Genomic DNA, 67,055 nt, shown 5'->3' on the forward strand with positions numbered 1-67,055 from the left:
AAAACTACCCTATGACCCAGCAATTGCACTACTAGGCATTTATCCAAGGGATACAAGTGTGCTGTTTCAAAGGGACACATGCACCCCCATGTTTATAGCAGCACTATCAATAATAACCAAAGTATGGAAAGAGCCCAAATGTCCATCGATGGATGAGTGGATAAAGAAAATGTGGTATATATATATATATATATATATATATATATACACACACACACACAATGGAGTATTACTGGCAATCAAAAAAAATGAAATATTGCCATTTGCAACTACGTGGATGGAACTGGAGGGTATTATGCTAAGTGAAATTAGTCAGTCAGAGAAAGACAAAAATCATATGACTTCACTCATATGAGGACTTTAAGAGACAAAACAGACGAACATAAGGGAAGGGAAACAAAAATAATATAAAAACAGGGAGGGGGACAAAACAGAAGAGACTCATAAATATGGAGAACAAACTGAGTGTTATGGGAGGGGTTGTGGGAGGGGGGATGGGCTAAATGGGTAAGGGGCATTAAGGAATCTACTCCTGAAATCGTTGTTTCACTATATGCTAACTAATTTGGGTATAAATTTTAAAAAATAAAAAATAAAATTTTAAAAAAACCTCTTTTTCATTTTTTCAGTTGAGGATTATTATACATATCAAAAAGATCCTAAAGAAATCTTAGCTGAAGAACTCATTACTGAAGAAAAAATTTATATAATATTATGGCCCACAAATCAGAACATTGTTTAAGAAGTTTAATAGAAGTAATCCACACTACATTCACAATGAAGGTATCCCTAACAAACAAGCCAAGAACCTTCCCAGTGGGATTTATTACATTCAAGTTATGTGGGATAAGTATTTATTTTTTAATGAAATTTAAATTAATTAATTCTAAAGTAATTTTTTTAATCCTTTTGTCTTGCTACCATGTAAGCACATCCAGATTTGGTGATATTTTTTTTTTTGTCACTACCAATGTTGTTATTTTATATTATTTTTCAGTATAAAACCACTAACTAAAAAACAGAACCACAGTTATCCAACCATGACATATACAGGGTGTTTTAGTCTATCAATATATTGTTCACATAAGCCATTGGAAATAGCCTTTTAATATGTTAGCATTAAATTATTTTTGAACTATCTGGGTACCTCATTTGGTTGAGCGTCTATATCTTGATTTCGACTCAGGTCATGATCCCAGGGTAGTGGGATCGAGCCCCACACTGGGTTCTGCACTGGACATGGAACTTGTTTATGATTCTCTTTCTCTCTCCCTCTGCCCCTCTCCCCAGCTCGTGCTCTCCCTCTCTCTAAAATTAAAAAAAAATTTTTTTGAACTAAAAAAGAAAGGCACAATCAAACACCTTACCATTTCAGCATTTTCAGGTATGAACAGAAACAGGTTCCAGAATAGCTCGAGTGAAGATAAGAAAGAGGAGGAAAAAATAAATTAATTCATCTATATAAGGAATACTGAGCAAAAAAAGATCTATTAAATAATCTGTCTCATAAGACAGATTGGATGTCCAGTAGATTGTCATTTCACAATTACCAGGTCAAAGTTATCCTACTTTAACTAATAACCCTAGAAAATATCCCTTGGTAAATAATCCCCCTATGCCAAATTACAACTGAGTGAGGATTTATTATACTACGACTGATACTACCACTTAAACCTCAAAAATATATATGTTACCAGATGCAGAAAATAAGCAATTCAAAAGGAGGATGTGAATGTTAAGGAATATCATAACCATCTTAACAGAAACCTATCAAAATAAGAGAAGGAGGTTTTCCTTTTGTTTTTAATTTAAAAATTCACAAATGATTAGCCAGGGAATTAATTAAAATTAAAGTGGTCTGCCCACCCTCGTTCTGCCAAAACTACTTAGCACACCCCTCTGGTTACCCACTTGCCAGCTATTCTTATCCTTCCTCCTTTTTTTTCCAGTTATTGGAGAGACACTTTTACTTTATGGGGTCTCGCACATCCAGCCATCCAGAGGTGATTTCATAAGATAAAAATTTCATTATTTTAAACCAATTGTGATTATTTAATTTCACTTGACAATGACTAGTTTACATCTGAGCATGTGAGACAACTCTGTGCAATAAGACAGAAAAAGGAAATTGACACTATTGTTGGAAAAGTTTTTCTAGTTTTCATAGAGAGGCATATGTCATATCGATTACTATGCTGAAAATTAACAATTAAAGGAAAAGGCATTAAACATTTTTCTTGTCTTTCTGATAAGAACTCTATTTCAGCAAAAATAAACTGTCCAACCAAGAAAATGCCAGCTAATAAATTTAGAGGATGTTGAGGAAATAACTTGCTCAACAAGAATCATCATCAGTGTATGCTAAAGCCATTAGCTGAAAGAATGAAATAGAAGTAGGTATTCCCACGGTATCAGAGAATCATATGTAAATTATTTGCTGTTTTAAATGGGAGTGGGGGGGGGGGACTCCACGTAATTTCACAATGGCAAGATCAACCAAACTCACCTAAATCCAATGGTAAAATTTTGCATTACTAGTGAGGTATGATCTAACAGGATATATCTGTAATATGATGTAACAAAAATACATCTCTGAAGTATTATTTCCAAAAAGATATAAATTGAATGGAGACTTTAGATCTAATCTCCAGTTTGCAAGAAATACAAAAAGTTGAGGAAAAGTTAACTATCACCCCAATGAAACATTAAGACAAATCCACAATGGGTCATTTTACACAAAAATGAGCCTGGCCTCTACAACAAATCAAACTCATGAAAAAAAAGGGCTCAATTGTTCTCAATTTTTAAACCACTGACATACAACCAAATACAATGAGTGTTCCTTAATTTACTCATGGTTTCAACAAGCCACTCATAATTACCTATTTTGGGAAATAGAGGATTTTTATTATAAGAAGGTTAAGTGACATAATGAATTATTCATAATCTGTTTAGGCATAAAAGGAATTGGAATATTGACCTACATTAAGGTGCTGAGTATATAGATGTGGAGTTTACTATTTTTCTATTTTATTATTGTCTGTGTATTTAGAAATTTTTGTTATAATAACCACCTGTTTTTTAAAGGCCTACATGATAGAGAGTTAACAATATCTTCCTTTAGCCAAAATAATAAATCGATACCTAGAACTATGGCAACCATCATGTGACAATACATGGCATGACTGACCTGCTGATGATGGCAGAACAGAAGGTAGGGAAAACCTGTGTCCTTGATGAGTTTCTTGGGCCACTGAACCCACCCTAGAGTCAAGGTATCTCCAGCAACCTTAATATATGAAACAGACCCCTTAAGTTTGCAGCTCCTCTCAGCAAGGCTTTAATTCCTTGCTGCCAAATACTTTGTATTTGATTCAGCACATATGACTGAAAAGAAAGAGGAAAAAATGATCTGAGCATGTATCTAATAAAAGCAACACTGCTTAGAAGTAATTGAAATGCTAACAAAGTCAAAATTGGAACCAATCAGTGAGGTTGACAAATGGGTATACTCTACTCCAAATAAGTGACAGTATCATTAAATTGGGGGCATCCATATAAGACCTGAAACTCTCTCTCTCTCTCTCTCTCTCTCTCTCTCTCTCTCTCGATCTTTCTCACACACACACACACACACACACACACACACACACACATCTTAAGGCTCAGGTCTACTCAAAACTTTATCCTGTTTTTCTTTAAAAAAAAAAAAAATTAAAGGAATATTAATAAGCAATTCTTAGCTTGTGGACCTGGAATGTTGATCTGGAATCCTAAACAAGTCAAGAGCTGCCTGTTGAGGGTTCTGTTTTCTAGCCTCATCAGAGAAAGCCTGCAGACACCTCTTTTTTCTACTGACTGAACCACAGCCAAATTCTTCTTAGTTTAAAAAAAAAAAACAAAACCTGGAGATATTTACATGTTAAAAGGATCTTCTTAAAGCCCAGCCAGAAAGAAGGAAGAATTTGATTTTTACTTCAGAAATCTCTAACCATGAGTTCTTTTACTTAGTAAATGTGCTTTCAAAGTCAAGGGGCACCTGGGTGGCTCAGTTGATTAAGCATTCAACTCTTGATTTCAGCTCACGGTTCACGATCTCACAGTTCACGAGTTTGAGCCCCATATAGGATCCTCTCTCTCTCCCTCTCTTTCTCTGCCCCTCTCTGTCCCGGAATAAATCAATAAGTAAATAAAATTAAAAAAAAAATGTCAGGGGCGCCTGGGTGGCTCCGTCGGTTAAGCGTCCGACTTCAGCTCAGGTCACGATCTCGCGGTCCGTGAGTTCGAGCCCTGCGTCGGGCTCTGGGCTGATGGCTCGGAGCCTGGAGCCTGCTTCCGATTCTGTGTCTCCCTCTCTCTCTGTCCCTCCCCCGTTCATGCTCTGTCTCTCTCTGTCTCAAAAATAAATAAATGTTAAAAAAAAAAAAAAGTCAGATTTAGGTTTCTATCTTTAAGGCTATACTGGGTGAATAAATTTGACTGTATTTACATTTTTTTTAAAAAACCTGTATGACAAAATAGACCATAAACAATATTTAAAAAATAAACCACAGGCTGAGAGAAAATGCATGCAGTGACCAAAATCCTCAAAGGAATAATATCCGCAATACATCATTGTTTCAAATAAATTTGTAAGAAAAAAACAAGTAAATGGATAAGCAAGTTAGGATAACAGGAAATTTGTATAAAAGGAAGCATAAATGAAATTTTTAAATTGCACTCAATACCACTAATAATCAGGTAGATATTAAAATCCTCACTTTTTCCACACCCATCCAACTGACAAATGAGAATAAAGAAAAATGAACATTCTTATACTTGAAGTATAAACTGGCATAACCTACTCAGGGGGCAATTTATGAATACCTAAGAAAGTAGAAAAACACATGTTGCATGACCCAGCAATTCCATTTCTTGGCACACACCCCAAGTAAGTTCTCAGGCATGTGCACAACAGACTTATACATGAACATATTTCCATTTTTTTAATGTTTGTGTATTTATTTCAAGTGGGAGGAAGAACAGAGAGAAAGAGAGAGAGAGAGAGGGAGTGAGAGAGAGAATCCCAAGCAGGCTCTGCACCACCAACAGAGAGCCTACCATGGAGCTCCATCCCACAAACCTTGAGATTGTGACCTGAGCCAAAACCAAGAGTCAGACACTTAACCGACTGACCCACCCAGACACCCCAACATATTTCCATTTTTAATTAAAAAAATGAAAACAAAATTCTAAGCAATATGATATTGGATAAGTGGTGTATTGATCTATATGTTAGAGTTTCTTTTAATGAATAAATATATGTGCATATACTTCTATTTTTGTATATTAGGATGTGTACATCTTGCAGACATAATGATGAATGATGAAAAGAAATTAAATAATATATATGGAAGGACATAATTTTCAGAAACTGTTAATCATACTAAGTATATTATGTATTATCTGTGGATCTAAACATAAATAGCAGGAGTAGAAGAGAGTATAAAATGACAGAGGTATGAGATTTTAGTGATGTATCAATTTATTTTTTAAATTGAAAACTGAGAGTTCTGGAGCAAATATGGACCAAGTTAAATCTGCTAAATGGAGGTAGTTGGTAGATGTCATATATTACACTATTTTCAGTACTTTCCATAACGTTGAAGTGTTTCGGTTGTTTTAGGAATTAAGCAAAATGATGAAAGGTTGTCTCAGCAAAACTCACGAGAATGGGCTGTCTTTGTCTTGACTCCCTGGTTGTTGAATGACACATGAAACTCACTTTTTCCTCTCTCACTAGCTCTTATTCCACATGTGATACCAGTCAGAATAAAGTGACATCAGCCAATCCCAAATTTTGCCTGTTGACCTAATCTCACACTCTAGCTTACCACTTACTTCTTTGTGTTACAGTTTGGAGGAGTAATTTTACCACATTCCTGGATGAACCATTAAGTGGACAGAGCCCCTTCCTAACTCAAAAACGTCCCCACACAAATCAAACAATTGTTATTGATTGAACATAGCCAATTTTGCTCAACTGGCAGGGCTTTTTAAGACCTGGTGACTTTATACAGAGCAAAACACCAGCAGTGTCTTTTCCTCTGAATGGGGCCGTTGGGACTCCAGGGACCGAGACCCAAACTTGGAAGGGCAGCTACACTGTTCTGTCTTTTCCAGAGGCCCACTTCAGCTTTATTTGATGTTGAAGAGGAAAGATATGAGATAAAACAGATATGAGTACATCTATTTCTAAATATATTTTTAAAGTGCTTAGAATATATACTGTAGTACCCATATTTCTAAAGCAGTATTTGCACTGCACCTAACTAAGTGCCCATCACATAAAAGGTACTCAATATATGTTAATTCTGTTCATTATTGTTTGTATAGTAAATATCGATAAGCTGCTTACTAGCAGTAAGTTGGTGTGCTGGAGAAGCTGTCTGTATAATGGAAAATGTGTAAGTGGTATGGAACAACATATTCTCTAAAAACCGGTCAGGAAAAATGGCTTATGTATGTTATACAAATAGTGTGCATTCAGTGTTTAAGAAATAACTGGCTTTAAATCTCGTAAGTTCATGAAATGGATTTATCATTGTTATTTTTTTTAAAAAGTGTCTATGGATGTGGTGTATGCTCACTTACAATCAGTAGAAAGAAACTCAAGTGTAGAGAATCCTGAAATTTTTGAATGTTAAGCAAATATCTGTATTCCTTTAAGAGAGAACAGTATTAAAATACAGCCTGAAAGGAGAAATTTTGCAAACTAGTGCATGCACACACCCCAAACGACCACGAGATGGCAGCACATTCCCACGCTAGCACCGCCTAGGCTTCGACTTGTCCCTGGTCAGAAAGAAAACACTGAGAGAGATGTTCTCAGTCAATCATACGTGTTAGAAAGAGCTTGAGGAACAATTTGGCACACTTTTCCCTCCACCTTCCAAAGAGGAAAACAAATTTCTGAAAAATTAAGGCGTTTATTCACAAACAAGCGGTTTGTTACAAAAGCGGGGTCAGAACCCTTACCTTCCAGCTCCTGGGGCATGCTCCTAACAGCATGAAGCCTGAATCTCTCCCTTTTTCTACCCCAAAGCCTTTTGATGACTCTTATTGCTAAGAAAAATGATATTGAGCAGCAAGCAAAGTCTTCTCTGGGTCCTCATGCTCCTTCTCCAGGCCCAGCCCTCCCTGACCTACTGATGTCCTCTCTGGTCCTTCCCATTTCATAACCCCTCCCACAGCAAAATGGCAGATATTCTGTCAGGCTTTGTCATTTGGGGGACCAACTTCATTTTCCTACACTTTAAAATGAATGCTGGTTGCTCATGCTAAAGTAATAGTAGGCTATAGAAATAGATAAACCTTGAAGTAGACTCTACAATCAGATTCTCCTTTGGGTTAAAATTAGTCTGGGGACTAATCTTCCTGGCTTGCCTGGGCCTGAGGGGTTTCCCAGAATGCAGGACTTCCCTTCTAAAACAATGAAAGTCCTATGTTAGGGAAACCAGTAAAATTAGTTACCTTGGCTCCTTTATATGGGACTTGGGGGTTGTGGTGTGATGAACCCAGAAGAAACACAATGTGTCTCCCTGTCCCCTTTTCTCTCTCCTGCCACCTCTCCCTTCAGTTCAGCAAACCACAGAACTGCTATACGTGAGGCCCAGAGCTAAGCCACAGGAATTTAAGGATGAACCACATGAAATAGGGTAGCAAACATATGCACAAATAAGACTCCTGGATGACATTTTTACTGTTCTAGGGAAGCCCCCACACCAAAGCTCCACTTTACTGGATAATTCCAGTAAATCAAACACGGATGCACCATTTTTATCCTTATTTCAAATAAAGTCTACTCTTGAACCCAATATTAACACTATATGCTAACTAACTAGAACTTAAGTAAAAAATTGGGGGGAAGAAAAAAGAGGTTGCCTGAATTAAACACATCATAAGACAGTGGATTTGGTCACCTCACCGGTGACATGGATGACTGGTCTCTTGGTGCCATTCTTTCCTGTTCTTTCTCCCAACATCTCAAAGACAAGGTGAATCAGGCACACGTCCTTCCACCCTGCTGTTCCCTGCACAGCCACAAGGCGGACGTCCAGTCTAATCCTGAGGAGCTGGTATAATAGGCTTAGAAGCTTGAGGATTTCCAGAGTTAATGGCCCCAGAGGGAGGGACTAGCCCCAGGGCTGCACGTGAGTGAACAGACTCAACAGCATGGTGATTAAGCCCTGAGATTTCATCATTTGCCCGGAGGCAGGCTTGGAAAAAGAAATCGTAGCAGACCCCAGTCCTGTCCCCACCCTGGTCACTGCCTCTTCATGGCCTTGGACTCCCAGGTGTTCAGATCTCAGTGGCCCCGTTACCCTCCTTCCGTCCGTGAAAGCTCAGCTGTCGGAACCCTCGGTTCAGAGCTCAGGTGTCAGGTTAGGGCCTTAGCCTTGGGGCTGAGGGAGGTGTTGACCCCTTCCCAGAACCTGTTGAATCAGAAAAGGACTTTGTCTGAAATTACAAAGGGAGGCTGACCAGAAAGAGATAGCAGCAACCGAGTACCCTGTACAGAGGCTTCTGAGGATGGCAGCAAGAGCAGAAAACAAGGCTTCTGTGCCCAAGGAAGAAGCTTTTTAGCTTGCACTTGTTTCCTTAGTCCGATTTGCAAACGCCTGTCAATAAAACCCCTGGTATTGGGGCGCCTGGGTGGCTCAGTCGGTTAAGCGTCCGACTTCGGCTCAGGTCACGATCTCGCGGTCCGTGAGTTCGAGCCCTGCGTCGGGCTCTTTGCTGACAGCTCAGAGCCTGGAGCCTGTTTCAGATTCTGTGTCTCCCTCTCTCTCTGGCACTCCCCTGTTCATGCTCTGTCTCTCTCTGTCTCAAAAATAAATAAGTATTTAAAAAAAAACAAAAAACCTGGTATTTATACGCCCCTTGGGTCTGTTCTTCTACCTCTGAGGAAGGCCTGCCACACACCTTTCGCAGATCCCCCTCAGTGACTCTCTCCTCAGACTGTTGCTGCTGCTGAGCCATCTGTCACCCACCCAAAGGCTGCAACCCTCTCTGGAAAGCTGAGTCCCAGCAAGCTGTGGCCCAGGCCTAGGGATGGGATGCTGTAGTCACAGCAGGATTTGTGGTAACTGGGGAAGGACCAGCGGGGAAAAAAGAGGAAGCTTCACAAAGCAAAGAAGATTCTAGATATTCGCTTATGACTCAAATAAATACGTATGGGACACGTTCTGTGAGCAACACACTCGTCTCTGTCTGACAATAATAAATGATGCCCGTAATGAATGGTTAGAAAGGACTCTAGAACCTGTAACACTGTCAATCAATCAATCAATCAATCAATACCTGTTACAGATCATTGAATCAAACCCCTTTAATGTTACATATGACTAGACATCTAAGGTTGGAACGTGCAAAGGTACTGAAATTCATATTATATAGATGGAGAATCCCTTAACATTTCTAAAAAAGGAAATGTTCTAGTAAAGTGCTGTCAAAAAATAAACACTTGTCAAACTCAAAGAAGGACAGGATTATTCTTCGTCTAAGAGTCAAGTTCCTCAAATCAAATCAAACCATCAAATCAAATAAAAACCTCAGCTGTCTACGTCTGTCCATTCACTCACCCTCTGATCTAACTCCCAACACCCCTCATCACCCATATTGCCCCTTGGGGAGAACACCTGGGCCCTGGACCTATCTCAGTCTCAAGTTTACACAAATGTCTCAGATTAGCAGGAATGTCCCTGATTTCATATTATCAAAATTCTCCCTAATAAAGACATCAATTTTGGCTTTAAAAAAAAAAAAAAAACAGTAATGCGTGTTTACTTTCCTTGCAAAAATCTGGACTGAGAAAATGAAAATTGAAGGATCCGGGCAAGGTACATGTAGAAAAATCTTGAAAGGATAACAAGATGTCCAGAATATACATAGATACAGATACAGATGGCTAATTACAACGTCATTTCAGTTTAGTTCGAGAGTGATGTGAGAATATTGGAAGCAAATAGAGGAAGTCTCAAAACAATGCTGAAACCTGCCGGTGTTTTACCTGCACAACACAAACATTCTGGCTTTTCAAATATCACTGAGTAATTAACCTATTTAAAATTTTTTTTAAAAAGTGTGTCCTCCAGCTCCGTCCAGCAGCACAAAGCTAAATAAACAGACTGCAAACTTAGGTGACGTTTGGTTTGCTTATGGGACTCCTGGCTTAATAGTAAAACAAATGAGGTGTTTCTTTCATTCTCATATCCTCATATAATTCACATACCAGTATTTAGGATAGTTAGATATGAAGTTTCCTCTCTCAGTTCTCAGGATCCGAGGACTGCGAAGTTGTCCCCAGACAGAATTGTCTGTGACCCAAGCAAGCAGTTCTGTCGCCTGCTCCCCCACCCTGTATCACCCGAAACCACTCTCAGTGCCTCCAGGTCCCTCCTCTGTTTTCCTGCCCCATTCTCCCTCAGGCATCTGTGAACAGCTAGAAAGTGCCCTCCCCAATTCCTGTCCTCACTGGAAGAAAATGAATATGGGAGCAGAGCTATTCCCCCTGGGGCTCCACATGACTGATTTCCATAGGAAACAATCAACGGGACTCTGGCCCAATTGTTTGTGTGTAGAGGCTGAGTGAGAGGGAGGTGGAGGTGACCCTGGAAAGGGCTGCCCACTGCTCTAATGAGAGTCAGGACTGCGACTGGGATCTGACAGATGGGGTATGAATACCAGACTGGCACCTTGAAAAAGTTTCTCATGGGCCTGCAGAGGGACAGGAGAGGAGTCCAGGTCTGGGGACAGAACATCTATGAGCCATCTTTGCCTCCGACCTACTCCCCATCTATTAAAAAGAGGCTCTTAGTCATCTACGCAACTCTAAACCCAATTCAGAGAAAATATACTGCCCTAAAAGACTGAACAAAAATTCCTCTGGGATACATTGGTTTGTTAAGAGCAACTTCTCCAAAACGAACCATTCCTAGAGCCAGGACACCAGCCACTGATATTGAATCTTGCCACTTCTTTGCATAAAAACTCCAATGCCTCCCCGCTATTGATGAGGGACCATAAGGCAGGTGGAGGGCCAAGCACAAGCTAGCATTAACCCCCCCACCCCTCCCCAGGTGGGGTATGTGTGACATTCCTCAGGCATTATTCGCTGCTGCCCAAGGACAAAGGAAAGGAAAGAAAACAAATGGTTAAACTGATAGTCTCTATCAGTTTACAAATATCTTAGTAAATTACAAGAAGAAGGCAATCTTATCAATAGCCTGATCTCCAGAAACCTATAGACTCCGTTTCCTGGAACCCTAGAATCACCCTCCCCTCCATAGTGATGTGGGGAACAAAGGCAAGAAGGAAATGGCAAGTAAAATTAAATTTCCTTATAACCTGCAGCCCATTGACAAATACAGAGTATAACATTTCTCCAGGAACTCCCTACTGTCTTTTTTTCTTTTTTATGTTTATTTTTGAGAGAGAGAGAGAGAGAGAGAGAGAGTGTGAGCGCAAGGTAGAGAGAGAGGAAGACACAGAATCCAAGGCAGGCCCCAGGCTCTGAACTGTCAGCACAGAGCCCAACACGGGGCTCGAACTCGCGAGCCGTGAGATCATGACCTGAGCTGCAGTCAGACACTTAACGGACTGAGCCACCCAGACACCCCACTCTCCCCCTACCTTAATGTTAATGTTTTTCCAGGGGGATAAACAACCTTAGCCTGACAATAGCTAGGCCTCCAGTAATCTGTGAGTCTTCAGCATATGAAAATCTCTTTGGAGACTTCCCTTTTGACTTTACCGCTCCCAAGTCCATAGTATAGAACCAGCCATTCTTCACAACCCCAGTGCAGCTCTTCCTGCCCACGGATCCTATCCCCGTGCTTTCATAAAATCACCTTTTTGCACCAAAGACGTCTTCAAGAATTCTTTCTTGGCCGTCAGCTCCAAACCCCTCCATAACCCCAAAACCTCATCACTATGGCCAGCAGGTCAAGTCCACACCTGAGGCAGGCACCGCTTGGTTGTAGTTTACCTGAACTCATCCTTAACCAACCCTGCCAAACACACCACCACGAATACTACACACCAAGCCCTTAGAACATTCCTTATTCCCAGGACACTCCAAAAACTTCCAAGCTTGTCTTTTGCCTTGCCATTCATTCCCATTGCTAGCATGCTTCTTTCTACTTTTTTTCACCCCTAAGGTACAGCGTAAATGTAATAGTCTCTGTCTTCTCTATATATAAACTTCCTTTCTCTGTGTCATGTAATACTGGGGTGATGCTTTTATATTAGCAAATATCATATATTTTGTGCCAATGCAATCTCAATTTTATGTCTCTCCCTAGACATAAAAAGCACAAGACATTGCTCCTTGAAGGATTGAACAACATCTTGTGCTTTTTATCCCAAGACTAGAGTCTGGTGACACTTCTGCTTCTGCTTGTCTATCTCTTCAAATTGTGATTTTTGCCTTTTTGGCATGCCTTGTGGTTTTTTTCTTGAAAGCTGAACATGCTGACGTGGGTCTAGGAACTGGTGTAAATAGGACTTCCATGAAGTGAGAGGGTGGTAAGGTGTGGCGGAGGGGAAGCATTCTATAGTCCTGTGACTAGGTCTCTGACTTTTGGTGACCCTGTGCCCCACACTGTGACCTTCACAAGAGTTTCTTGGGTTTGTTTGTTGTTGTTGTTGTTTTTTATTTCTCCCCCCTCAGGTGGGACAGGAGAGTTGGAGATGGCTGGAGTGGGGCATTTCTCACCCCAGGGTCTGGTTAACTAGTCTCTCCAGAGGGCAGGCCTTGTTAAGAGCAGAGCAGGGCGCCTGGGTGGCTCCGTCAGATAAGCATCTGACTTCACCTCAGGTCATAACCTCATGTTCCTGAGTTCAAACCCCACATTGTTTCCCCGCTGTCATTGTGGAGCCTGCTATGAAACCTGTCTCCTTCTCCCTGCCCCTCTAGCACACTTGTGCTCTCTCTCTCTCTCTCTCTCTCAAAATAATTTCAACATTAAGAAAAAAAAAAAAGAACAGAAGGGCTCTGATGTATTTCAGAATTGTTTTTTTTCCCTCCCACTGCTGGAAGCCTGAGGGCATTTTTCTCAGAGATTTACTGTGAGAACCTGGGTGGGCCCCTAGAGATAAACCTCCCAAAATTGTTGGGGCCCTCCCTATGGCTGGGTCCTCCTGGAGTTTTTAACTATCAAAATTGTCCACACCCGGCCTCCAGCCATTTGTCATTAGAGTTCAGGTTTCCCTACGCCGGCACTGGGCATAGGGAAACAGTGAGCAAAATCAGTGGTTTTTGCTCATGAATCTGTTCTGGTAAACTGGAACGACCTGGACTCTCCGGTCTGTCTCTCCAATGTTGGAAGCTGTGACTTGCCTTGTGTCCTTCCCTTTCTGACAAACCCACCAAGAGCAGTTGCTTTTTCAGTCTCTTTAGCTTATTACTTGTTAGAATAGAGTTGCACCAACCTCCACACTTCACAGATATGGAATGGGGAAATGGAATTCTCCCTGTGGACTTCAGTTTTTTATTTCGACCATTTCTCAAGGTTCGAGATGTCTTTGGAGCATAAATTGTGTTGTGTCCTCCTGTTAAATTCCTCCTTTATCTCCATGTCAGGTCCACAAAGTACAGCTGAAGAAATATATTTGCTTACAGACTACTATTTGGTTGGCACCTTCCATGTGCCAGCCATTTTACATATTTCTTCTCAAAACCATACTCTGAGGGGCACACCGTCTCCCAATTTATAGGTAAGGAAAACTGAAGCTCAGGTATAGAGCTCACCCACTGCCACCTAAGCAGTGAATATCAGAAGTGCTATTAGAACCCTGGTCTGACCCTAAAGCTTGATCTGGAACTCCTATGCATCTCATTAGCTCACAGATTTACTAAGAAATCTGTTCCATATTTTCTGCTGTTGTGTTTTTCCTCTGCCTCTGAGAAAAGAGTAGGAAGTATGTTTATTTCATGGAACTTTCTGACCCCCTCGAATAATGTGTAATGCCAATTTGAGCGAGGAAATAAAGGGGGACAGAATGTTCCATTTTTATTTTCTTTAAGTTTTTGTTTATTTATTTTGAGAGAGACAGAGATAGCGTGAGTGGGGGAGGGGCAGAGAGAGACAGAGAGAGAAAGAGAATCCCAAGCAAGCTCTGCACTGTCAGCACAGAGACCAAGCGGAGCTAAAACTCACGAAACTGTCAGATCACCACCTGAGCGGAAACCAAGAGTTGGAAGCTTAACCGACTAAGCCACCCAGGTGCCCCCAGAATGTTTCATTTTTAGATGAAACCTATTTTCCACAGATAAGTTATAAGTATTTTACATCTCAACTTTATGAGATGTTAAAAAAAAATAGCAGAGGGAAACTGGAAAATGAACTGATTGTATATAGGGAATATAATAAACAGTTATGGAAGTGAGTAATCTGGGTACAGCTTTGTTACCTGATAGCTGGATCTGGGACCTTGAGCTCCTTGCCAAGTATCTCATCCATTCATGTCACTCGTCAGTAAAATCGAAAGAATTGAACTAGATGAACTTATAGTCAGTCTAGACATAAGATTGCATTAAGTTCCAGCCTATTTTATTCTAGTGTTCTCCAATATATTGTAATGATTTAGGCAGGGGAGCTTAGCAATGCCTCCCCTATATAATATAAGGACTATACAGGTATCTTCTAAATGACTGAAAGAGAAGGTAGCAACATTAACAACCGCTCCAAATACATTGAGGATGCTAGAATGTAGGACTTCTTTTGTGATTTCCTTTCAGACCTTCAGTAGAGTAAAGGAACCGGTTCCAATGAAAACATTTGGGGTTAGGCATCTAGGAGAGGATGGATAAAAGAAAAATGAACAGAAGGAACAAAAGCCCAGAAAGAACAGAGGAAGTGTGGATAGAAGGAAAATAAGTTTTATTTCAGAACTGCTAAATACCTATAGATCCAACACGCTTGTCCCCACCCCCACCCCCACTTCTCAGGAGGGAGAAAACATCACTGTATGGAAAGAAAAAGAAACCTGTCACTCTTAGAGTTTTTGAAAAGCAAAAATAAATAAAGGAAGTTAGATCCTCATCTGAGCCTGATTTCCACAAAGCTGACTGCATTAGATGCTAATCCCTCAGGCCTTAGGGGGCTGCTGCACTCAGTCTATGACCCCTAATCCCCTCTTATAGGTCCCCTAGAGTAAGTGATACTGTGCGAACTGCCTGGATGGGACCCTGGCCACATCTGGTCCCAGGACCCTCTGCTCTGCATTGAAATAGAAGGATGGATAAACAATTTGGACTTTGTCTTATTCTCCCTTTGAAGGATGCAAACTTATTACCCAAAGTGCTGAGCTCCTGACTCAATTAGTCTGCTAATGTGATTATATGCTAATCTGGGTTTTATTTTGCATCTGATTTTCATGTTATCTGCTTGATTTTAAAATAAGCAGAAGCCCTCCTGTGTATGGTTCCCATTTCCTAACAGAGAGAGCGTGAGTTCTTACACCCAACATGATCCTAGTGTTCTTTAATTCCAGTTAGATCCGTCTAATGTGAGAACCTGGGCAAGAATAGGGGTCCAGCTTTCCTTTGTGATATTTTATAAAAATCATCACAATCTTCTTGGTTTAGTCCCTGACACAGATGTACCCACTGAAAGAAGAGAGAATAGTTTTAGCCACTCAAAAAAATTTTTCTCCAGAGAAATCTGGACACATGGTAATGAATTATTATTAGTGACCCTTATATGTTTAATTTAAACATAATTAAAATTATGTTTCTCTGTTTTAAATAATTTTTGACAATAATCATAATAAGCATAGCAAACTTAGATAGCACTTGCTTTACCACACAATATTATCACAAAAGAACTTTGAAGAAGATAAAATTATTATATCTATTTATCCGTCTGTCTGTCTATTATGTAGGCTTTACACTTGGGGCTTGAACGCACAACCCTGAGAACAGAAGTCACATGTTCTACTGACTGAGCCAGCCAGGTGCCCCTGTTATATCTGTTTTTGTTTTTTTTTTTAACGTTTATTTATTTATTTAGAGAGAGAGAGAGAGAGCATGAGCGCGAGCTGGGGAGGGGTAGAGAGAGAGAATCCCAAGCAGGCTCTGCACTGTCAGTGTGCAGAGCCCGACGTGGGGCTTGAAGTCACAAACTGTGAGATCATGACGTGAGCTGTAATGGGACGCTTAACTGGCTGAGCCAACCAGGCGCCCCAGTACTTGTTTTAAAGATAAGGAAACTGAGGCACAGAGAAATCCTGAAGGCCCAAGATCATATTACTGGTGAGAGGCAGAGCTGGGGTAAAGCATGCTTTCATTACTTGTTTAATGAAAGTTAAAAATTAAAAAAATATAATGTTACCACATTGCTATACAGATGGATGAATATTAAGATAGTTGTAACTAAGATCATATAGAATTTCAGGAAAGCCATATATTGTTATGAGAATCCCCAGACTTATACTTTCTAAACATCTCAGGTAAGAATAATTGAGTCAGGGGCAAGAAAAGAGCAAATGGTATGGAAAACAAAACAAAACAAAACAAAACCTTCACTTTTTAAATTTCACTTTAATTTTGCTTGTTTCTTTTAAATTCACTTCGTTTTTTAACTGCCTTGCTCACTGTTCCCTTTGGAAAGGGAAATTAAGCAAAGAAGCAGGAAGAAGGGTAACAGTAAAAAGAGAACAGAGAAGGCAATCTTTCTCAAATATATATGTATTCTCCTCAGTAAGTCTCTAGTGACTATTATATACTAATTAAAGATGAGCTCAGTGCAGAGAATATTGAGATGGGTAATAATAATAATAATGATGGGGCGCCTGGATGGCGCAGTCGGTTAAGCGTCCGACTTCAGCCAGGTCACGATCTCGCGGTCCGTGAGTTCGAGCCCCGCGTCGGGCTCTGGGCTGATGGCTCGGAGCCTGGAGCCTGTTTCCGATTCTGTGTCTCCCTCTCTCTCTGCCCCTCCCCCGTTCATGCTCTGTCTCTCTCTGTCCCAAAAATAAATAAAAAACGTTGAAAAAAAAATTAAAAAAAAAAAAATAATAATAATAATAATAATGATGATGATAATGATAATGATGATAATCCCTGACGTGAAAGAGCTTATAGCATAGTAAAGAAGATAAGGAAAATTAGTAAAACTATGTGTGGAGATGTCTCTAATGCAAGGCAAAACATGACAGATCTCCTTGGGAGAGTTACAAAGTATAATGGAGCTTCAGGAGAGAAAAACAAATCAATCTCTCTGAGCCTTGTGAAGGTGCATTCTTAGGAAGAGCCAGAAAGCTAGAATTTGAAAGATTGGTACAATTTTGGAATACAGGGATAAAAGAGGAATGAAAGCCCTGATGCACTCTGGCAGAATTTGTAGAGGTCTCAATAGAACTATCTTTCTTGAAATCCAAAGGACAGGCTACTCCACTGACCAAATCTGTACCCTTTACGAAGAGAAGGGAGGAGGGTGAGAGGTAAGGAGGCAGGAGTCTTTGAGAAGAAAAAGTCAGAGTCATAAGGACTCTGGGGACACCTGGGCTCTACCCAAGAAATGAGGGTAAGAAAATCAAAGAAAAGTATCTTCCCTTTGGCCCAGTCCTGATACAAATATACCTATATATATATAAATATACATATATATACACATATATATATGTATATTTATATATATATATATACATATATATATACATATATATATATATTGCAAATACTTTTTTCCTTAAGACAAAAATAATTAATATGGGTACTGTTCTTTCTGTATCGTGTTCAATAAGGTTTCACCAGGCCCCTAACGGCAGACCTTGCTAGCACAGATGGGGCCTTTCAACCCAGCCCGAGTTTCTATTCTCTGGCTAGCACCAGACTCCAGCCAACACAAAACTCCCCTCTAATTGTAATTGAATCCACACTTTTATAGTTCATTACCTCTCTGATAGATTAGATTAGATTAGGCTGAAGCTGTGGCCAGTCTAGCCGTCAGCCCAGGTTGGAGCACAGAGAACAGAAAAGGAGGAGAGCTGAAGCAGGAAGAAGGCACCTGACAGAATGGCCTGTTTTTCCTCCCAGCTACTAACACATTTCTCTCCCCTAGAATCTTTCCCCGCCTCACACCCCCTGCTCAACACACACACACACACACACACACGCACACCCTTTAGGGATTAAAGACTTAGGCTTTGTAAAATCAGAGATTGAAAGAGATGCACAGAGCCTAGAGATCATCTAGCCACAGCCATGAGAAAACAGAGGCACAGATAAAGAAGGATATTTCCCCAAAGTCAAACACCAGAGGACCCAGGTGTGGTGGCCATGAAAATGCACTACCGAGATCTTCTGCAAGACAGGCTACTGCAAGGAGCATAATCGATGAACAGCTCTGGTTTCCATCCCACTAGTTCCACCATTGTGCATGCCACATGTTTGTGGTGCTCCACAGTTTAACCACTATGCTGTGTAACAGCACAGGTCCTACACCAGGCAGGACTCCTCCAACAGACCGTTTTGGCTTAAGGACTCACCACCGACATGGCCAAAACTTTCCTAGACTGTGCTGCAGTCTGAGTCTCTTCCCGAAAGATCCTCCTTCCTCCTCTCTCCTTCCCTGGTGTGACAAATTTCCCTTCCTGCGCATGTTCCCACTCCTTTATCCATCACAGGCATTTCTATCCCCCCAGAATCTTTTGCTTTGTTTAGTCATATCTTGGCATTTGTTTCTTAAAGATCCCAAATGAACATACTTGGTGTCTTGTCTTACAGTTGAGTGATACCCTCTTCCCCACACAAACACATTCATGTATTTACTCAGTGGTTCTATCACAAGAAGTCTCCTCTATTGACCTGTTTAAAAATCATCTTTGCGGGGTGCCTGGGTGGCTCAGTTGGTTAAGTGTCTAACTCTGGCTCAGGTCATGATTTCACGGTTCGTGAGTTCAAGCCCTGCACTGGGCTCCACGCTGGCAGTGCAGAACCTGCTTGGGATTCTCTCTCTCTCCCTCTCTCCGTGTCCCTCCCCAACGTGCGCTCTCTCTCTCTCAAAATAGATAAATAAACTGTTAAAAACATCTTCTTTGCTTCTTTTACATGTTATTTCTTAGAGTAAAATTTTCAGGAGGGTCTTGATGGTCTTTGTTTTGTTCTCATTTCCCAAGTCACATATGGGATAACTTCAGATAAGTCCTCCCTAGACACAGGTAGAATGTTAGACCCCTTCACCTGTGGAAGACTTAAGTTATACAAGAACATTGTTCAGAATCTTGCTAGTCCTTTTCTCGGGCTGTTTCAGTCTGCCTGTTTCATCCTTTTAAACTCCATATTAACACACTGTCTTCCAAAGAACATTGCCCTGATTGCAATTATTGGAGGGATTGGGACAGAATTTAAAGAAAGGATTATTCCTGTACAAATTCTGATTAAAATGGGCTCCCTCAACCTCAGCTGAAAAGATTAACAACTGTCCAATCTCCTACAGCCAGCAAGTCTTCGTAAATAACTCCCAATCTCTCTGCTGTGAGTTTATCTGCCAAGGATTAAACAGAGAGACTGCTCCCAAAACCTGTATTAAAATAACCACAAAATATAGCCTCTGGTTCCTGGCAGCTGTTGAGCTCAAAATGAGAGACCTAGAAATCTCTCTCCAACCATGTCTGGAGAGATGTCAGTATGGGGCAGGGTGGGAGGAGAGTAAAAGGAGGTTGCCTAAATTAGAAGGTGTCTAGAGGGACGTGAGTTGGATTTACTTACTGGATATAATCAGAAAGGTCAGGAGTGTTCCACCTTCACATTGTTTTAATGGAAAACGTCCCAACATAGTAGAAAGAGTAGGAAAAGTAGGAAACTTGTAATCAAAAGACCAGAGTTCAGAGTCTAAGTTGGCCATCTGTGCCTCATAATGCCTAGTTTTCTCATCTGAAAAGGGAAATAATACTGACCATATTACTTGTCTCACACTGAGAATATGATATGATTCATGTGTTGGGCTTTAGGAACTGTAACCTGCTTGTAGAAAAGACCATTCAAACTCATCCACTTGTTTTTTTGCTTTTACCTACAATATAAGGTGAGGCTGAGCATATGGTTTCTCAGCATCCCTCACAGCTATGAATGGCTGTGTGACTAAGTTCCATCATCGTTTTATGGTAATTTACAGATCACACTCTTTAAGAGCAACCAGGGGCCCACCTTTTCCTCTCTTCGTGGGCACCCACCTTCCCCCCATCACTATCCTTTCTTCTGGCTGGAACATGACACCGACGGTGGAAGTGAGAGCAACCATCTTAGAGATGAACAAAATCTGCATGTTTAGGATAGAACAAAGAAAAAGGATCCTGAGTCCCTGAAAACTAGGTAATTATCCAACTACTCCTGGTCACACTTTCTAGACTTGATAAGCGAGAAACAAACTTCTATCTTGTTTAAGCCACAACTATTTAGGATTTATTTGATACAGTAACAAACTGTTATGATACGACGCTGAAAATATAAATTTTTATTATGACTAACATTAATGTTATTCCACAGCTGTGTATGAGCAAGGGTATCATAAGCCCCTTCACACTACATGGTCTTCAAGTGGGCTTCCAAGTTTTAGGCTCTAAGTGCAACAGCTTCCGTAATCCAGGTGAGTGTTTTCTTTCTGATTCTAGTTTAATCCAAAGAAAAATTCAGGAGTATTATTTCGAAGGGACTCTGCATCCTGGGTCTTCTCGCATTATTTGGGGACTGCCAAATTCTTTCCCTTCATCCTTCACCTGGAGCTCTCCAGGACTTCCTTTTCTTACAAGTAGTTGAGCTCTTCAATTCAAAAATTCCCTCTCTTCTCTCCTTTAACTGTATGACCCTTCCCTCCTTCCTCAGTCTTCCATTAGCAACAAGGCTTCCAATCTTCAGTCCATTTTATTCTCCCCTGAGATAATTTTTAGTCTGCTAAGTAAATAGCCTCAGTCTGAAACCCTCAGAAATACTTTGAGTTTATTATCACTGGAGTTCTTACCAAAAATTGCATATTCCAGAATAGCCATGCCTACTAAATAAGAATCTGCTGATATAGCCTTAAAACCTGAATCTTAACAAGCTCTCCTATCCTCCCCCCCCACCCCCGACATAAGCACATATGAAGCAATTCTGAGGCATGCTAAAATTGAAGTACCACTGAGCTCTCTGAAAGCCATCCATAAAGTATTTCCCATTTTCTACTAGCTAAAATTAAAAATGTTATTGAACAATCTTAGGAGAAATTATTACAGTATTAGGACAGGGGAGAGAGGATGTCTGAAAAGAGGAGCATGGTTTCATTACCAACAGATTTCAAATTTTTTAGTTCATTGAATTATATGTATCTACAAACCCTTACATAGAAAATGTTCGTCCTCACATCTAACTTTAGTGACTGCTTTGGAAGTTTTAAAAAGGTCGGTCCTTTGCTGGAGCCTTGCAACTGACAGAACAACAGGTTACTCTTTGGGATTTAAAGGAGTAAAGAGTTGCTTTCAGGCCAAAGGATGCAATGGAGAGAGTAGCAATGCCTTCTGGACCTGTGCTCAGAGGCAGATGCTATTTCCTCTGGAAGTATAACACGTTTGCTGGCAAAGGAAATCTCCCTCCAGGGCAGGCAAGGGAGGACAATAGAACCACGTCACCACCCACCATCTGTCGTGAAAACAGACACCAGCTGACAGAGAGGGAAGCTCAAAATCCTGCTCCCACCCCCACACCAACGTCAGCAACCTCACTGCCTGACCTCCTGAGAAGGGGGCCGGGAAAGACGAGGTAGGGATTAGCCTGAGGGGCCTGTGGGGATCAAGTTCGGGGTCACCCTGCCCAGATTGCTACAGTTCTTTCGTCAGGGCCTCCAAATCATCAAATCTTTACTCTTATCTGTGAGATGAAGGGAAAAACCATGGCAGATAAGCAGAGATCAGTATACAAAGAGCCCAGAAAGGCAATCCCATTTCTGTGTGGCCAGACAGTCTGCCCCATCTCTAGATGCCCAAGGCCCCAGAGGACACAGAGACAGGAAAAGGCAACCTTGGATAACTGGCAACAGAAACCATTCAACACTGTGGAAGCAGCAATCAGGCAAAGAGTGGGGGGGTGGGGGGTGGGGGGGGTAATATAAATAGAAGTCCCAGAGTAAGGGTGGCTCCCTGGAGAGGGGGGCATCCAGAGCCACTCTTGAGGGAAAAGGCTTGGTTTTTCAGTGAATATTTTATGAATTATTGTGTAAGGATCAGAGTCAGGAGTCCTAGGTTCTGCCACTGACTTAGATATGGCCAAGGGCAAGTTCCTTCCTTATTAAAGAACTTGGTCTTCCCATATAAAATGATGAGTCTGGACGAGGAGATCTTAAGGTGACCTCTCTGATCCATGAGTGGCACAGGCAAAAGGTGAGGTGGAAGCTCTCAGGATGCTGAAATACACTTGAAAGGTCTAAGATACAACCACAGAGTTCCCAAACCTTATGAAAATTGAATAATTCTCCCAGTACAGCAGGGAGACACCTTAATTTGCAAAGCACGTTCTGATCTGGTGAGATTAGATCTTCACAACAGATCTGTGAAGGAGCTGGAACAGTGACTGTTATTCTGCCTGTGCTAAAGGATCTTAGAAAGGGTGAGTGATGTGGCCAGAGCTACAAATGACTACAAAAAGGGGCTGTGTCTGAAAGCCAACAGGATTGACACTCAAAACAGGGCAAGCTCCACCAGGTCATGAGTTAACTGAGACCTTGACTAGAATGGCATTAATGTTCCCTTCAGCTTAACTAAAGTTTAGAAAGGCTTCTTCCTGACTCTAGGCCCCTAATCTCCCTATGAGATGTAAATATGTTTGAAGGCCTCTTGCCCAGTTTTACAACGTAGAACTATCTTTCTTAAGGACATGGGGACCATCTCTTTGAAATGTAGTCATCAAGGAAGACAGCACCTCTATTTCACAGTCTCTGTAGGAAGGAGGAGCCTAACTTCAAAGGGAATATTGCTTGCTCCAAGTTGCAAAACTACCTACTTTCTTAGGGATATGAGAAGCTTATTTTTACTCTGGATAAAGCTATTAGCAAACAGATGGTTTATGACTTCCCCCCTAATGTCTGCCCATCCTTCTCCAATAGATCATTCCAGTGTTTAAAAACTTTCCCACCCTTTATTTTAGCAAAGTTCAGACAGATTTCTGGCCTCTCTCCTCCATTGCAATAACCTTGACAAAAATCTTCCTTGTCTGCCTAACTTGATCCAATGCAATTTTTGCTTTGATAACTTCCTCAGCACATTTGCTACACCTCACTTCATTTCCCCTACTTTGGGTTTATAACTTGTTGTACAAATCCAACTTATGACTGAAGTTTTTCATTTATTGAATGACTATTTATTAAATATCTACTATCCATCTGACCTAAGTCCTGGCTTGGTTATTTTCCATTAAAATGTAGTGTTACATAAAGTTATAGTGGATGTAATCTATGACAGATTTTTTAGAAGTTAGGCCAAGAGTTTCTCCACTTAGCCTATATGGGCAATGTATAAACGTCCACTTAACCAATCATTTACTGAACTCGGAAGCTACATATTACTTCTTTTCTGCACCAGACTTTGTGCTAAACCCAGAGACATACAGAGATATAAAAAATAATCAAAGTAAGTCATACCTCTGCCCTCACTTTAATCCAAGGAGAATGAATTCCATTCTACAAGTGGAGGGCTCCGTGTGCATAAGCTGTTCCAAACTCTGCTCAATAAGGGTTAGGTGAGTACAGGGCACACACATAAAAATAAATAAATAAAAATATTAAATTCGGTCTTGGATAGACATCAACTTGTTTGCCTCACAGAGAATTCAAGTGCTAGACTAAGATTTGGAGATAAGCTGAAAGAGTCCTGAATATAAAATGAGCACGGCACACAGGAGTAGGCAATACCCTACTTTATCAATGACTTTGTAAGTGTGACCCTTCCACAGAACCTGTGGAAGCTGGAGTCCCCAGGAAACACAATGTTGATGTCCATACTGCCACCTCCCAGTTGAAGCTGTAGGCATGATATTTGAGGCTAATGGCAAGATGAGAATACAGCTGTCTGTCTTGTTCTCTCTAATCTAGTTTCTTTGGAAGACCCAACTTCCCCTGTCCATTGGGTTTCCAAGTGACAGAGAGGAACTTAATTTTAGAAGAATGGGGGAGGAGAATTTTACAGCCCATTAGATATGTATGTATACAAAGGTTGTGTTCATCTATTAAACTTCAAATAAACACAAAAGGAGAAGAAAATGAGAATATTTCCAAATACAAATGTTTTGAAGTACTAAACATTAAAAGAACAGAAAAAGAAGCAAATATAATGAAGCAAAACAAAGAAATAAAGAGATCAGGAAGATCCCGAAGAAACACCGTTGTATAATCCATACACAAAGTTCCCCAAATTATCCCCAAAACTTACATCGATGTTATAGGTTTCTGCCTTCTACATATGAGGGACAGAAAGAGCATGAGGTTTTGTAACTTGATATAAAAAATCCAGAGGAAGTATCAGATTAGTGGGAAAAAGCAGCTAAGAATCTAGAAAGACCTATAAGATTAGGTGAAGGTAAAGGTAAGACCACAGAAGTCACACATTGCTGATTATTCAGAGACTGGTAAGTAAGACTATGAGTATAACCATAGGGTAGACTTCACAAGATTATTCATTTTACAACAGAAAAGACAAGCATGATGTATATATACAAATGCACACTAGAGCAAGCAAGATGCATATATACTCACACACACTAGCTAAGTTCCAAATTGAGTCAAGATAAAGGAGTTCATAATGACTTTCTAAGATTCCAGTCAAATCAAGAGAAATTCTCTTTTATTTTGCTCATTACCAATGTGAGTCATAACAATAATAGGTCACCAACTATCTGTTACACGCATTAGTCTACTTAAGCATCACAGTAGTCATTTGAGGGAAGTACTATTATTATACCTATTTTACTGATAAGAAATGGAACCCTAGAAATGTTAAATAAATTGCCTAAGATAAAACAAACAAACAAACAAAACAGTGAAGGACAGGTTTAGGATTCAAACCCTGGAATTCTAATGCCAGATGCCACGACAGAACTCCGAAGTCGATCTTACAGAAATGACCACCCACTCCCTGCTAATTTTCTGATTTTACAAGGTTGTTTGCCTGGATGCAGTTAACTGGCAGAAAACATTCACAAGTCTAGGACTGCCTACGTTAACATATGCAGCATCATGGTAACACAGTCACACCTGATATCACCTCTTCTTGTGTCCTGTCAGACTTATGTCTTGTGTGGTACTTTCTGTTTGTCAGAGGATTTAGATTACCTGCTTTCTCATTTTATCCTGCTTCTTGCCATTAAATGCATGCACATACATGCATACACACACACACACACACACACACACACTTTTTTTTAAGGGAAATACATTTTCTAGAAAAGAAGCAAATTGAAATTACCTAATTAAAATATCCCAGTTTGTGGGGCACCTGAGTGGCTCAGTCGGTTGAGCTTCCATCTCTTGATTTCTGCTCAGGTCACAATCTCACAGTCGTGACATTGAGCCCCATGTTGGGTTCCATGATATGCATAGAGCCTGCTTGGTATTCTCTTGCTCTCAAAATAAATACAATAAAATAAAACAAAACCATTTAAAATATCCCAGTCAAAGTACGAGAACAAAAGACAAAGGTAAATGTGGGAGAAGACACTTAGCTTACAGGTTCCCATCAATAACCAGTGCACCCCCGCCCGCTGCTATTGGCCTTCACCTTGCTGCCCACAGATGCTCCGGCTCAGCAGGGCCTGCATGGTATCAGTCCTGGAACCTTCAGTCTAGACCCAGCTCTCCCACTAGTAAGGTCTATGACTTTTGACAAATAACCTAAACTTTCTTGCACTCATGTGTTTCTTCACCCCTAAGATGTCCCCAGATCCTAAACAATGTGTTCCACCATGGGAAAACCCATAATGGGGATGGGAGATGGGGTATTTACTACTAGCTGGGAGAAATCACTATCATATCAGAACTATGAGGCAGTGGTTTATCCACAGCTTTGATTGAGTGTTACTCCAACAGACATGGTTGCCTATCCAGTTGTCATTCCTGTTTCCCTTATTCCCAATCATCTGCTGCTGCCCCAGGGACAGAGGAAAAATACAAGGAACGAGTCTCTCATCCAACTAGGGATAAGCAGATGGTCCAATTCTAACCAATGAAACATAAAAGGAATTATGCTAGGTAGATGCCTGGAATGTTTTTTTCTAATTAAAAGAGGAAAAGAAAATAAAGAACATTGTTCTCCACCCACATCCCCTTTCTTTCTAGTGTTTTGGGTGGAATTGCGGAGGACAATGGTGCTGACACTATGTGCCGACCATCTCGTGACCATCCTAGCAACAAAGATTTGGTGAAGGCCCACCATGTGTAAGACATGTGGATTACTGGGGATTAGAGATGAAGTAGGCCACAGAGGGGATTATGGTTCATTAGTATCATGAAACTGATAATTATTTGTGAATAATTAAAGCCTACAGAATTCAGCAGGTGGCTGAATATAAAATAAAGAGAAGAATCACTATATTGTACACTTGAAACTATTATAACACTGTATGTTAACTATTATGGAATTAAAATTAAGAAATAAAAAAGAGCGACTTTTGACATATGCTTCAGGGGGAAAAAAATCACACTACAGTCAGGAGTTTTAGAATTTCTGTTGGATTTGAGGAGTCATATGCAGCTTGTAGCTCTTTCATTAAAAAAATTCTTTTTCTCGGGGCGCCTGGGTGACTCAGTCGGTTGTGTCCAACTTTAGCTCAGGTCATGATCTCACAGTTCATGGGTTCGAGCCCCACATCAGGCTCTGTGCTGGTAGCTTAGAGCCTGGAACCTGCTTCGGATTCTGTTTCCATCTCTCTCTGCCTCTTCCCCACTCACACTCTGTCTCTCTCTCTCTCTCAAAAATAAATAAACATTATTTTTTTTTTAAATTATTTTCTCATCCTTACCTAAATGCTTCTCCATCAGCTTCTCATTTATTCCACACCCCCCCCCCCACACACACACACACACAAAAGTATATAGGATGGGACACCTGGGTGGCTCAGTTAGTTAAGCCACTGACCTTGATTTTAGCTCAGTTCATGATCTCACAGTTCATGAGTTCAAGCTCCACGTTCAAGCCCCTGGCCTCTGTGCTGACCGTGCAGAACCTGCATGAGATCCTCTCTCTCCCTCTCTCTCTCTGCCCCTCCCCTGCTCATGCACGTGTGCTCTCTCTCTCTCAAAATAAATATATAAACATGTTTAAAAAGTGTATAGGAAGTAGGGGTTTTTTTTGGAAGTAGTTTATGTCATGTTTAATAAACTCTACAAAAAGCTCTGTAAAACAAATCAATAGCAAAGTTTTACAGAGAATAGTGTAGTCCATTGGCATGCCCTTACCTATGGATTGCCATGCTCTCTCCCTTCGCCTGGGGTCAGGAAGGCAACCACCTCTCTTCTTTTCCAGTGCCATTCCCTTATCTGGAGCACCTCATTTCACAATCTGGGGGTCAGCCTAGTCAGCTGAATTTGAATTCAGCCTATTATGTATAAACTTTTAGGCATTGAATTCTATAGTATAAATTTTAGAAGTCATTCATATTAGATTATATTTCATAAAATTTAAGGGTTTTTTATGTTTCTCATTAAGATTGAAAATCACCCTAAAGGTGATGTTGGTAACTGGTAACAGACTGAGCTTCTAGGTGTTTCTTCTGTCTCAGGACTCTGCACAAAGCATAGAAGGGAGGGAATCCTTTAAACTGGAGATCACCCCCAGAAATAAGGTATGGAATACCATGATTCCCGGGTAAAGATTGAAAGCCCATGCTTTATATTTAGCAATGTTTATTGAAATCCTAAAGAAGTGACAGGTAATTGAAAAAAACTCTAGCAGAAAAAAAAATCTATAAATTTTTCACTTGTCCACAACCATCTACCTGACCTAACTAGTCCTTCTTCCCCACAAGGTCTTAACTGGGGGAAAAGAAGAGAAAGGAAAGAAAGCTAACAAGGGGAACATTTTCTGTGCCCCCATAACTTGTTAATCTAAGCACACTTTCATGTTTAATTTTCATAAAAGTTCTGGAAGAAAGATTGTTGTGATCCTGATTCTATAATTAAGAAACTAAAACCTGGAGGTATTAAGTCAATTTTCCCAAGATCACATAGCAACAAAGTCAGGAAGCAAAATCCAAAAGCACAGGGCAGGACCTTTCTTACCAATAACATCCAACTAGGAGAATGACGCTCCAAACTCTGCTCCTCTTTTCACCAACTCCCAGCCCTCTAATTGGAAGGAGGAGGACTCCTGGCTGAGTAGTCAACTGAGCCATTACAAGCTGTAAAATCTTTTATTCTGAAGCTAAAGTAAGATCCATTAATAGATATATGGTCCAGAATTGGACCTGTCTCTGATTCCTGGTAGACCTTAAAAGAATATAAAAATGCTTTGTGTTTGGTGAGGAGAAGAAGTAAAGGTAAATAAACAAATGATCATCTAAACAAGAAAGTGCAGTTCAAAACAGAAAACATATGTATTATCTTCCTTATGATATTGGCCTCTACTCTTTCTGAGAATTCTTGTCTGTCTTAGGAAATGTGTGTGTGTGTGTGTGTGTGTGTGTGTGTGTGTGTGTACATTTGCATACATATGCAACTTATGTGGTGCTTATCCAACAATTAATTGCTGACAACCTGAATAATTAACATGTGTATCATAATACGCACTCCTGAGAAAACAAAGGATTCTTGTTTTGGAGTGCTTGTACTACTGAGAACAAACAGGGTTGATGGGGGGTGGGAGGGAGGGGAGGGTGGGTGATGGGTACTGAGGAGGGCACCTTTTGGGATGAGCACTGGGTGTAGTATGGAAACAAATTTGACAATAAGTTTCATATATTGAAAAAAAAAAAGAAAACTATCAAAACTTCCATGAATTGACTTGCTGGAAAACCTAGGGTATTATTCTAGGTTCAGTAAAATAGAATTGGAACAGTGTACTCTTAAGAGAAAGAGATGGGTCCAAGATTAAGACCAGCCCATACTGGTCTGGTAGGAATAACACTAGCCAGAGAAGTAAGAAAATAATGCACTTTCATAGACAGAAGCAGAGCATGGAACAAGTTTAAAAACTAGGAATGTTGAGAAGGGGCATTTGTTGAAATGCTTTGGAGTATTTTTTTCTGTGGCCTAAGAGAACATTCATTTATAATGGATAATTTCTTTTTTTTTTCCCTTTAATATTGTAGTTATCTTAATTTACCTATGTCTTTAAGTGGTGTGTGTGTGTGTGTGTGTGTGTGTGTGTGTGTGTGTTTTAAGAGTGACAGAGTGAGCAGGGGAGTGGGGCAGAGGGAGAGAGAGAGAGAGAGAGAGAGAGAGAGAGAGAATCTTAGGTAGGCTCCACGCTGAGCCCAGCATGGGGCTCGATCCTATGACTCTGGGATCATGACCTGAGCCGAAACCAAGAGCCGGATGCTCAACTGACTGAACCACCCAGACACCCCTAAGTGGTGGTTTTAGAAGAAATGTATTTAAGAGTAGCAGAAGGTGTAGTCTATGACACATTTGCATATTTTCTGATATCAGCCTGGAGGAAAAGCATCAGGTAATGGCCATGAGTCCCAAGCCTTGAAATGAGAAATGCCCACTGCAAAATTGGATGAGCTGGGAAGAGAACATAATCCTGGGAATAATTGCCAGCAGGATGATTATAGAAGAATATGAGATAATCTCTTCAAACTTCATTTTCTCTCAACCAACTGAGCCACCCCAGACTCCCCCCTCTACCTTCATTTTCTATATTCCCTACAAAAAGGATGTCGTTTAGAGGGAAGAAAAAACTGAATTTTGACTGATTTTTTTGGTTTGATCAGTTCATACACTAAATGTAGCCATCTAGGGCAGAAAAAAGTTAGATGTGTTGCCAGACAAATCAGGCGCCAGGGAGTACTCAGAGATAATAACTGGAAGTCTCACTGTTCATTTCCATTACCTATCTTTCAAAGTTGCTGTGGGAGTAAAATAAATAGAAAAAGTGGATAATTGCATCAAATTGATGCAAGAGAGAATTACTGCATCAGTGAAAAATGTATTCGAGTGGAACTAAAAATTAATCCTATGATCTATCATTTACTCAACAAATATTCATTGAACACCTAGTAGATGCCAAATACTATGAAGGCGTCTGGTAGTAGCAAACACTATTGTTAGTTTTTGCTACATACTAATTAACAGGGATGATTAGAAGCAATCTCTCGCATGTTAGAGGTCAAACTGTAATACTAATATTACTGATAAAAGAAAGTAGGTTATTTAGAAGCAAAGAGGTAGCTGGAAACTGTATTACAATCTTTTCTTTGAACCTCAGACATTTACCTGGATGTAGGCCCCCCCCCCCGAAAATGGATCGTCCCTAGCTGCCCAGAAGAGCAGTTCTTTTCCCATCCTTCACCCCGACCTCATCTATACGGAAATAGTGATCCCTCCTCTGGAGCAGGGCCTTCAGATCAAGGTATCTCAAGTTTTAGCATCTAGGAAGTTATTCCTCAACCCTGACTTCAATCTTCCTCCTATAATGGAAGGACATCCCCCTCATATTGTCCCCCATGGAGGCACAACACAGTGAGTCAGTCTCCTGGAATCAACTTCCAGTCATGGGAAGCCTAGTGTAGGGCTCCTCATGCTTAGTAATTTTCTGGGTTTCCATAATCTTTATTGTTCACCACTCTCCTTTTAATTTGTTTAAAATAAACTTTTAATTCAGAACAGTTGAAATCTACAGAAAAATTATATAGTATAAAAAGTTTCCATATATGCTACACCCAATTTCCCCTTTTAACATTTTACATTTTTTTTTTTAATGTTTATTTATTTTTGAGAGAGAGACAGAGCACGAGCAGGGGAGGGGAAGAGAGAGAGGAAGACACAGAATCCGAAGCAGGTTCCGGGCTCTGAGCTGCCAGCACAGAGCCCCATGCAGGGCTCGAACCCACGAACCGTGAGATCATGCCCCAAGCCGAAGTCGGATGTTGAACCGACTGAACCACCCAGGCGCCCCTAACATTTTACATTTGTAAGATGCACATTTGTTACAATTAATGAATTAGGATTAATACTAATACACTATTATTACCTAAAGTAAATAATGTATTACCTAAAGTAAATAAGGTATTTTTACCTTATTTGGATGTCCTTAGTTCTTACCTATTGCCCTTTTTTGTTCTAAGATCCCATCTAGATTCCACATTATAATCATTAGATCTCTTTTAGCTCCTCCTGTTTGTGACACTTTCTCAGGCATTCCCATTGTTAACCACTTTGTTTTACACGGTATTGGCCAGGTATTTTGTAGAATGTCCCCTATTGGGGATTTGTCTTGTGTTTATCTCATAATTGTTTTGGTGTTATGTTGTTTTGTTTTGTTTTTGAAGATTACAATGAAAACATGCCATTTTCACATCTTGTCAAGGGGAAGTTGATGGAATGACTTTTTTTCACCCTCTCCACAATGTACTCTTTGAAAGGAAGTCACTATGCATAGGTCACATTTCAGGAGTGGGGAGTATGTACCACCTCCTGGAGAGCAAAATAGCCATATAAATTATTTCGAATTATTCTACATAGGACAATTGTCTGTCTATATGTTTTTTGTATCTATGCATTTTTTCTCTATATATTCTTTTTTTAAGTTTTTATTTAAATTCCAGTTAGTGAACATACAGTGTAATATTAGTTTCAGGTGTACAATATAGTCATTCAACACTTCCATTCGACACCCAGTGCTCATCGAAAGTGTGCTCCTTAATCCCCATCACCTATTTCACCCACCCACCCCCATCTCCCCTTTAGTAACCATCAGCTTGTTCTCTAGAGTTGAGTCTGTTTCTTGGTTTGCCTCTCCCTCTTTTTTTGTTCTGTTGTAATATTCAGTCATTTGTCTATATCCGTATGGAATCATGTATTTTGATTTTATACCTTGCACCACCCTCCCTTTTTATTTATTTCCTTAAAACTGAAAGCCCTGATCTAAGCCCTTTGGAGTCTACAACAGCAGTTTTCAAAATGTTTTGCAAGAGTACCTTCAGCAAAAGAGGCTACGGGTGGCTAGGAGAAGGTAAAGGCCAGTAGAAAGGATGGCAAGTTAGCTAAATCTCCTTACTTCTATATGAACCTTTAACAAGAGTGTACCCATTTCTTTCCCCTGGACTTTCATTGAACAACAACAACGAAAAGCTACAGCAAAAATGTAAATATCACTGGATAGGTTTATTTTCAGTGGATCTCATCTAATGAAATGCCTTTATTTTGTAAATGAAGCAGAAAAGGACTTGCCCAAGACTAGGTAAGTAGTAGAACTAGACGTTGGTGATCTTCATTCTAGCCCTCATGGCAACATGTCACTTTGCTGTTTGTTTCACTGAAACACCTTAGAAAGATAAACTCTAATGCAGATTATATTGGTGAAGTGCTGCAGACTTGTGCTACAAATGAGTTTTAATGCCACCTTGAATTTCTCTGGAAATATGCACAACTATTATTGGATTAATCTTTGGCATGGTGGGACAGAAATTCATGTTTCCCCTCCTCTATCTTTCAGATATGGAAATTGAGGCATAGGAAAATGATCTGCAAACAATATCAGTGATTGTTGATAACAGAATTTTTAAAAACTTGGGAAGTCATTCAGAGCAATTACAGATATACAGGTCTGACCCATTTTAAGAAAGCTCCAAAGTATAATTACTAGTTTCAAAAAGGAAAAAAGAGGAAAATAAGGTGAGTTTGCTTTTGAAGAGTCTGCATTTAAAAATTTTTCTAATACAGGATTTATTCAAGGGATAAGTTAACTCTTAGTTATTAAAAATGCAACCCAATTTAGAAACACATACTTACTTACAATACACTGGACAGGAATGGGAAGTATCTAGGATAAGGGCTGGACTTCCAGACTGAAGGCAGAGGTGAGGCATTGGCTGGGGGAGCAGGGAATAGAAATATATTTCCTTCTGCCCAGAATCATTAGCTTCCAGCTACTATCTATATTTACAAAATCTATTCTCTTGCCACAGGGACTCACAAGTTGTCTATTTCTCAGCCCTGGGTACAGTTCAAATATAAGAGTGGAATCTGAGTATTTGATTGTGTAAACAGTCTTCCTCAGATAAAAATTATTAAGGAATTACCTAATTAGTTGCTTGACTGTCTCCTCGAGCCAACATGAATATGCAGGTGGGAACAAGCCCCCACAGTCCTCTGCTGGGAACTAAAAAAGAACCACCAGGCTCTTTATTTCCAGCAGTAAATGTAAGGTGTTCACTGTACCTCCCTTGCCCACATCCCTCACACCCTGAAGAATGGCCCAGGACCCTGTGGTGACAAAGGGGAGTGAGGCAAAAACACGGCTAAGTCTCCAGTTAAGAATGAAAGTTCAGAGTTAAATCCTGACTAGCAGTCTTAATCATATACATTAGTACTTTGAGAAGGCTCAGATTAAATAGCTTATAAACTAGACCTATTTCAGGAATTTAACCCATTTTGGTATCAGCTTTGCCAGGTAAAAGGACCTATGGGTTTCGTAGTGCAGGGGATAAGGGGTAGGACGAGGGTAAGACAAAATGAAGACATTTTCCATCTAATGAAAAAGTTCTTTCTCTAAGGATGAGGAGGTTCACTTACTACTTGGCATTGGTGTTGGTGTCATTGGAAGTGAGGATAAAACATGGCTATGAAGAATTGGAATGAGGAAGTGGAGGAATAAAAACTTGATGTTCCCATACATCTCTCTACCTAATTAGATCTCTACTTAACCCAGCCCCACGCAGATAAGGATTTCTTTTTCCTTGCTCAGAATTCAGTTAACTGTTAGTTTCCCCTCTTACAATTGGAAAAATTCTTCCTAATATCTAAACTTCTCAATTCTCCCATTCAGTCTGTGTCCCCGACATCTGTATTATCATCAGACTTTAATAATTCCATTAATAAAATTTAATTAACTATTTAACGAACTTTAGTAGAAAGATCATGTAATGTAAAATCACAAATTCAAGCCTTGGTTCTGCCACCTGTTGAGCAAATCATAAACACAGAGTCTCAGTTTCCTAATCTGTAAACTGGGGATGATAATACCTACCCCTGCAATCCATTATTGTGAGGACCGAATGAATTCAAATCCTGAAGGTAAACTTCCTAAACCGTAACTAGCACATAGTTGGCATACAGTATTTAGTTACAATTTGTTAAGCACTGAACTAGGTTTGTTGGATACTATCCCACATACCACCATCTGCAATGAGGGATCCACGCTACAGCAGAGGAACATCAAGGTATTTGAAAGAGCCACAGAAGGGAAGGGAGATGCTGGAATTGAGAGAGGCTGTCTTGTGGAGATAGCATTGAGTATAGCTTTGAATGGCTGGACCAACATCCAAAGGTCTCACATGACATGGTAGTGAAGGTTTTGCAGAGACAGGTAACCAAAAAGTTTCCGAGTTGGAATTTGGTATTTAGAGATGCTTTCAGCTAATAGTTCATAGGCTAATAGCACATCGAAGGCCTGATTGAGAAGAGATTTGCACAGGAGTGCAAATAGCCAGGAGGAGAGACCTGAATTTTTTCAGAGGAAAGATCAAACTATTTTCTCTAGTTAAGCCTATACCCACCCATGCTGTTCATTCAGGCCTTAACAGCCCCTGAGAAAGGGGGTTGGGGCCTGTGGAAGGGAGAAGGGGACCTATAGAAGGGGAGGGATGGGGGTGGGGGATATCAGGCCCGGCTGTTGTGTATTCCAGCACCTGCCAGGGATGCCCTGGGGACGCCAGGTCTGCCCTGCTGGGGCCCAGCTGCCACCCAGGCCCTCCTGACATCTAACAATGCGCGGTTGAGAGGTCAGGAGGGAATAGGGCAGGCATGACAATGAGATTCCGATGCTATAGAAAGAGAAACAATTGGGACCCAGGGAGAGAGAAGCCAAGTGTTTTGGAACTGTGCAGGAAGGGGTGGGGGTGGGGGGCAGCAAATGTGAGGATAAAATTAGAATGACTGGAATTTTATGGGGGTGTCAGGGAATGAGGAGGAGAGACTCTATCCTTGATTATTCTGTTCAGAAGAGAAAAGGTCAGCTTGGCCAGGGAACAGGCTCCCTTGTTCCTGACCTTGGGGTTGGTCTGTCAGTAACACTGATCTGCTCTGCCACACGAGTCTGATCTTGTCTCTAGCTCAGTCATTTATTCTTCTGTCCATTCAATGAATATTTATTAAACCCCTGCCATATATCAAGCTCTTTGCAAGGTACTAGGGACAGAGATCTATAATTTATCTCCCTACTATTGATGAGCTAACAGTCTTCAGGGGAGACAGATTTAGGAATACGCCAGTACAGCAAATGAAGTGGGGAGGGGGGAATGTTTTGTGGGTGTGAGTAAAGGAGCCATTAGCTCACTGAGTAGGAGAACTTCACTCAGCCTAGGAGATGTGTGTGTTAAGAGAAGAATCAAAAAATCTTTCCAGGACAGGTGATATTTGAGCTACCTCTTGAAATCCAGGTAGGAGTTCAGCAGGCAAAATAGCAGGGAACCAGAGAGAGAATAGGATACTTAGAAATTAATTAGGAAAGTACTTGTCAAATAAAGCCTTGGAGTTTCCAGAGGCTTACGCTGATGTCAGGGGAAGTTATTCAAGTGTCACAAGGCTCAAATACAAATTCTAGTTCAAGAATTATCTGGGGAGCTGTTACTTTTCCTGTGTTTGCAGGAAATAACGTTTCCCTGGTCTCTGATCTACTTGTGACTCTTTCCTGTGTACAAAGATGTACCATGGATCCCAGTGGAGGGCTTCTTCAGTGATACTTAGAATGGAAAAAAAAAAAAAAATGTTCCTTTGTGTCCATTCACATTTGCTGACAAGAGGATAGACATCCGGGGCAGCAAAATTGACTTGGATCTGGCCTTTAAGGAAGACCGGTTAAAATCTTAAGTACACTGCAAAAGGTGCCCTCCACCAACTCAGACTTAAGGGATGAGGGCCATGTTATGTGGGTGGAGAGCAACCAGGTGCGGGTGAAGAAAGAAAATCAGCATTACCGGAAGAGATGTCTTCTGTAACAACATCTCCTTCCCTCTGATGCCTACACCTGGCACTTTTCCTAGATAACAATCTAGAGTCCCGAGGGGGGTATCACCTTCTTCTCAAATGAAGAGTCTAAGCTCTTGACAGTGACTGCCTACCATCATCCTCTGTCATGATGGATTCTGAAGAACCTCCAGGAGGAAAGAGTCATAACTGATGGATGGCATCCATATGCCCAGGCATGTCGGAAATCACTTCCCACGTTTTCTGACCTTGGGATCCAAACCCACAGTTTTGAGATGGAAAAGAAATTAATCCATAGAGATCTGTCTCTAAAAAGACAGAATCAAGCTATGCTCTCCACTGTGTCTCAACTAACTGTATGAGGCTATTTAAATTTAACTTCTTTCTAATTAAATAAAATTGAAGTCCTGTTCCTCACTTACACTGTCCATATTTCAAGCGCTATACATGATAGATAGGACATTTCCATAACTGCAGACCGTTCTACTGGACAGAGCTGCTAGAGAGCAACGAACAAAAATTCAAGCTGAGTGAGGGTGCCTGGGTGGTTCAGTCGGTTAAGCGTCCGGCTTCAGCTCAGGTCATGATCTCGCGGTTTGTAAGCTCGAGCCTCGCATCAGGCTCTGTGCTGACAGCTCCGAGCCTGGAGCCTGCTTCAGATTCTGTGTCTCCTCCTCTCTCTCTGCCCCTCCCCTGCTCACGCTCTGTCTCTCAAGAATAAATAAAGTTAAAAAAATAATTCAAGCTGAGTGCCAAGCTTCCCAGGTTCAATCTCAGATTTGTCATTTGCTTATTATGTGGCCTGAGAGAGCTGTTTTACTCCTCTGTGCCTCGAATTTCTATCTGTAAAATGCAGACAATACCAGCGCTGATTTCATAGTATTCTAGTAAGAATTACATTATCTGGTATATGTAAAAAATGAAGGCCATGGCCTGGCATCTGGTTGGCACACACTTAACATTAGTTATTGTGACTATTATCTGCCTGTGTGTCGGCAGCAACCTGAGGGCAGAAGAGGCTAAGGAGGTCTTGACCCCTAATCTAGCTCCTCTACTGAGCCATCAGCCTGCTGTCACTACTGAGCATCATTTCACATTCAGAACACCCCCTCCTTGCCACCGCACACATCTCCCTCCTTGCCCAGGCCCTCGCTTCTGTGCAGTGGAATCTGCCGTCCTGGGAACCCGGGGCACTGCTCCTTGCTTGTCTCTCCCTCCCTTTTGCTTAGCCTGATGCCCACTTTCCCTGGGAATCGAGGCTTCTGCAAACAGCTGCCGCTGCTATCCCTGCTTGCAGCTGCTGCTCAAAAACAGGGCAGCATGGTTCAGCGGTGCTCTCTCTCAGGACTGATTTTTTTTTTCATTTATCCTTGAAAATCTCGTTGGATTGTGCCAACTGTGGGCACGGTGTCAGCTGCCCCCTGTCTGTCCCTGATGCTTCTGCTTAGGGACCCTTTGTACTCAGGCTCCAGCTGAGTCACACGCTCCAGACTACAACCCAGTAATTCCATTTGATGGGTTAGTCATTATCCCATACTACTTGTCCCCTTGTGGGTCACCTTTTCTCAGACCTTTGCCTCTGCATTAATCTGTCCTTCCGCGTGCCCAGCGTGATGGAGACCTTACCTGCCCAGGGGGAGCAATGTTGATAATGATGATGACAAAGACTCAAGATTACTATTATTGAACTCTAACAATGTGCCAGGTCTCATGATATATGGATCATAACAATTATATTTAAGGTTACGAAAATCCTGCAAGATATTACTGTCATTTTGCAGATTAAGATTTTGAAGTTCTAAGAGTTTCTGAAATTTTCCCAAAGTCATTGAGAGCATGTAGCAAACCTAAAATTCACGCAGAGTTTGTCTCTGTGGACTCACAAGCCCAAAGCATCGTAGACCTCAGTGGCCATGTGGGCTGGAGAAATGTATTCACCCACCTCATCGGCAAACAATTCTTTGCTGTACCTTGTCATTGAAGAAGATATATCCAGTGACCAAATGGAAACGTTCATACTGCAGCATAAGTCTTCCAGCTAATGGAGATACTTGGAAGCATGGAGTCTTTGATCTTCTCCAAAACGAGATATGGTAGTGATATTTCTGTTGCTCAGAAGACAGATAACCAGGGACTGTCCTCAAGGAGGCTTGGTGGAAAGTATGGTAGTGCCCAGCATTTTGTGCAGCAGTAATCAAGACCCAGGGCTCCTGCCTGAGACACAGCAGATTTCCTGATGTGGACCCCACCCTCACCCACTGCCATGGAGCCCTGGGCCCTCGAACAATATCTAAAAATACTGGAACTGCCCCATTTGACGAATGGGACACACTCTTATCTTGCCTTTATTCTGTTCTTTTTTTTAGACTTCCTAGTCTCTCCCTCCTTTCCTCCCCAGGCCCACTTGGCCTTTATGTTGGCTTATTTCTGTTTCTCTGGTTTTGTTTCTCCCGAAAACCCTACTTTTTCAACATTCTTTAATTTGTCTCTGTATTTTACTCCATATTATTTAAACTGACCTCTCTGGCTTTGTCTAAATAAATACTTTGATAGCCAAGTTCTTGTTACAGTCAATGGCATGGTGGGCATTGAGTAGATAAAACTCATGAAATGTTTAGTCTTTTTCATTCACACATACGCTGGTGCAAAAATCACCCTGATAGAAAGTCACTACTCCCTTTTTAAAAAAAAAATTTTTTTCATGTTTATTTATTTCTGACAGAGAGGATGACAAGCAGGTAAGGGGCAGAGAGAGAGAGAGAGAGAGAGAGAGACAGAGAATCTGAAGCAGGCTCCACAGTCAGTGCAAAGCTTGACATGGGGCTCAAGCCCATAAACCATAAGATCATGACCTGAGCTGAATTCCAATGATCAACCGACTGAACCACCCAGGTGCCCTACTACTCCTTTCTTGCAGGTTAAGTAGACTTGGACATTATTGGAAACCCCTTGTGATCATCTATAACAAAGGAGAGAAAGAACACTTCTCTCCCAGTTATGTGAGTTTGTGGGATGTTAACTTAACATCACAATTCCCAGCACATATTTAGAAGCCCCTCAAAAAATTGTGCTTTATTTCCTCCTTACTCTATGGGAAGAACTGCCCTGGGAGCTGTAAATATAGCAAGTGGATAAAACAGCCTCTCATCTCAAGGAGCTTATAATCCAGTGGAGGAGACCTAGGTGGAAATAGAACTTTATGTCTAAGATCGGCTTCCACGGTTCCCTACACTGCAAAAGAAGGAGGCAATAATTAAATAAATATACAGAAAGAAGGGGGCAATAACATAAATAAAATAAACATAAATATAAATAATAAAGAAGGAGGCAATAATTACTATAGGGATGCTTTGTAAAGGCTTTATCAAGGAAGAATTTTACCTAGGATTTGCAGAATAGAGTTTTGGTAAGTGAGGGTGGAGGAGAGAACTCTCCAGGGAAAGACATTGCAGGAGCAAAGGAAAGGGAGCTATCTCACTTCATGTTGATTAAAGGAAGAGTAATCCGGAGAGGTGGCACAAATGTAAAGATGGGGTGGCAAAGAAGGGTGGGGGAGGGGGATGGGTGACTTCTGATGTCAGTGAGGGGAGAATTAGTGGTATTTACACCTGGAAACATAGACCAAGACCAGATGTGGTGGGCAGGGTTAAATGAGAAGCTGGGAAGCTTAGACTTCATTCTACAGTGGTTTAGAGAACCCATGCAGGTCTTTGATCAAAAAATGACACAGTCCTGCGTTTACTTTAAGACGATCAGTCAGGATGGGTTGGGAGGAGACGCTGGGTGCAAAAAGACTGGAGGTTTGAAAAAACACTGTTGCCTGAATACAGACATAGAGATGCTGAGCGCCTGAACCAAGGCAGGGTCAATGAGGTGAGACTGCACGAGGGAAGAGTAAGAAATAAGGAAAGGTAATGTGGCAGGTGTGCACATGTGCTCCACTGATCCCTGTGTCCCTGACTCTCTGTCACACTGTCTGGGCGCTCCTGAAGCTCTGACTCTCCTGGCTTCTGTTTCCCTTACTTCCCGTCTATGACTTTCCCTTCCTTGTGGAAACCCAGACTCTGTGGGTCAGTGAATGCTCTTTCTCAGATTATTTGGCAGCAGCTATGGGGAGGTCTGGATTCTTTCTTCCAGAGCTTCTGTTCAGGTGAGAAAACAGCTTGCCTGGGAGCTGCTTGAAGAAAAGGAGACTTTAGAACCTCCTTTCAAGCCTGGCCCATTAACCAAACGTCTCCCAGGCTTGTCTCCTTTGCTCCTCCAATACGGAACAGCTCTGAATCCCCCCGGTCCTCCATCTGGCTGCATGTGTCCTAGATCTCCCTGGGCAGGGATTAGGTAATTGCGCCATTTCCATCAGCGTGCCCAGGGGCCTGGCAGGAGGGAAGCTGCCGGCTGGCAACAGTAGGCTGAGCAGGAGCCAGGGGAGCGTCTGCTCCAGGAGTCCCTGAGCAGCTTGCGGCTGTGCCTGGCCCTTGGCGAGGCAGCCACATGCTTGCCTGCCCTGGATCCGCCTCGCGCGGCGGCCGGCTCTCAAAGGAGAGAGGACAGGCTCAGGCCAAGGAAGAGCACTTACCATATCAGGCTGCCCCTCCAAGTCCAGCCCAGTGGGAAACACTAGGTCTCCTCCACTTCCTTCCCAACTCTCTGCCTCCACCTCCCCTTGCCAGTGCCCGGCCTTCTAGCTGTTGTTACCATCGGGTTAATGAAGGAAAGAACTCAGCATATAGACTGGGCAAACATTGAATGATCCAAAAGGGTTGCCATTTGACTTTAGACCATTCAAATATGTAAGTATACATGGATGGATGTGTGTGTGTGTGTGTGTGTGTGTGTGGATGTGTGGATGTGTATGTTCGACATATACCAATACATACCTTCAAATACACACACACATAAACACACACACACACGCATATATATATAACTTGATGTATGTTTTTTAAATGTAGACACATTCATATGTGTGTACACACATACACACACACAACAAAATGTAGGAACATATCAGCAGGCATGAAGAAACAAGATTCATGTGAAATATTTTCCACCAGTCATCCACAGCATGGATTATTCATATGGATAATGGAGAACACGCTGTATTTGCAACCAAGTAAATAAGAGTCAAACGCCTTCCTATCCTTTCCCACTTAAGGGAGGGAAAGGGGCACAATTCTAGGAATAACGCAATTTCCTAATTTGATTTTTGATAAGTTTATTTTAGCTCCGTGTAGCGTATGGGCCTTTCAGTGGCCAAACATGTTGCAGTCAATATCTCTGTTATGAAATTGGCCTTTAAATTGATAACAAACTGAAATCACCCCAGTTCCTTAAAATAGATGCCTGATAATTATAAAACCACACGAGGAACCCCAACCTTCATTTTCATGTTTAAACGTATTTTACACATATTGTAAACACTATGTGTTTCCTATTTCCATTTTGCCTTACCTATTAGCTTTGACTTAATCACCATTCACTCATTTCCCCCCTCCCAAAATGTGGTTATCTGTCAGTGAATAGGGACATTGGCCCCTCATGGAACTATGAAGAGTGTCTATTGGCACAATCATCTCATTTTATTAATGAGAAAACAGAAGCCCCGAGAGTTTCCATGACTTGCCACATCCTCATATTTGCTTCCACGTTTCTACACAGGTTTCTACACTATCTGGAACTTCCTTTAGTGGCTTATTTTGAAGACTGATTCACTATTGTAAACTGACTTTGTGACCTGGTGTGGATGCTCAATAAACAGCAATTTCCTCTTCCTTTCCTTGAGTCTTTAGCTATTATTTTTAAAAATGATCTCCAACTCACATTTGGTAAGTTTATTTACTTACACACATAGGAGGCATTGGTCAAACATTTTATTTTCAAATGTGTTATTACAACCATGATGGGATTCTTTTAATTTTTATGATCAGCTTACCTCCCTGGTTACTGCATCTATAGCTAGCCTTGGCCACAATTTTCTTCGCTTTATTTAATATTCATAGTGATTAACTTTAGCAATGTTAACAAAGCAACTGAGACTCTGAAGGGTTAATTAATTTAACCAAGTAAGTTATCCAAAATTGTCATAATAATCCATTAACCTTATTTCAGAATATGTATTTTACTTAACCCCAAATAAAGCAAGACTTCACTTATTGAAACAAATAAACAAACAAAACAACATTGTAATCAGATAATCTGACTTAACTTCCAGCTGATTACCTGACCTAGCTATTCAGTAGTATCTCTTGAGTGTCAGTTTCCTCCTTTATCAAGAAGTATTTATAATACTTCAACTATTGCCCTCACATTGTTGCAATATTGATAACTGTGAAAAATGCTTTATTATTTTATACTGTCCCAGACTATCAACGTACAAACATGGTCATATATTTACTTCTGTATTCCAAGCACTTGGCTTTGTGCCTGACCCACAGGAAATACTCAATGAGTATTTGTAAAATTGAATTGAAATGAAGTATGAAATATAAAGTACTAAGTATTTGTAATGTAATAGCATTCTTTTTCTATATGGCCTCAAGCCAGATGACAGTAAAAAGCAACCACAAGTCTCCTTTTATTCTATACCAATTTCCAGAAAAGAAAGAAAAATATGGTGTTTCCTATTTGCTAAATTCAGGAAATTTGCCTTTGGGGAATTCTGTCCCTGTGATGAGTTAGAATATAATATATTCCAATGTATGGTCTACAGGTCCAAAGGCTTGGATTTTGATGTTGGTTCCAGTCAATGATTTACTGTATAAATTCAAAGCTCTGCTTTGTCCCCTTGTTCTCTATTCTTGTTCTCGATTCCCTCATCTGTTCCCATCTCCTCCCTGGTAATAATAATAACAATAATAATGGTAAATTGTTTCCTTTGTGCCAGAACCTGAGGCAAACCCTTCACTGGCATTATCATTACTTTTAATTCTCATATCAACTTTATGAGTTTGGTGGAATTGTTATGCCTTTTTTTATACAGAAGGAAGCTGAAGCATAGAGATGTTGAATAAACTACATAGGACTACTCAGACGGTTAGTTTCAAACCCAAGTCTACCTGACCCAATCCTCTTAACTAAGAATTCTATGGGTGCCCTAAGCCTGCTACACTCACCATCAACACTCCCCCAATCAGATATTGAAGGCAAAGAGACAAGTTAACATAAAAATTCCCAAAGAATAATGAATGATAACATGGGTGTAAGTAATTACCACTTATTAGATACTTACTATGTGCTCTGGATGTATTATCTCAACTGACTCATCATAAGAACCCTGTGACAAAGCCAGGGGGTATATAGTTCAGGGGTAGAGCATTTGACTGCATAATAACCCTGTGACATAGCCATTGCTATCATTGCCATTTTAAATTTGAGGGAACTGAGGTTTTGAGAAATTAATCAACTTCACAAATGTTATTCAACCAGTAAATTGCATAACTAAACTATCACATATTTGCCCCTAAAGCCAATGTTTGCAATAAATGTGCCAAACTGTACTTTAAAGTTTTATAGCTAGACAAAAAATAATCTTGAAGCTAGGATGCTCCTCTGTTGTTGCAATTTTCATTTCTATAATTCCTTGGTAAAACTTTTTTTTTCCCTAAAGCACTAAAGGTCTATGAAATGATAGCAGTGAAATAGATTTAGGCCCTCTGAAAGATGGACACTTTCAAGCAATAAAGCATTGGTCTGTGAGCCAGCCTGTATCTACATAATCTACATAGGCAACATACAATACAAAGTTAAGCTTTTGTCAAAGGAAGGAAAGTCTTCTCAGATTCAATGGCAGAGTCTGGGGATGGGCCAGTCTGGGTCATAGATACAACAGGATGTCATATTTAAAGAATAGCTCAAGAGATGTCAGAAAGTTCCACCAGCTCTGGCTTCTTGCAGATATGACATTGTCATGTACCTACCAGGCAAACAACCAAATAACCAAATAAACTAGTTCCAATTCTAGCTCCACCATTAACTAGCAGTGGGAGTTTGAACAGATTACTCTATGCCTTAGCTTGCTAGTTGGTGAAATGAAAATAACAATAGTGTCTCCCTTATAGTGATGGTTTTAAGATTAAATGAATTACTACATGTAAATCACTTAGAAAAGTGACAGTACGTAGTAAAAACTGCTAGATGTAATTGTTGTTATCTTCCAGTTTATCATTATTCCTCTAAAACATTATTTGTAAAGATTCTTTTCATAAGTGTCAAATGACATGTGTACGTGATTATTCACTCAATATCATAAAAATTGGGAAAATCTAAATTATGTTTTAATTACATTTTAACATGGAATGCCAACCAGCTATAAGAAAACATTAAGAAATTTTTATGACATAAGAAAATGCTCCATGGTGTGTGTCAAAATAAACAAAAGTAATATGCAGAACTGTGTTATATATGGGAAAAGGAGAAAATAATGTAACTTAATATTTGTATCTAATCTACCTGATATTAGCTTATCAGTATAACAGGTCTCTGGTACCTGATAAAGTAAAACATAAAAAGCAGTTTCAAGTTGGAAAGTGGGTACCAGGCAGATGAGGAGAGCTGTGGAAGAATGACTTTCGTTCCATATTTTTTGCTTCTTAAATATCTTAAACCAACTCTCTCCTTTGACTAACCAACTATGTTTTACCATTATCATCAACATCATCATCATCATTATTTATCATCAGCATTTTTGTTCATGTAATAAAGGGACCTGAAAGAAAAAAGTCAAGAGAAGAGATGTTAAGAAGAAGTTGCCAAAAAGTATAGTTCATAAATTTTGAAAAGTTGGTGGGCCCAATTTTGGATAATAATACATGTTCTTATGGTCCACCTGTTCATGCTTCAGTGGCTTAGAATGCCCATCACCCTAGATTTCTGTAAATGGGAAGATCTTTTTTCCTCAACTGCTAATTACATAGTTGATTATGTGTGTGACAGAGATCAGTGCTTCTAGGTTTGTAACTACTTAGTTTAGACCTTTCAAATCTTCTGAAAGGAGGAGTTGAAATATGGGATGTAAATCCTCCTGACAGGCTGGCCTGTGCTTTTGCTGGCTGCTTACAGGACACAGAGTCCAAGAAAAGGGATAGAAGAAAGTGAAGAAAAACTTTGAAGACAGACAATGCAACACAGTGTCTAATAAAACTCACAGCTTTATTTCTGCTAGAAAAAAGGGAGGAGAAACAGTCTGGGTTGTGTTTTGTTTTGTTTTTTTACAAAAAGTTTGAACAATTGTTTTTCTTTTATTTCATAAAATCCCCTGAAGAATGAGACCACCCTGGGTAAGAGAGTAGGTTCTTTCCAATCATACTGCACTCCCAAATTTTAATTCAATTAGAAAGTCTCTCTGAACAATCCCAAGGAGGCCTGGTTCATGGGTACCATATTCCCCAAAAGCATAAACAACAGCTTCCCAAAACTAACTCGCTCTTCTTAGAATGGATGGGAAAAAAATCTAAGAACATTAACTTGCATAGCCATTCAAATTATTGCTGCTTTTTATAAAATCATTACAGGTAATTCTGCACTAACTTCCCCTTTTCCCCTCACCCCAAACTCAGGAATTCCAGAAAAATTATGAGCTACTTTCCAAAGGAAGCCTTAGGGAAGGTTTGCAAGCACATGTATGGAGCCCAAGAAATTTGCATGAAAGGGAGAAATAAATTAAATAAATAATATCTAATAAATAACTCCAACAACATTCATTATCTACAAACTTAAATGCCAGAAAATACTAGCTTCAAGGATAGATTCCCCCACAGCCTCTCACAAAGGTAAGTGCCAGTATAGACTCAGAAAGCACATAGGCTGGCCTTATAGACACTTAACTTGCCTTTTCCCGCTAGGAAAAGGGAACCACTTCAGTAGCTGGTGGGATTTAAGATCTCTCTGCAAGGATACTTTCAAGGGGGTCTACAAACCAAGGGTGCAAAATACAACAGGGTTAGCGCTGCAAGCAAAATGGAAAGACAATAACTTAGACCGTAAGGAGATAATAAATAAGAGGGTAAAAAAAAAAAAAAAAAGTCAAGATCCACAGATAGTTTGGCAGGGTTTAGGGGATAGCTGAGCTGTAGAAAATGACATACTAATCTGCCTTATCAATTTTATTCATTGGTCCTATTTGTGTACCCTACATCCTAAACTTATCCTCTCTGGCAGAGCAGGATGTGATCCACTATCATGTAAACCGTTTAGGCTTTTAGTTTGTTTTAAATAATTGTCCTGGCAGATTGAACAGGACATTGAAATTTCTCAGATCACATTTTTCTGAAAAAAAAAAAATGTGACAAAATTAATGCTGGTATAAACAAAAGAGGAGTTCCATGAAGAAAAATAAACATCCTGCAAATCAGGATAAACCTGTGATGAAGACATAAATTGGTAAAAGCATTCACCGACCTTGGATTTGATTTCTGCATCCTTAAGTCTCCTCACTTGGAATGTTATCTACAATATGTAATAACATATTATATTTTAGAAGTGAAGAAGAGGTAACAATTAGTGGAGGAGGAGATAAGGAATTGTATATGCATTGGAAAAATTCAAGTTTGGTCATAAATTGATTGGTGCTTATCCCTCTAGAAAATATAAGAATAATTGGTGTGGACAGAGGTCAGTGGTTTTAACCATGTTTTGTGTAACCAAATGAAATGTATCTTGCCAAAGAAAATTTGGTCTTCCTATGGGCAGATGTGAGATAGAGGGAGTCACCAAACTATGGTAAGGTATAGCCAATTGCCATGTTAGTATAGCCAATTGCCATTTTATTGCTCTTGAATATGACCTGGGTTGTTTGCTGATTCCACCAGCAGCCCCTGAGCATCTTCAGAATTTTTAGAGCCTCCTGGTTCCAGACGCTATGAAATGGTACGGATGACTTCTCTAAGTTCCATTGGTCATAGGAGTCTGTTTACAGTGACTTGCTTGCCCCATCTCTAGAACTGAGAAAAGTGCTTTTGAAATGTTAATCAAGAATCAAGTTGGTATGAGATCTCTACTATGGTTCTCATATTACTAAGAAAGAGGGGTTCAGCCTCAGCCAACAAGAAGTAGAGCTAATCTCTTAAAGAACATGCTTTGTTATTCACAGTGACAGCCACGTTAGGATTTTAGCCTTTGGAGACAATTTTTAGATAGATGCATAGACGTCCTATCAGGTCCCCGAGAGAAATGCATCTGTGCTCCTTTGGCAACTCCATCTAATCATTCCACACACAGTGTTCATTTACTATTATTCTTCAATTCTTTCAGTTTCAGTAAGTTTATAGGAGTGATCACCAAAATTATTGAATTTTCAGAACTGTGAAGGACTTTAAAATCATCTAGACTTAAAACAGTTGTCTGATTTTACCAATCAGTAAACAGAGGCCAGAAATGGAAAATTAAGTGGCATAGATCATGAGTTTTTGGCACCATTAGAATAGGGCCCAGGGCTTCTGTTGTATTTCCACGTGATTGTAAACAATCAAATAATTTCACTTGAGGTCCCTAACTAAATGAATCAATACAGTGGGAGAAGCTGATGATAAATGAGGGTGGCAGGTGCAGGAAGGCCTAAATGGACTGGGACTACTGCGTTTGATATCTATCTATAGGGTTCCTTTAAGGTCATTGAATCTTCAGCTCAACCCACTTGAATTATGGGAAACATGTCCACATTACCCTCTGAAATGCTTGTCTTACTGCCCTAATCAGTGAAGATTGTATTAAGTTGGGCCCCAATGCCATGGTGAGGGTAGGAATCATAGGACATATCTATGGGAACATCATAACGAGGGGTACCAGCCTGAAAGGGAGTTGAATGAACATGCCCTGAGCTTAGACTTGCAGAAGGGTAATGTGGCATGAAACTGTAGGATTTATCCAGGTCAGGAGAGCCATCTTGCTTCAAGGAGAAGTTCCCACTGATGCTCAAGGGTGGAGTGAGTGGGCCCTCATAAGGTGGTGTACTGCAGTCAGGTGGATGGCTCCCAAAGGATGATTCTCCCAAACTCTTGAATACTTGGGGTTTGAGATTAATAAGATGTGTTTCCATATGGCCATAAGGAGGGCTAGGGAGCCCAGGAGACTGATAGTTGAAGTTATGGACAGAGATGGCAGAGTCACAAATAGGAGATTTCTCCTCATGCTTCTCCAGGAGGACAGACTGAGGGCCCAGCTGGAGGCATCCAGCCACCAGGTTGCTTGTAGGCTGAGAGAGCCCTTTGCAGAGCATCTCCACAAAGCCCTTCCCTTCAGGTGTCTGTCCAGTTTCCAGGACCTCAGACAAAGCCCAAATATAGTTCCTGGCCAGTCTAAGAGTCTCTATCTTGGAGAGCTTTTGAGTCTTAGAGTAACATGGCATGACTCTCCTCAGGTTGTCCAGGGCATCATTCAGGCCATGCATCCGGGTCCGTTCTCTAGCATTGGCCTTGACTCTTCGAGCCCTGAATCTCTCAAGGCGAGCTTTTGTCATCTTCTTTTTCTTGGGACCCCTTCTCTTAGGCTTCTCCCCATCCTCTTCCTCCTCTTCTTCCTCCTCAATACTGTCATGCTCTTCAGCTAAGCTTCCAAGCATCCCATAAGCAGCTGATCTTCTCTCTTCCTCCTTCATCTCATTCTGAGAGCCCAGAGCTTTGTCCATCCAGGATGGTGTGTTGACCAACTCTGTCATCTCCTTGGGTTTCACATAAGGTTTTGCCATTTCCAGGTTCTGGAACAGGAAACGGCAATGATTAGTGTCTGTGAATATCTGCTTTGATTTAAAACTAAACTTTCTTTTTATATCTTAGATATAAAACAGAGAATTGTATTGGGATTCAACTTGTGATTATCTAGTCCAAGTCCACCATTCTAAATAAGTAATCTAAGACTCAAATAAATGCCAAGAACACTAATATAGCTATGGCATAGTACAAAAAAATCAACTTTAGAAAAATGAAATTGACTTGATTACTGATGGCAGTGCCACTGCCTTGTACTTTTCATTCTCTGGTGCCTTGGTCTTGTAGAGATTTTATGCAAAAATAACTGGTATAAGAGTCAAAACATATTTTTCCTTCTTTCCAGAATACAGATCAAAAAGGGAAATAGGTGGACATATAAATTATTATCCAGAGAAACTTCTGAAAGTAAAAGAAGGTGCTAATGTAGTTAAAACTTATAACATGGATATAATTATAATTATTGCAAAATTTAAAAAGCATATCACACAGTAAGTAAGTACACTGTTGTATTTTACACCACAAAATAAATGAAACGCTGTGCTGAGATCATTCAGACTAATTTGTTCTTCAGAGGACTGCCCAGCCTCTATTGAGAGATATGCCACATACACTTAACCTGTAACATTCCATGTTTCCCACTGACTCTGCCAACTCTTAGCTTCAAGCATCCTAGGAAAGAGCAGTGCCACAACTGGCTGGTACCCCCATGTGACCATGACTATTTCTCTCACCATCACCAGAAGAGCATTTTTGTTTTCATCAAGCACCTTATGGTCTGTCTAATGTAGTGGTATTAGAGGTGTCAGTGACATGGTGTCTAAAAGGATCATGAAAAGAGAGCAGGGTTACCACTGACCATTTTTTAAATTCACCCATATGTTAAGAAGAAAACTCTTTCATTGCACAGGCATCTCACACCATCAGACAAGAATATGGCAACATCTAGATTTACAATCCAGAGGTCTACAAAGCTTATTCAAGATTATCTTAGTATAACTATTATAATAATACTTCATTAAAAATGAAAAATCTGGGGCAAACTCTAAACTTAACAGAACATAGTGACTGCAGACATAAACGAGGACTATTTCAGACAAACGTGGAAATACCCTGACTACTTTAATTCACTTGCCTAACAGATACTGTTTAATCCAGATTTTCTTTGAAAAAAAAAATTGCACTTCGAAAACCAGAAGAGACTGGTGGTTTAGTAAACATTTTATGTTCAATTCTGGAAGGGTGAATTGTTTTGAGATTTGCTGAGCAATTTGCAGGTATATAATTTACCAAATAAAAGTATCTGAGAAGCAGCATTGGGGCATGCCAGTTTACCAACTTAGTCTTTGAAACGCTAAGCCTTCCATCACTTTTGTGTATCAGAAAGGGGAGAGCATGAGACACGTTTTTCGATCCTTAAAGCTTGAGCCTCAAATCAATGAGGCAGGATTTAGCACATAGATTTTAAAAATATAAATATATGATCTGATTTGTTTCTGGTAATTTGAGCTTGTTTTCCTTCTAACCTCATTTACCTCCTATAAATAATTAATGTTACTGCATTGCAAAAACAGCCTAGGTTTCATGTTAATCAGCACAGAAATCATGTCAGCTTGACTTACTCACTTAATAAGGCTTCCTGGGTAAGCAGCTTTATTGAAAACACACGTTGGAACCTATTGGTCAACTGGCTGCCCAGGCCAAGTTAGAAAATCCCACTTTTAATATGGATGATGGAGCTTGTGTGCTGAGCTGCACTTCTAACTCAGCCCGATATCCAGAGGGAGGGTGAAGGACCTAATTAACTTTCTGTTAAAGTAACACAGACCTTTCTGAGGCAGGTGCACTCTGAGGCCAAAAAGGATGGAGTAGGCTTGGGAAACGTAACGTTGCACACGTAATTATAATAACATTTGTGTAGCTTTATAGCCAACCTTTGAGGGAAATGGGGATTTATGCTTGTTTGGTAGTCGAGGTCACTGTGGGTCAGAGATTAAGTGATGGAAATGCAAAGATATAGAGCTGATAGAGCAGGACATAAAGCCAGTTCTTCTGATTCCAAATCCTAGGTTTTAGATTATTTCACCTCCCCCCGCCCCCCCCCCCCACCACAGCTACAGGAAGAAAGGAAGTCACTTTGACTTAAGGGGGTGTGGATCAGCTGAACTAAATCACCAGGAAATGAACATCATCCAAAGGGAGGCTAGTTTAGCTGTTCTTTGCAATGTTTAACTCTCAGATTCCAGGATTCCTTCCTCTTATAGATTTTTTTTTCTTATCGCTTCCACCCTTTTATTCCCCCCCCCACCTTCTCTTACTCTGCTTCCTTATCTTTTTTCTCTTCTATTTCTCTCATCTCCTCTTCATCATCATCATCACTCAGTCATACTTACATGCAGGGAGAGTCGAGAAGGAAGATGCAGGAGAGGAAAGCAGTCTCCCGAATTGCCCCTGATAGCCTCTGTAATTGGCTTTTTTCATTATTATTATGATCCTCACCTCCGTACCTCTGGACTCTAGCCAAGTTCTGTCCATCTTCACCCCCACCAAGAAGTGGGATTAGGAGAATAGAGTAGACTATCCTTCGCCTTTAACATAATTTAATGGTTTCTATAAGAGTCAAAGAGTTGCTTTCAAGTCAGGTTATCAGCAGGTACGAAGGAAAAGAACCAACTGGCTTTGGCTAAAACAATGTAAAGGGCAACCATTTTTTATCTTTCTTCTCTTACTAACCCTGGGAAGGATATAGATGGCTCCAGTTTAACTCTCTCTTTTTTCATAGATTCTCGTCCATTAAGTTCTAGGAGCATCACATGGGTATATAGGGTGGCTTTGAAATCATGAAAGCTGGAATGACGCACACTCTAGTCCCAACTGTTCTGATTCCCAGTTGCTGATTTCAAACACATTACATAGCTCTCTGGTCTTTCATTTCCTCTTTGATAAAATAGAGGTAAGGTATATTTAACATGGTTCTTGCAAGACAAATAAAAATAAGATTTTGTAAACTTTAAATGCTATAAAACATTATCCATATATTTATCTTGTGTTTATTCTTGAGTTTTCTTATCTAATCTATTTACACAATTTGCATGTTCAAAAATAAAAGTTGTTTCCCACAGATGAATCATAAAAGTAGATTCTGCTAACTACTGTGCCTCTTCTTATCTTGAGGGAACCTCCTCTAATTGGCTCAGAAGATGATCTAACAATTGCCCAATAGCCCATCTTTTCTCCCAGTGTATCTGGACAGCAGACTCTGGAGTCACATTACCTGAGTTTAAACTTCAGCTCTATTACATACTAGATATGTGATCTTAAGGTTTCAGAATCTACCTGTGCCTCAGTCCCCTCTCTTTAGAATGGGAATAATAATAGTCCTACCTCATAGGATTATTGTGAGCATAAAATGAGCTAATATATTTAAAGACTTTGAACAGTGCCAGATATCATAATGCCATGTAAGTATTAAGTACTATCGTTCCTAAAGTTCATCATGACTTCTCCTGGACACATGGACAAAACCAAGTATACTTAACAATCTGTGCTTACTATTGATTTCATGCCAACAAAAGCCAATGGCTCTATCTCAACATGCATTTTGAAAAATTCCCTGACAAACCCCCTCCTCCAACCTAATAACTAAGTATCAAAGCTTCTACTCCATTGCAAGAGGTGAAGAAACAGAGTTCTATCCGCTGTTTCTACCAGATTGCCCAAAACTCTTTTACCATATTCATGGAGGAGGTTAGTCACTTTTATTGTTTTTTTTTTTTTATTATGGGGACACAGCAGTTTGCTGGACACTCCTACTCAGTTACTTTAATGTTTAGGTTCATGAAGTTTCTGACAGAACACACACAGCTCTTAGCCCTGGACATTTGTTTCCTTTTGTCTTTGATTAGACACTACTGGGGATAAGACTTTCCTACCAGAATCCAGTGCCAGAGCTCTGAGGAGAAAAATGAAATGTCTCTCAAATAGAAGTAAAAGCCAGGACTCCTCAAAGATTAAAAGAAGTAATAATTCTTTTCTTTTGACTTTTTCCACCTAAATGTCTCCAATGCCTCGAAAAGTTAGCAGGGGAAAAAAGATGATGAACATCCAGTTTTAGACTTGAGAGCCGAAAATGTGTGTGGTGCAGTTGTGATTTCTGATCAAGGAAATCAACTCCGTTTTCTCTAGAACAAGAATCTAATTCTACCATGGCTTTGAGCCTGTTAATGAACCCGCTCAGAGGTGTACTGACAGAAGCCTGGCACTGAGACCCTCTCCACTCTTTTATCACTCGCTTATTAAATGAGCACAGAAAATTATTTTCTTTTTTTTTTTTACTCCTAGGGAAAAATGGAAATAGTATTTCTGTCTTTCATATCTCATTTAGAAGATTTATGAAAAGCAAGGGTAAGGACTTGTTGTGTAGAAGTTTCTATTGATGGACACGTGAATGAAGGGTGCTTACATGTGTGCATGTGGTGATGAGACAGTATATTTCCTCTTGGAAGCTGACTGTACTCACTTCACCTCCTGAGCCTATGACTGAATCCTCAGTACAACAGAAAGGAGCCTATTCAGCTCAGTTTCTAAGGAATCCAAGCACCAGACAGGCTAAATGCCTTGCTCAGAGCGGCAGAGTCTTCACACTAAAAAGACAGAATGCAGACCGGGGTGCTCACAACCTGCTCTGCCCAGAAACTGCCAGTGGACTGTTTTGTGCTCTTCCTATACAACTTTTTAGACTCTACCACTTTCTCTCTTGGTTAATACCTGTACACACACGCGCACGCGCGTGCGCGCGCACACACACACACACACACACACACACACAGGCACACCATGACCTCAAACCCAAATGGTGAACTTTGCAAACAGAAATTACTCAATCTTTTAGTTTTCCCCCTTCTTCTTCAACATTTCATCCCTGGTCCCTCTGTCCAAAAACAAGGGAAGCATTTTACATTTATTACTATTGTTCTGGATACAGTTTGGGGGTGGTAAATGAAGAATAAGAGGCAGAGGAGACAAAAATATATAAGAACAACCTTTCTTTTCTGATTTCTTGTGGAAAGAGCTGAGGAAAAGGAAATTTTCACCACTCTATTACAACTATCTAAGAATTTCTAGCACACCAAATGGGGGAAACGGTAAGAATATGCTCCATAGCTTTCCGACATCTTCTCTCATTTCTTAGTCTATTACCATTCCCCTTCTTACCCCTTCCACTCTCTCCACAGCCTGAAAATGCTGTGAACAGAGCAGCGGATTGAGTCAATTCTTGCAACCTACTTCCTGAACCACCTCAGACAAAGTTAAACTTTTTGGACATTTTTTTCTCCTGCATTAATAAAATGGAAGGGTGAGTTTGACAGACATAGAGGATGATAATTTGTAATCTCTACTTTATAAAAATGATTGAGTGTGTGAGTTTCACTTCAAGTGGCAGGTGCTATTGGAATTAGTGAAATTGTTAAAATTTTAATATCCGTCCCCAAATGTTCTCTGTCTGCTTCTCTGTTCAAGTTTCCAAGTCCTACTCCCTCTTCTCCTAGCCCAGAAGAGACTTACCTCAGCCCAACTGCTCCTCTAGGTCTGTGGGAACTTCCCACAGAAACTTTAGTAGTCCCGTACCACCCCCATCCAAGGGCTCACCTCTGTCAGTGGTGGTCCCTGGTGTGAAGTCTGGATCTGTGTCCTGGAGGAGACTCAGAGAACCCAAGTCTCCCTGAGCGTCCAGATCATAGGAGAAGGAAGTACTTTTAGCGATCCATGTTAAACCGGCCCCTGCCTCTTAGATATGTCACTGAATCTGTTTTTTCTGACTGATTCTTGTTCTACTCGTTCCTTGGAGTTCTGTATGCTCCTCCAGGACGCCTTCAGGCTGATGCTCCCGTTGCAGCTGATTTAGCTGTTCTTCAGTACCTCCTCTGAGTGGCTAGTTCCCCGGAGTGGAGCTTTCAGGACCACAGCCTCTGGGCAGCTCCTGCGCTCTGGCCGGAGTCTCCGAGTTGCAGCAGTTTTGATTGCTTTCCCAGCTGACCAGGGCGGGGTGATGCTGCCGGAGGTCTAACTCCTCCCCTTCCCCAGTCGAAAGACACACCTACTTCAAAGGGCTCCTCTGGCCAGGTCCAGTTTACCATTCATTCGTTTTGTTTTATTTGATCGTTTGTATAAATGGGGAGAAAGGTTAATAGAAGGAGAATATGGGAGGAGAGTTGCTGAAGTTGAAAGGTAAAGAAAAAGAGGACTGGAAATCTTTGTGGTTAAAAAAGTAAGACATTGGGTGAGAGAAAATTGGAGGGCGTCTCAGAGAGCTAAGAAGGGTTAATGAAAACAGTGGTCTCCATCTGAAGAGTCAAAAAATGAGAAAGATACATGCCCAGGACACAGCATCACTATTACCTTATACATGTAGATTGGTGTCTTTAGTTTTAAAACTTCAGAATTTTAAAAGAAGAAGGAAAAAGTACCTTCCTCTCCCTTCTTTTCAACATGTCAGACTTATTTCCATTCAAAACCTTTTTATTTTAATTAGTGACTATAGACAGGGCCATATCTATATTTGTTGTACTGTTCTTTCAACTTTTGTTTGCTTGAAATTTATAAAAATGTAAAGCAAATGAATGAAATAGTTCATTGTAAGGACACTTAGCTCCTTGAATTACAAACTGGGATCCACTATTATTTTTCAAAAATATATCAAAATATATCATTAAGCATTCAGGTAGAAAAAGTCCATCTGAATAGTAATGGACTTGGAAGAAAGGAAAGGTCCTGCAATTGCTAAAATCCCTGTGGTATTCTGTGGTAAGATTAATTGGCTAGAAGAGAAAGAAGAAAACTACACCTAGAAAGACTTAAAGAAAATATACGGATATGCTTTATTACAGAGAGCTACCAAGTCAAAATGCAGAATCTTCATTTTAAGATGTGAAGGATTTTGTAAACTTCTATGGTTCTGGGGAGGCAAGGGAAGAAGGGTGCTTGGAAGAAGGGAAGAAGCAATTGGCTGAATGATGTTCGGTATTTCAACCTCATTTCCAATATCACATCTGTAAAAGGACCTGATCAGTAAAGTGTTCCCCACTGTAGCAAGATAGAATTCTGGGTCCAAGCTCAGCCTCTTTTTGAAATTCCCTTGAAGGAAATCCCTCAGTTTTTTGGAAATCACTTGCTCTACCAATGCAACATATGTAATATGCCCTACCATATTACATGTGTGATTTTGGAAATCACAGTGCTCTACCAATGGTACATATGTAATAGAGATGAAGAGCTATAAGAATGTCTTGAGCGCAAAGAAAAGGGCAGAAGGTTAAAGCAAAAGATAGGTTTACTGGATTACTTGGCAATCAAAAAGAATGAAATCTTGCCAATTGCAACAACGTGGATGGAACTAGAGGGTATGATGCTAAGCGAAATTAGTCAGAGAAAGACAAATATCATATGACTTCACTCATATGAGGACTTTAAGACACAGAACAGATTAACGCAAGGGAAGGGAAGCAAAAATAATATAAAAACAGGGAGGGAGACAAAACATAAGACACTCTTAAATATAGATAACAAACTGAGGGTTGCTGGAGGGGTTGTGGATGGGGGGTTGGCTAAATGGGTAAGGGGCATTAAGGAGGACACTTGTTGGGATGAGCACTGGGTGTTATATGTAGGGGATGAATCACTGGATTCTACTCCTGAAATCATTATTGCACTACATGCTAACTTGGATGTAAATTAAAAAAAAAAATATATATATATATATATATATATATATTTTTTTTTTTTTTTTAAAGATAGGTTTACTGGAGTGCCTGGGTGGCTCAGCCAATTAAGCCTCTGACCTCAGTTCAGGTTATGATCTCACAGTTCATGGGTTCAAGCCCCATGTTGGGCTCTGTGCTGACAGCTCAGAGCCTACAGCCTGCTTCGGATTCTGTGTTTCCCTCTCTGCCCATCCCTTGCTTATGCTCTCTCTCTCTCTCAAAAATAAATAAATAAACATTAAAAAAAATTTTATTAAAAAAAAAAGCAGGGTCACCTGGGTGTCTCAGTCGGTTAAGTGTCTGACTTTGGCTCAGGTCATGATCTCACGGTTTGTGGGTTCAAGCCCCATATCAGGTTCTGTGATGACATCTCAGAACCTGGAGCCTGCCTCAGATTCTGTGGCTCCCTCTCTCTCTGCCCCTCCCCCACTTGCATGCACGAGCTTGCACCCTCTCTCTCTCTCAAAAATAAATATTAAAAAAAAATTTTAAAGCAAAAGATAGGTTTGCTGTCAATAAGGGTGAAGGATATGTCTTAGTTTTGAAACAGTTCATTTTTTTAAAACTCTTGTAGGTGTGAAGGACTCTTGTCCTTCACGAAGAAAGAAAGAAAGAAAGAAAGAAAGAAAGAAAGAAAGAAAGAAGAGAAAAATTAACATTTTCCCCCATTTTATAGGAAGTGGTTCATCTTCAGCAAATCTCTAAGCCCCTACTAATATTTCTTGTATTTCTACTTAGGAAATACCTGCTCAGCAAAACAAACTTCATGTTCAGAGTAATTAAGTAACACAGGCTAGGAAAGGTAGATTTCTGAAAACCGTATCAGAATCCCCTCTTCAGCCAGAGGAAGTGTATCTATGGAGGCATTTGTGCTCAGGAGAGAGCTGCAATGACCATGTATAGAATGGGTTGATCCCCTGCTTTGTGTCTTAGAAGCCATCTCCCTGGATATTTGAGAGTTCATGATACTGGCGATGTTAGTATCCCGCCTGTGAAATGCTCAGAGGGCAGGGAAGAGTAGTGGATCAGCAGAAAGGTGAACATATTGAGACAAAGATGAGGGTGGGGACAGAACATTCTGTACGGCTCCTTGCTCTCTTTGAAAGATGTAAGAAACTAGACACAATGGGATTAGCTCTCAAAACACATTCAGTTGTGTGTATGTGTGTGTGCCCACGTGTGCAGCCTCAAGAGGGCATTGAGGAAGACGCCAAATTTTCTTTAAGAGCTGCCTTTTGCAGAGGGAGGGATGCAATATAATTCATCAGGGTCACCCACATCACAACTCCTGGAAGGTTATACAGACAGTTAGCTATTGAACTCAGAGCAGGAAGGGGCAGGAAGGGTGTGTGCAGTCAGCAGAGGAAAGAGGGCGGGGACTGCATGCAAAGCGTTTACATTCATTCTCCTCCCCCACATGGTTCCTGGGCCAGAGGGCCAATCCCCAGGCCTTCCTTCTTTCTCTGTGCTTTTTGTAAAGCTCTGAGCTAACCTGTTAGAACCATCTGCTGGGTGGGGGAAATGCAACCAGCGCTCAGTTGCCGGCCCACAGGCCGAGTGAGAGCCATTGAAGCAGAGAGGAGGGAGGCAACAGGCAGATTTATGGGCAGCAATCTGTTCCCCCCACCCCAGGCCCCACTGCCAGGAGACAGCTTGATAATCCATCAACCCCACTAATGAATTAATTAGTATTCCCAGTAATCCTGACCCCCAAAGGAGACCGGCCCACAGGCCCCTCAGGGGGCTAGAAACTGCCTTCTTAGACCAGACACTGAAGCCCCAGGACCAATGCCTGACATTAGGCCCCAGGGTGCTCAACTACATGCCACAGGCCCTGTTGTTAAGATCCCCAGATGTCCCTCCTTCTCACCTTCCCTCGGGAGACAGCTAGCTTTTGCTGAATTGAAACCAATACTACCAACAAATGGAGTCCAGAGCCATAAATCAGGGATGGTAGAAAGCGAGGATTCATGCTGCCCAGATTTAGGATAAAACTTGAACAGATCCTAAAGCTGCCCTCCAAGGATTAGTACAGGGATGGAGTAGGTTAAGCTTGACCTCAAGAAGCTCCAGGAGGGAAATGACACAGGGTCAAAAATAATTGTGAAACAGTTTGAAACAGAGTGATTGGTGACGTGAATCTCTCCTGAATAAAGACTGCAGTGAAACAGAGGTGTCTGTGAAACAGCTGAGTTTCTGAACAGTCTAGTCTGGAGACTGGCATGTGGGAGATTCCCAACCCTCCCCCCCCCCCCCCACCCTTACAACAGTAAACACCACCGCTGTTCTTTTACAAAACTCCGAGATGCGATGGGGTGAAAAAAGCTTGGGAGTAAAGAAACCTGTGTTCTAAATCTTAGCCTGCTTCTAGCTGTGTGGCCACGATGAGTGATCTAAGCTCTCTGGGTCTCATGTCATCAATGATCCGGTTGGATCATGATCTCTTAGGTGCTTTCCTCCCAGCTGTAACATTTAGTGATGGTGACACGGCCAAGTGTTACAATTCCCCTTGGAAAGTGAACAACACTAGCTCTTCAAAAATATATAATTTGAGTCCCCAGGTTTGAATAAGGTAACCAACCAGGTTAATGACAACAGTGGGTCTAGAAAATAGATAATAGACATGGGCGTCCTCTCTCCACCCAGATTCCTGGTCTCTCTTAAGGACGCTTGACTCAACCTTCTCCCACCCCATTCGTTCAAGGCCTTTGCATTTGCGCACTCACAGGGCACACAGAGTAACTCATTCCAGCAACAAAATAATGACCTGCATTTGTTAAAAATCTACTGGGAAACTGCTGCGCCTTTGAGAGCTCTGTACCTTTGCCTTCAGCCTGCCTCCCTACGCTACGATACCCAACTCCTAAGAACACAGTCCTCTTGGATTCATTTGAATCCTAACATTGCCTTTTACTAACCATGCCACTTCAGACAAGTTATTTATCTCTCTGGGCCTCAATTCCTTCATCTGTAAATTGAAGGTAATAATGTTTATCCAATGAACTTGCTCTGAGGAGTATACATCTCATTAAATATGAGATAATGTATGCCAAGTACCTAAGATAGAATCTGGTACTTAGCAAGTGTTCAATAAATTGTAGTTGTTATTGGTATTTTGTCTTAAACATTTAAATCTGATTTTTTTTATCTCTTAGAAATCAAGGAAAAACTAATATCAGAATCTCCATGTAGAGCTCCTGTCTCTGTGCTTCTACCTCAATATACATACCCTTTTTTATAGCAATGACCACACTTTATGCATTTATCCCAGAAATGTGTCTTATGTACATATAAAACCCTAGGTACTGTGTAAGAGTCTGGGAATACAGAGCTGAATAAGAGTTCTCATTCCTAACCAACTTCCAGTGTAGCGGCAGAGGCGGAGAAACAAATTATATGAGTATATAATTCAAAAACTCCACTTTGCAATGTCTTTCTAACATAATTACATGTGTACCCCAGGAGCCATATATGGGCCAGAGATGTTCATGGCAGTATTGGTTTTAATAGTGAGAAAGTACATTATCAATACATTAAATAACCCAATGGTTTGGCCAAGCAACAGAATATTACTTAATTTGCATGACTTGGCCTATATACACTAACAGGAAACGTATTTTATGTAATTTTTTTAAGGTGTATTTATTTTTGGAAGAGAGAGAGCACCCACGTGCATGAGTGGGGGAGGGGCAGAGAGAGAGGGAGACAGAAGATCCAAGCAGGCTCTCTGCTGTCAGTGCAGAGCCTGATGTGGGGCTTGAACTCACAAACTGTGACATCATGACCTGAGCTGAAGTTGGACACTTAGCCAACTGAGCCACCCAGGTGCCCCCGTACTCTATGTATTAACATATGTGGGAGGAAATGTAAAACTATATGTAGAAATTAGGTTCCGTATGATACACTTAATTTTTTTGAATGTGTACACATATGTTAAATAATAGATATTGTAGACACACACCTGCAAACTGATAACAGTGAGCCTTTTCCTCAGGACATAACCTTCCTGAGAATAAGCACATTGAGAGTAGGTAGTTATCAAAGGAGACTATTTTCTTTTCATTCAAGAATAATGTATTCAGGAGCACCTGGCTGACTCAGTCAGTAGAGCATGCAACTCTTGATCTCGGGGTTCTGAGTTTGAGCCCCATGTTGGGTGTAGAGATTACTTAAAAATAAAATATCTTAAAAACAGAATAATGTACTCCTATATAATCTTTTAAAGTAAAACTGATATTAAGATATAATTAATGTATGCTCTTTTAAAAATCTTATTTCCCACGCATAGCCAACTTTATTTTCGGGAAGGATCTGACCGTCTCCCACTCGGCCCCAAACACTGGGTATACGGCAATATGCCTCTTCCATGACAAGACCACCCTAGCTTCCACCAACTCTGGCCCCAAACCCTCTGCCCCAAGAGCATTTGACAAGTCTTAGGAACACACTTTATGTTGAATTTCAGAGGCTTCAATTATGTGATTCCTAAGCCCTGAGAAATACCTGGTGGAGAACAGAGGGGATTTTCTAAGAATCCAGCCTGAATTTATACCACTGGAAGCAGATTAGGATAAAGAGATAAATCAAACCAAGTCTTCTGGGAGGACCAAACAGAGCACGGCCCTTGGCACTCTCCCATCACAGCCAAAGCTCCACTACTCCAAGTGGGCACTACACTGTCATGGCAGAAGTCTCCTTGCATGCCCGGAAGCTCTCAGTGGTCTACTGCATTAGGCCAGTGCTCTGATCACATCACTTCTAAGCATTCAGGAACTGAGTGAGATAGAAGCCAATGAGGAGAAACAAATTACTTACCGTGATAATTATAGCTAATCCTTATAGGACATATACTATATGTTAGATGTTGTTTTAAGTGTTTTTCATGTATTAATTTATTTTATCATCACAACAGATTTATGAGGTAGGTAGGTAGGTAGTAGTAACATCTTCTGTTTTACAGAGAAATTGATCCAATACAAAAAGGTTAAAGCACTTGCCGAAGGCCACGCAGGGAGTGATGGTGTCCTATATGATGGTCCTGGAATTTGGATACAAGTAATCTATCTCTACAATATGATACTGCCTTCCTAAAGCAGGTAACTGATAGTTAACTCATCTAAAATCTATTGCCCCAGCAGGGTTACTGAAAGTAAAATGATTCACAATGCCTGCTGGGAACAGCTAGCAGGATGGCATCCACATCTGGTTCCCTACTGTCCGGGATATGTTCAGTAGAATCATATTTTGCCCATAACACACTTGCTGAGATTCAGTTTCAGGAGACTTTTTACCTCTACTGCCGATAATGTAATATGAAGAGATGGTTTCATGGTGGTACCTAGAAGCTTCTACGACAGGAGAGCTACTCCCCATTCATCTGGTCTGAGGCCCACTCTACCCGAGATCTCATGCTCTGTGACAGTATTTTATGAATCCAGAGCAGAGAGGATGACCTCATTTGTGGAAATGAAACAGGAAACCTTTTAGGATTTGAGCCAAGCAGAGTGCTGAAAGACCATTGTGGCAAGTCATATACTGTTTACTAGCCTGAGACTTATCTTCCAGGTGGGGTTTTCCCTTTCTCCCACTAATTTTAAAAGAACAACAATACCAAAAGAATACATGAAATATCCACATAGTCCAGTTCCCAAACTCTGATGTTCTGTTCCTGCAATAAATGATTTTTCAACCACAGAGGTCTGGTTGAATTTCTCATTTTCCCCTTCTTCCTGCTCACCCATTCTCTCAGCTAGAACTGCTTTCATTTCCAGACATTTTAATTCCTGGTCTGAGTCAGGAAGGCAGGGAATCAGGCAACACAGAGAATATAAAGCCATGAGGGTCCTCTGGGGCTCAAAGGTGAGTATTTGAAGATACCAGAATTATAGTGTGGGGAAAGGGTAGGGATAAAGCAGGAAACTGACATTTGCAATGTGTCTATACCCTACAGTTGCTGCAGCAGTAATCTGCATATATCATCTCTTTTAGAAATGCTTACAGCCAGCATTCCGTGAATTTTTACATTGAACTGAGAGCTTTACCAACATGACTTCATTTAATTGCAGCAACAACTCTTTGGAATGGGCACTATTATTATCACCTTTTTTCAACAGATGAGGAGAATGAGGTCCATTAATCCATGCATTCAATAAATATTTGACTGCTTCCTATGTGCAATTAACACCGGGGATATATCAGCAAACAAAACACAAAGGACGAGGGACTTGCCCAAGATCACACATCCAGGAAATGAATGCTATACTGCTTATTGGTATGTCCCTTTTATTTATTCTGATTGTATTCTATTCTTTTAATCCTTAAGCACTGAGAAGATAGTTTTGAATGAAAACTGAGTCAGTTAATGTTCGCACCTCCTCGACAGTCACATTGGTTAACTAAAGGAAAGTCATGGTTCCAGGTAGTTACCACAGAAAGGGATTCTCTCAGGCAAGCTGAACAGTCTCCACATCCCAACCCTTTCTCCCAAACACACACGTGCGCACACACTCACACGGAGACAACACACATCTATTGTGTTACATGCCGATTCTTCATGTTCAGGGTGACCGTAAGTTCTGGTTTGCTTAGTATAGTCAGTTTGCACCCATTTTAGATCAATTAATGTCCATTAATTATTTTTTGACCCCCTTTCACTTCAAAGAAATCCCAGCTTTAATGTACTCTGTATGATCATCGTACTCACACTCTGCACTGAATTTCTGGACTTACCTGTTCCTGGACCATAAGTTGATTTTAGTTTACTCCACTCTTAAAGGGAAAAAAAAGCTGTCACTCCTTCCCCAGGCTCAAAAGGATGGTGATCAAGGGAGTTGGAGAGGTGTGGAGATATTGCAGAGCAGGGCTTTAAGAGTAAAAGATGATTAAAATGAGAACTGGGGAAGGTAAGGTGAGGGAGAAGAGGTTAAAAAGCAAAGACAAAGACAAAACCTCACTCTAACCCATCCCGTGACCCCGCAAAAAAATACCCCCAGGCCAGCTCTTGACATTCAGCCCCCACTCCTGCCTTCACCCAGCTGAAGCTGGTAGTTAGAAGCTCAAATCCAGCTTTAAGGGTGGGATCCGTTTATTCCCCCAGGCTAGAAGGGATTTAAGGTCTTTAAAGGCTGACTCAAGGCTGAATATTTTCCGTGGGTACCAGCTGGGGCCAGGATAAAACCGCTGTACTGTCTTCTAGGAAACTCTTGTAATAATTCTTGGGGACAGTTGCCACCTACTATTCTTGAGTGCCAGTGAAGTCTTTCCCTAAATATTGCTCCCCTGGCCCCAGACGGTTATTTATCGCTAGTATTGAGAATTTAGTCTTGCCTAGATTTGAGAGTGATTGAAATGCTCTTCCAAGTTCCCTGAGACCTTTGGGAATTCTGGCTCTCAGACCCTCCCTGTCCCTGTTTCCCCTTACTTCCTAACTGTTCCAGAAAAATGCCAGCCTCCCAAGATGGGACCTCCTTTTCCTTTTTCTCTCCCTAACTCCCTCTGCTCTCTCCCCTCCTGGCTCTGAGGGGGCTCCATCCCACTCTCTTCACCCCCACCCTACTGTGAGACCTGCCCCCCCCCATCCTCCCCCTTCCTTTAGCGCACATGTTCCTCAATTTGATTTACTTCTGTACATTGTGTGGCTTTGCAACGGTCGGTCCTTAGAGAGCCCTCAGAGGGAGCACTCCATCTGTCAGCCTTTCGCCATCCCTCCCTGGCCCCCAGCCACCGGCCCTCCCTCCCCTCCCTTTCCCGCGGGCAATTTCTAAGAGAGCCGTGGAAGATTTAGGCAAACTTCCCTTACCCCACTTCTTCCCACTTCAGCCCTCACTTGTTGGTTTTCCTTCTCCTACTTTCTCCCCCGCCCCCCGCCCGCCCCCGCGCTCAACTTGATCCCTGCCGCCCTTGCAAGGAAAACCTTTGAAGCCACTGGAGTCAGTGAGAAAGTACAGTCCGGTGAAGTCCTTTTGCGCCTCCTTCCCTCCTGGGATGCTTGATGTCACATAATTAAGACTTGCTGATCTAACACTATATTGGGTCCTCAGTCAATTCAGGATTAGGCGCACAGACGGTAGGGGGCAATGGTGCAGAAAATCCCAAACTGCAGATAATCCAAAATTATTTCCCACTTAACAAGTATCTATTTGTTCAAATCCTGCGAGGTACTGAAGACACAAACATGAATAAAATAGGAAACACGCCGAGGATCCATAGTCTAATGGAGGCTATTCACATATACAAATAACTTTAATCGAGGAAAATGATGACAAGTGCAAAATAATGTGCTAGGACTCCTAGAGAAGATATCATCTCCTGGCTCAGGGACTCCAGCAGGAGGTGGAATTTGAACTATGCCTTGAGACAGATGTATTCCATTAACTCAGCACCAAATGGCAACTGGGCATTTACTGCATTTTTCTTTAAAGCACCACAGTAATCTATTTTATATACTGCGAGCAAGTAAACTTGCAGAAGTTTATTCGTTTAAGGTGAAAACCCTAGGGTGTTTTGTTCTGTTTGTGAGTGCTAAGGAAAACCCACCAATGTTTGGCTGGGGTTGACAATTCAATAACTTGTTTTCTGTGAGATGGGTGGCATGATAGTACCAGCTTTTAAGATTGTGACAGTTTGGAGCATAGAGAATAATAGCAAACTCATATTTGCAGAGAGCTCTCAATATCTGCCTTAGTTTTAAGTCCCTTGGGCAGAAAGTCTGAGTTATTTTGTGCATGGCAAGAGAAGAAAGAAGAAGAAGAAGAAGAAGAAGAAGAAGAAGAAGAAGAAGAAGAAGAAGAAGAAGAAGAAGAAGAAAAATACCCATAGGGAGAGTGGCTTGAATGGGGTTATCCATTGAGAGGGTTTGACTTAGTGACTGCAGCTTGTCTGGAAACAACCAAAACAAAACCAAAACCACTTATAGCCACTTTAGTGTTAAGATGTGACTAACTCCTTGGATTCCATAATTTCGCCTCAAATGACCTAGCCAAAGGAAACAGTCCCAAACCAGAAATATCCTCATGCATAAGTGAATTCATCCCTGTGTTATTTAGATGAATTAACATAGGAAATAACTGAAACAGGCTCAATAGAATAATTAATTCAAGTTAGGGGAGTTCATGAGATAAAACTTTTCCTGGGTGCTTACAGCAGATTTCCGTGACATAGAAAAATGGCATAAAGTACATAAAAAGAACATAATATATAAAATTTTGTATGCAATGTGATCTCAATTACCTATAATGTATACTAAGAACTGAAGCTTTTCTTCTTTTTTTGATATGAAATTTATTGTCAAATTGGTTTCCGTACAACACCCAGTGCTCATCCCAACAGGTGCCCTCCTCAATACCCATCACCCACCCTCTGCTCCCTCCCACCCCCTATCAACCCTTAAGAACTGAAGCTTTTCTATATTTATGCAGCTTCTGTCTACATTAACCTGGCTTCCGTATTCCAAAAGTTTTGCCCAGAAGGAAAAAGCTTTCAAATAACTTTACTGTTTACTTCAGGAATTTTGCTGAAAAAAAATTCTTAATGAACATTGAATGACAGTATATCAAATGACTGTTTACTATCATGACTCTTCTTTTTGTTTCAATGTTTATTTATTTTTGAGAGAGAGAATATGGGGGAGGGGCATAGAGAAAGGTTGACACAGAATCTGAAGCAGGCTTCAGGGTCTGAACTATCAGCACAGAGTCTGATGCAGGGCTCGAACTCACGAACTGTGAGATCATGACCTGAGCTGAAATTGGACGTTTAATGAATTGAGCCACCCAGGTGCCCCAAGACTCTTTAAAATTCTCATCCCATAATCCTTGCTTTGCTTTCTTTCTCAATCCTAAATTATTCTGTTATCTTTATCCAATTATCTTTATTCCTCACATTGGAAAAAGCTTCTTAAACTATACTTCTATCTTACAAGACCCCTTTGTGCCTCCAAAAAACAAAACAAAAACAAACAAAAAAAAAAACCATACTCCCTGGACTCTGACAACATAGTGATCTCCCTTGCTGTGGAAAGCAAGAAACCAAACTGTGTCCTATAAACAACTTATTGGCAGAATTTTTGAGGAATACAGCATTTTTGAATATTCAAGAAAAAAAAAATCAAGAAAGAAATACAGCAGATTTTTAACAATGATTATCGTTTAAGCAATAAGCTATGTTTGACTTTTCTTTTCTTTGTTTTTTATTATAAAAAATGTATATTTTACAACTTTAAAATGAGTTATTAGTGGGGTGCTTGGGTGGCTTGGTCGGCTGAACATTCCACTCTTGATTTGGGCTCAGGTCCTGATCCAGGATCAGACTCTGCACTGAGAGTGGAGCCTGCTTAAGATTCTCTCTCTCTCTCTCTCTCTCTCTCTCTCTCTCTCTCTTTCTCTCACTCTCTCGCTCTTTCTCTCCGCCCCTCTCCCCCACTCACACGCACGCACACACACACTCTG

The 67,055-nt window shown here is 40.8% G+C and overlaps 1 protein-coding gene across 1 annotated transcript; it reads right to left on the reverse strand.

The window, feature by feature from the left end:
* Window positions 1-45,280: 45,280 nt before the first annotated feature.
* NEUROD4 (neuronal differentiation 4) lies at window positions 45,281-54,854 on the reverse strand. The gene is made up of 2 exons (XM_058742482.1): window positions 54,500-54,854; window positions 45,281-48,840 (listed from the first exon to the last, which is right to left on the reverse strand). Exon 2 carries the CDS (start codon window positions 48,829-48,831, stop codon window positions 47,836-47,838), a length of 996 nt encoding a protein of 331 aa, XP_058598465.1. The 5' UTR covers window positions 48,832-48,840; window positions 54,500-54,854; the 3' UTR covers window positions 45,281-47,835.
* Window positions 54,855-67,055: the final 12,201 nt, after the last annotated feature.

Source organism: Neofelis nebulosa, chromosome 8 (genome assembly GCF_028018385.1).
Source record: "Neofelis nebulosa isolate mNeoNeb1 chromosome 8, mNeoNeb1.pri, whole genome shotgun sequence".
NCBI classification, from domain to species: Eukaryota; Metazoa; Chordata; class Mammalia; order Carnivora; family Felidae; genus Neofelis; species Neofelis nebulosa.

Bases quoted from the DNA above. Each gene is read 5' to 3' on its own strand.
- NEUROD4 (XM_058742482.1), bottom strand. From the start codon at position 48,831: ATGGCAAAACCTTATGTGAAACCCAAGGAGATGACAGAGTTGGTCAAC.